Source organism: Lygodium microphyllum, chromosome 6, assembly GCF_053477565.2.
Source record: "Lygodium microphyllum isolate KBCC chromosome 6, Lygodium_microphyllum_v1.1.10, whole genome shotgun sequence".
Classification (NCBI taxonomy): Eukaryota; Viridiplantae; Streptophyta; class Polypodiopsida; order Schizaeales; family Lygodiaceae; genus Lygodium; species Lygodium microphyllum.
Window position 1 is genome coordinate 62,324,831 of NC_141140.1, and position 72,089 is coordinate 62,396,919.

Genomic DNA, 72,089 nt, shown 5'->3' on the forward strand with positions numbered 1-72,089 from the left:
TAAAATTTTATCATTTTTGAACAACTATATGCTTTTTTCTAGGCATTTCTTCATTCCCTCTCAAAGCCCTAGTTTTGTGCAAAATTTTATGTACTCTTCTCCTTCCCTCTAGAATATGGTTTCTTGCATACGAATTCTTCTGAAGCAACACACAGTACTATCTACAATACTCTCTACCCTGCTACAAGTAATCTCATGAGTGGTTTTGATAGCATTTGCTGAAATCAAATAATCCCTATCTACAACACTCTCTACCCTGGTACAAGCAATCTCCCTCTTCAATATTGTGCTATAAGATATCTTCCTCTTCAACACTCTATACTACAACCAATCAAGTGATAATGGAGGTATCTTTATTTTTTAAATCTCTATGATGTTATTATTCTTCATAGTTGTTGTTTAGTCCTTAAGTGTCAATTCATAGAGAGAGAGAGAGAGAGAGAGAGAGAGAGAGGGAAAGAGGGAGAAGGGGGAAAAGAGAGAGGATTGTGTGAGATAAACTAAGAAAATAAGTGATAGAGTGACAAAGATTAAATTAGAGTAGAAGATAAGATGATGTTATTGTTCTCCACTAGCCAAGATTCTATATAAATGTGTTTCAATATCTTTGATCAATTCTTCTAGAGAGAGAGAGAGAGAGAGAGAGAGAGAGAGAGAGAGAGAGAGAGAGAGAGAGAGAGAAAGAGAGAGAGAGAGAGAGAATACTTTGGATAGAACAAAAGATAAGATTGGATGCTGATTAGAGGTAGATTAAAAGCTAAGATTACAGGTAGATTACAGGTTGATTAGGGTCTATCATGATTGAAATCAAGAGAAAGAGTCAAGATCCAATTGGGTAAAAAAGAACACAGATATAGTGAATCAAAGGGGTGTAATTGTGTGATTTGAGCAAGTCCAAAATTAGCTGCATGCTGCTGGATTGATGTTGACTTGCAGCTCCCAAATATTTAGACGTTCTTGCTATTGATCAGAAAATTGGCATCGACTCCTTAGCTTAGTATTAATCAAAGGGGTGTAATTGTGTAATATTAAAATTGACATATATTTTTCTTTAGAAGATGCAAGTACAGGACGTACCAAGAGAAAGAGAGATATTCACTTTCAATTGGAGAATTAATATGCACCAATGTTCAAAAGAACTATAGAAACGGATGATGAAATAAGATGTAGGATGCAACAAGAAAGAAATGTAGGGAAAAAAAATGTGGACCTTTGGGTTGATGGGTGCATTCATTCACCCGATCCAATCACTCAAAGGCCACCACAATTTGAAGGGCTTACATCATTTGTAAAGTTTGTTTGTGAAGGCAGTGAAGGATTGTATGGATACACATAGAGACTTGTCACACAAGGATTAGCAGGGGTTCATCAAGCCTTGACAAATATGCAGACAAGATTACAAGGGAATATGCAGTCTTTGATGGAAAATAATAGATTATTGGCTGAGAAGGATAGGGAGAACCAGAGCCTACAACAAGCAATGGTTGCCATTGAAGATGCTATGCAGGCTACACACGTGCAAAATATGGAGTTACAATCTAAAGTTATGGACTTCGAGAAGGAGAATCGAAACATAAAGAGAAATCTCACAAAAACTTTGGAGATTGGGCCAACTTTAAAAACCAAAGAAGCACGTCGGCACATCCGATTAGTTAAACCAATTCACCAATTAACCAGAGGAAGTGGACAATATCATAGATGGATATATGCTCAATTTTCTACAATGAGAAATATGTTCCCTCATATGCAAAGAATGATACTATTGCCAAATTCCTAAGGAAGGATATGTTCAAAAATCCATTGGAAAACAATAAATTTAGGAACGTTGTAGATGATGTCACAAGTGAACATCTTAGGGATGTGAGCAACTTGTTTAATAGTATACAGATGCTCAAGGATTATGTGACAAGGTGAGAAGGAGTTTTGAGTCATATAGTATGCTCTATCAACAATTGGATACAAGATTTCCGTCTTCAAAACTAAGCGAGTAATGCCTATGCCAAAATCATTTCACGTGAAGAAGGCTAAAAAACAACTAAATGAGAAAGTTTTAGAACTAATTGGTGAGCCAACGCATCTAGAAAATACACACACATTATAGTATGGTTTCAAAGAAGTTGCATTTGTATGGAATGCATAAAAAAACTTTGTATTGGATATATGTAGGGTTTAGATTGCTATGGGAAAGTTCTACAATATGTCTATGGAAGAATGTAAAGAAAATTTCCTCAAACTTGATGAGAGTGAGATTATTAAGGGGAAAAAACTTTAACATGTGAGTATAATACTTATGAATCGAGCATTGGATCCCAACATCAATGAAAACCATCCTTTATACTTCAATGTATAGTCAGAGAATGAAATATGGTAGCTTGCAACATTTGAAGTACCAAAGGAGGACCATGAAGTACTTAAAGCTTTTTAAAATCTCAATAATATACCCAGTTTTTTAAAACCTCAATAATATACCTAGTGTTATTCAACAGTAAAATTTTACACATCAAGGGGTTTAGGGACTATCAAGTTGAATGGCATCTTGCAAGTGATTTAAAAACATTGAAGTGTATGTTTGGTTTATCAAATGTAGCAAATGCAAAATTTCCGTGCATATATTGCATGCAAACTAAGAAGAAAGGGAAAGATGGAAAGAAAGAATGGCTTGCTAAGAAGGCATGGCAACAAAGTGGTTCAACACATGATAAAAAAGTCATGAGAAATGAAATGCTAGCTCCAATGGGTCCAAACTGGTACCCTATTTTGAAAATACCACTAACAAGGGTTCACTTTTGCACATTGTATTGTTTGGTTAGAATAATTGAGAAGCTAGTATATGAATATATATGCTTTGCATATAAGATGCAACACCTATGTCAGAAGCTGATGCTACATGCAAGAAAGTAGAACAAGTCCTCTCTGAAGTTGGATTGCACGGGGGCCAAGTAGAAATAAAAAGGATGAGAAAAAATCAGAAATGAGTGGAAATATCCCTTGTAAACCATGCTTTGGCGGACCCAAGGCTAGTAAGTTTATATCTCCACCTCGAGATGAGGAAGGAAATATACTTGTAAAACAACCAGAGAAGTATGAAGCATGGAAAAAGTTGCACCTTGTTGTTCAGAATTGGAGCAATGGGGGACAAACGAGGATTGCAAAGGTAGAAGTGTGGATACACCTAGATAGAATGGTAGCTCTCTTACAAAAGTTGAGGTTTAGGGATGGTGATGCCAATACATTTAAAGAGACAATTGCTAAATTTCATAAGTCCATGGTGGAGGCATGGACTACAAACATTATAACACACTACATGGTTAGTATTGTCACCATTACAAAAAAAAATCATCATTTTGAATTAGTTTGTGTTTCTAATCTCTCTTTTTGTGCAACATATACTTGAAGCACATGGCCCATACTTTGTAGATCAAGGAATTTTGGTAGCATGGTCAACTCAAGGCATGGAACGATTTCATTGGCAAGCTCACTGTGCTTTTAATAAGGCAACTGATCATGGAGGTGGCATCAATCATTCCAATTCTATGAGGCAATTATTACAATGGTGGTATAGGAGATTAGAGATACGATATGAGGAAAAAGAAAAGAATTCCAAAAACTCTCAAGAATTATTTATAAGTAAGGCAATATATGAAGTGAGAAAAGCAAGATATGAAAACAACACAGCTAGACAATGCCACACAGAATGGTTGGCAACCCAAGAGAGAGATAAAGGTAATACTTTTGATGCATTTAGAGTTCACAAGAGATCATAGGTACCTAGGATATGACACATTAATACTCATATCTTTAACATGAGATGTCTTGCAAGTTTTGTTTAAAATTTCCAAGGTTTTTTACTACATTTTTCAGAGTTGATTTCAAACTATGTTTCTGTAATGTGTCCACCTATTCCGTTTCAGGACACGTCTTAGCAGCCCATCGAAAAGAGGATCCAGAAAGCTCCGCCCAGCACTCCCATGGAATGTTACAGGGTTTGCGATCTAGTTCTTTTCGAGTCTGCCACGTAGCGGAAGTATTCCGGCCATTCCCACTTATGACCAACCTGAATCAGGGTTTTCCTAATGGTCAAACTCCTAGAATGGTAGCTAGCATCGAACCCCATGCGAACTACTTTACGCAGAAATGTCAGGGTCGAAGCGGATTCATGCTGCACTTGGTTCAAGGAGAATGGGAAACGAGAGGGATGCAAAGCTCGACCTCTCTGCCCATAAGGCATAGTCCCATTCCGTTCCCCTAAAACAGCATAAATCGGGATTCTAATAACCTAAACTCTAGGTCAGCGCCCTTGCTGTTCATTTCCTTTGAGAAAAGCTCCTTGCTATCCATTTCGTTTGAGAAAATTTCCCGGCCAACCAGGACCACCCATCCGTAGGACGAACCCATGGCCACATCCACCACACTTTCCTCAAGGTTGTTTTAGTTGTCTAACTACCTACCACATTTAGTTGGACATGCATAAACAGCTTCCTTAATTAGCCAGTTAGATAGCGGTTCCTTCACGTAATCGTAGCACTTGATATAGAAAAACAGTGTCAAACCAGTTCCTTTTCAACAGGTTATCTTATTATCTTTGAAATACATCCATATAATCCAACCCGTAGGCTATTCCGTAATCCACCTGAAGGCTATCTATAATCCGTCCGAAGGCTATCCAGCAATCCGCAGGGATTACTAATCCAAGATTCCACCCGTAGACTAGTATGCGGGCCTCAAGATCCAATCCCAAGTCACGTTGGCCTCTTGTGCACGGCCCCGAAGGCAAGGGATTTATGGCCAGAGCCCCCCCTAGCACCCAAGCGTCCTCCTGCTCCAAGTAGTGCCCAACCTCCGGAGAGACCTCACGCGGCAGGTTCGGTCCACATTCCCGGTGCGGCTAACAACCCCCTTGGTTAGGGTTAGGCAAATAGTCGGGGGTAAATGATGCTGCCTCTCCCTTCAGGCCTTCAACCTGAAGCATTAATTATTTTTCCACTTTTAGTTCCTTGAGAAAACAATGCAAACAATGCTCCTAAATTTTTACAAGCACAATCAATCCAGTGGTTGTTTATTTGGCCAACTGCTAAGGAGTGAATCCTTCTCTCCGAATGCATCCAACATTCGATCCGGGATCGATTGCGACTTGGCAAGATCCCCAAGGGTTTGTTTGTTCACCCTTTTGTCGTTGGGTTAGGGCCATACCCTGTTAACCCAAATTAACCAACACCTTAGTGTTTCTTAAGACAGTAAATCCTGGCGACCATGTCGCTCTAACTTGATTGATCCCTTGCTTCCAAGCAAATACCTAACTTGCCTTAACTTGGCAAATCAGCCCAAGAAAGGTGATGTAACAGGATGACTACACATCCTCTTGCAAGTTATACTTGCGCTAGAACCTACCAACCTTATTCCAAGGAATGGCAAATCTCTCTTGTGATTAAACCACAAGGCCATGCGATGTTGCAACTTGTTGTACAAGTGTTGCATCTATCTCATGGGATCATTTCACCCATTGAACGGCTTTTCCTAGTCAAAGAGTTATGTTTAGACAAGACACAGGGTTTGCGGTGTCTTCATACCCAACCCAACCCTAGTTGTACTAGGCCAACAGGTCCTAGGGTTTCCAAACTCAATCCGAGTTTTAGCATTAGGTCGAATGATCGTTAGGGTAGAAACCCTAGATCGTTGTTTGCATGAGTGTCCAATTGACCCAAACATTCCGTGAATGTGGGTAGGACCTTAGGGTTTGAGGATTTCGACTTGGTGTTCCAAGTGCGATATAGGCAGCACTTCCAACGTGCCAAGTGTTGAGATATCGAGCTCCACTCATGATACGTCAGGGTGACCGTTGTGTATTTATGTCACCGACTTGTCAGTTGCAGACGCGGTTGGTACACCGCCCATGAATAATAGCTACATGATAGCTATCATTATCTACTCTAGTTCGTGGCTCAATTAGTATGCCACCTTAGTTAGTTGAGTTTGGTTTGAGACCCATATATAGGGTTCTTCTATTTCTTTGTACTTGAGTTCTTTTGGCTTACACAACTAAGAAGAGAAAAACTGTTTTCAGCCTCCACCCTTGTGTGTCTTCCCCCATTGTGCAAGCAAGAAAGCTTCAAGCGAGACTCCTTCCTTCTCTCCCACAATCTTGACATGGTATCAGAGCCTTGTTCGTGGTAAGGAGCTCAAGAAAGCAAGCCAAGCTCGCGGTGTTCTGGTAAGAGGAGCAGTGTTGCTTTCATTTTCTGTTTTGGGAGCAGATCTCTGCAGGTAGTACCGCCGGAAAGTGCAGGAGTGCATTGTCTCAGGTTGAGACGCCCTTCGCGGTGAAGCAAGAGGGCAATATATGTTGCGGGAGAAGGCTTTAGCCCTTGACGACCTTGTTTTTTTTATTTGAGGCCATTTCGGGGCCTGTTTTGGAGGCAGAAGTTTTCTGCACGCACTCAGGAAAAGGCTCAGTTTTATGCTGTGCAGCCACTGTTCTACATGTCGGTGAATAGTTACTGTAAAAATTGCATTGTATGCTTGTGCGCAGAGACATTGGGAGTTACAGAATCATCCCTATTGCCTGTTGATGCAAAATCGTCACTAGGAAGTGACTGTGTGGTCAAATACCACTTTCGCCAGTTTTGCAGATTTTCCCTTGTGAGGGTGAAGCTGTGGTTTTTGCAGTGACAGAATTGTTTGCAGTCTTCTGTAATGGCATCTGATTCTCTTTCACAGATTGTCTTTGAAAAGATTGACAAGAACAACTTCCAAGCATGGAAGTTTAGAATGACGAATTTCCTTATGGGAAAAGGATATTGGGAATTTGTTGCAGGAAATGAAGAAGAACCAGTTCTTCCTTATGTTCCCAATCAACAGCAAATGCAGGCATTTAAAGCATGGCATGAGAGAGCCAGGAAAGTTATGTATTGGCTGTCTATCAGCATTTCAGACTCTATGATTGTGCATATTCAGGATGCAAGTATGCCAAAGGAGGCATGGGATACTTTGTCAAAAATGTACAGCACAAATACACAAGCCAGGAAAATGCAGCTCAAGCAAGAGTTGCACAATGTGCAAAGAGAAAATATGAGCATCAACGACTACCACATGAAGGTGAAGAAGATTGCAGATGCACTTGCTTCCATTGGGTCACCAGTGGAAGATGATGATTTAGTTTCTGTGACCTTGAATGGTCTAGGAAAGGATTATGCACAGTTTCGGACATCCATTTCAGTTCGTGAAAGATTTCCTGATTTTGAGGAGCTGATTGCTCTTCTAATTTCTGAGGAGCAAAGAAATGGTGGTGCATCTTCTTCAGGAGGAACTTCAAAAGAAGCTGTCTTCTACTCAAATGCTGGAAGAGGTAGAGGCAGAGGTAGAGGAGGCCGATATGGAGGTCGTGGTAGAAATCAGAATATGCAGCAAACTCAAGAAAACCAGTCCTATGGAGGAGGACGTGGTAACTCTAGAGGCAGAGGGAGCCAAAGAGGTCGTGGTGGATGGCAAAGAGGCCAAAATGCAAACAGTAATGTTGAATGCTACTATTGTGGTAAAATGGGTCATATGGCTAAAGACTGCTATAAAAAGCAGAATGACATCATGAATGGAAAACTGCAACAAGGAAATTATGCATCCTCTAGTAGACAGGGTGATGACAGAAATGAGCATCTGTTTATGGTGCAGCACATGAATAATTCTGTGACAAGTGCAGAAGAAAGCAACGATGTATGGTATGTTGACTCAGGTGCATCAAACCATATGACAGGTCATGCAGAATGGATGGAGGATGCAAGGAAAATGGAAAAACTAGGATTTGTGGAGACTGGTGATGATACTGCACATCCTATTGTGCAGATTGGAAAAATTCCTTTGTCTATGCAGGATGGGAAAAAGAAATACCTGTCCGATGTATTTCATGTCCCGAATATCACCAAGAATCTGGTTTCTGTTGGTCAAATGGTTGAGCAGGGCTTGCAATTCAGATTTAATCCTCATGGATGCTTTGTTGAGGATATGAAAAATAAAGGTCGCGTGATAGCAAAAGGAAAGAAGAAGGACAGAATGTTTACATTGGATGCAGACATGTCTGAATTGAGTGCAGCAATGTTTGCACATGGGACCGGTGTAGTTGCAGATATTGATATCTGGCATAAACGCATTGGTCATGTTAATGTACGGTAACTTAAATCAATGCAGGCCCAAAATATTGTTGCAGGTTTGCCGAAATTCAAGGTTGCAGAAATGCATAAGGTATGTGAAGCCTGTCAATTTGGAAAACAGGCAAGGAAACCATTTCCTAGACATGTTCAAGAGAGTAAGAAGCCATTGGAATTAATCCACTCTGATATGTGGACAACTAAAGCTGCATCTCTTGGACGCTGTCATTATTTTGTCAGTTTTATTGATGACTATAGCAGAAAAGTTTGGGTGTATTTTATGAAAAAGAAAAGTGAAGTTTTTGGGCATTTCAAAACTCTTAAAGCGATGGTTGAAAAAGAAACAGGCCTGCAGATAAAATGCCTAAGGTCAGATGGAGGGGGAGAGTACCTCTCAAATGAGTTTGCAAGGTTTCTACAGGAGCATGGCATAAAGTAGCAATATTCATCCAGTCATACCCCACAACAAAATGGAATTGCAGAAAGGAAAAACAGGCATATTGGAGAGGTATCTCGTGCCATGCTCAATGAAAAAGACTTGCCAGATTTTTATTGGGCTGAAGCAGTTGCTACAGCAGTCTACATAATGAACAGGACTCCCACTGCAGCAATACATGGAATGACTCCAGAGGAGAGGTATACTGGTAGGAAACCAGATATTTCTCATTTGAAAATTTTTGGTTGCATTGCCTATGTACATGTGCCAGATGAGTTGAGATCCAAGTTGGATCCAAAAGCTGAGAAGTGCATCTTTATTGGTTACTCTCTGCAGCAAAAAGGGTATAGATGCTATAACCCTTCTACTCGTAAGTTTACAGTGAGCAGAGATGTTGTTTTTTATGAGATGAGTAGCTGGTATAAACCAGTAAATGTGATTGATGATGTAGATGCACAAAATGGTAATGCTGCACAGAATTCACAGCAGCAGTCACAAAATATTAGTGGACCTGGAGCGTCCTCTAGCAGTGGTTCACATTCTTCGCCATGGACTGGCAGATTGAGATCAGGAGAATCTTCTCAAAGTAATGCAGATAGTGGTATGCAGGTATCACGAAAAGGAAAAGAGAAGGTTGATCAGTCCATGTTTGATGTGAATGCAGGTCACTCTTATGTGGATGGTGAATCCAGTGGCTCAGAACAGAGCATTGATGATGAGTTGGGTATTCCTTCTATTGTTACACCTGGAGTAAGGAAGACCAGGGATGTTTTGAGAGCACATGGGAGTGAACCTACTTTGCGCAGGTCTACGAGAGCTAGGTATCCTGTGGATAGGCTGAAATATGATGGATTTACAGCCATTCACTATGCATATATGGTCAAAGTGATACAGGAACCAGAACCCACTTCTTTTGAGCAAGCCATGGGAAAAGAAAAATGGGAGAAAGCCATGGATGAAGAAATGGATGCCTTGGAAGCAAATGCTACATGGGAATTGGTACCTTTGCCTAAAGGTAAAAATGCAATTGGCTGTAAGTGGGTTTATAAGGTGAAGCACAATGCAGATGGTTCTGTGAATAGATATAAGGCAAGATTAGTAGTCAAGGGGTATGCACAAACATATGGCATTGACTATGAGGAAACATTCAGTCCGGTTGCAAGGATGGCAACCGTAAGAGCAGTCATTGCTATGGCTGCATCAAAGGGATGGTCTTTACATCAGATGGATGTAAAGAATGCCTTCTTGCATGGTGATTTGCAAGAAGAGGTCTATATGGAGCAGCCACCAGGTTATGTGCATGCTGCTCATCTTGAGTTTGTTTGCAGGTTGAAGAAAGCCTTGTATGGCTTGAAGCAAGCACCTAGAGCATGGTTTGACAAGATAGGACAGTATCTTGTCACTATTGGCTTTCAAATTTCCAAGGCAGATTTCTCACTTTATGTGAGAAAAACAGAGAAAGGTATTATGCTACTTGTCATTTATGTTGATGATTTGATTATGACAGGTGACAGTGATGAAGATATCCTTCATGTGAAAATGCTATTGAAGCAGAAGTTTAAGATGAAGGATTTGGGAGAGCTGCGTTATTTCTTGGGCATTGAGGTGATTAGATCACCAAGTGGGATACAGCTCTTGCAGAGGCAGTATGGATTGGATATGCTGTCCAAATATGGGATGACAGGCTGTAAGCCTATTTCAGTTCCTTTGGAGCAGAATGTGAAGCTGAGCACAGATGCAGGTGAGCTTCTAGAAGACCCTACTATGTACAGACGCATAGTAGGAAGTTTGATTTATATGACTATTACCAGGCCAGATTTGAGCTATGCTGTTGGATTGGTAAGTCAGTTTATGCAGGCTCCAAGGAAACCACATTTGGATGCGGCTAGACGCATACTCAGGTATGTGAAGTCCACATTGCAGTATGGACTATTTTATGAGACTGGGGTTCAGATACAGTTGCATGGATACACTGATGCTGATTGGGCTGGTAGTATCTATGATAGACGATCTACCAGTGGATATGTGTTCTCTTTTGGGAGTGCTGCAGTCACTTAGAGCAGCAAGAAACAGCCTGCAGTTGCCTTGTCGAGCACAGAGGCTGAGTACAGGGGTGCAGCAATGGCTGCATGTGAGGTAGCTTGGTTGCATAAGCTACTTTATGATATGCATCAGTCTACAGATGGGCCAGTTGTCATTTATTGTGACAACATGAGTAGTATACACTTGGCAAATAACCCAGTCTATCATGCTAGAACAAAGCACATTGAGGTGCATTATCACTATGTGTGAGAGAGGGTTTTACTAGGTCTTATTGATCTAGTTTATGTCAGCAGAGAGGATCAGGTAGCTGACATATTCACGAAGGCATTGGGTGCAGAGAAGCTGCGCAAGTTCAGAGACCTGCTTGGTGTGCAGGAATTGGGATTGAGCTCAAGGGGGAGTGTTGAGATATCGAGCTCCACTCGTGATACGTCAGGGTGACCGTTGTGTATTTATGTCACCGACTTGTCAGTTGCAGACGCGGTTGGTACACCACCCATGAATAATAGCTACATGATAGCTATCCTTATCTACTCTAGTTAGTGGCTCAGTTAGTATGCCACCTTAGTTAGTTGAGTTTGGTTTGAGACCCATATATAGGGTTCTTCTATTTCTTTGTACTTGAGTTCTTTTGGCTTACACAACTAAGAAGAGGAAAACTGTTTTCAGCCTCTATCCTTGTGTGTCTTCCCCCATTGTGCAAGCAAGAAAGCTTCAAGCGAGACTCCTTCCTTCTCTCCCACAATCTTGACACCAAGCCCTAGCTAGTACTTGAGGTATTTATCATGTCGACTAGTTATGCCTATATGAAACCCTAACAGTTATAATATCACAAGTGATTTGGGTAAATTGAACTAGTCTTGCGACAAGGACGATTCTTTCCTAGAGATGCTAAGCCAGTTTACAAGATGTCACAATACACGTAAACATGCGATTCATTACTTCCACGCACCACAAGGTTTGCAATAACCCTATCTTTTCTTGCTAAAGTCAAAACGCATGATAATTTGCAGAATAACTTTCATAGGACCTACTAGGACTTACATCAAAGAATCATGTCTATAGCCTTTTGTCTAGGCAATTGAGTTTCATGTTTTGATAAGCCATGCAATATTTCCTAAATGCAACTCGATGAAATGAAATTTACACACGATGAATATGCAACATGCAACCCTTTCCTAACTACAACGTAGTTAATGAAGTTCATGCAAAGTGAATATTGTAGGACTAGTGTTGACTTATTCCATTTTACAAGCATATGCCACATGCAAATCCATAGATTCATTTTTGTGCTCTACAATTCCTTTTCGGATAACATTCTACAGGCGTTAACGACTTTTCCTCATGCGAATCATTACAAGGAAGATATTGCCTAAAATGTGACATACGCTTATTCCTTCCATGTCCAATCTAAGAAATAGGCATTTAGACTCATTACTTTGGAAATGCACCAAAATTGCAACATGAAGCTAATCTCCTAAGACGGACAACTCTGGAAATGCAAACAATCCAATTGCATGACATGCACCAACCCTTGTCTATTGCTCAAAGATATAATTTATCAAACGTACTTTTATCGCTACCACATGCATTAATAACGATAAGCGTAAAATGCATTCCCCCTATGGAATTAAGCATGTTCAAAGCGTTTCTTATACGTAGGATTAAATTCGAAAAACCTTGGCTTGTGGATCCGCAATGATGTCCACGTGTAAGTTCAGGGAAGAACCTCCTGCGGGTGCGCCTTGCGTCTTCTTGGGAGCCATCGTTGATGGCTTGAACTTCGCGAATTACCCTTGCTTCTACGCGTTCCCCAAACAACCTCAAGTTTTGCCTTCTCCCTCGTATGCAAGAAATTCCTTCACTAAAATGCGTTTTAGAAAGCAACTCGGTAAGGCTAGTGGGAATGGGGACTATGGAAAGGCTTGTGGGAATGGGGCTTATGGAAGCCCCCTTATAAGCTTCTTAAAGAGGCTTCTATTTTAACCAGGGAAAAACATAGAGGCCAATGATTTGTGGAAGTTGACGACGAAGGGGGGGTTTACTAGCGTCTTGGCGGCGGGAGTACGAGCAGCAGCTGGCACAGCAGTGCGGCGGATTTGGATGTGGAGGCGGTCACTATAATGTGTCCACCTGTTCCCTTCAAGAAACGTCTTAGCACTCCATCGGAAAGGAGGTCTAGAAAGCTCCGCCCGACACTCCCATGGAATGTCACGGGATTTGCGATCTAGGACTTTCCGCGTATGCCACGTAGCGGAAGTATTTTGGTTGTTTCCACTTAGGACCGACCTGAATCAGGGTTTATCCTAATGGTCATTTCCTAAACGGCAACTAGTGTCGAAACCCAAGCGAACTACTTTACGCAAAAACGCCAGGGTCGAAGCGGATTCACGCTGCACTTGGTTCAAGGAGAATGGGAAACGAGAGGGATGCAAGGCTCGACCTCTCTACCATAAGGCATAGTCCCATTCCGTTCCCCTAAAACAACGTAAACCGAGATTATTATAACCTAGAGTCTAGGTCAGCGCCTTTGCTATTCATTTCCTTTTGAATGATCTTCTTGCCGCCCATTATGATTGAGAAAAGTTCCCAGACAACCGGGACCACCCATCCATAGGACGCCACATCCACCGCACTTTTCTCAGGTTGTTTTAGTTATCTAATTACCTACCACATTTAGTTGGACATGCATCAAGCAACTTCCTTAATTAGCCTGTTAGGCACTAGTTCCTTCACGTAATCTTAGCACTTGACATAGAAAAACAGTGCCAAACAAGTTCCTTTTCAACAGTTTATCATATTTTTCTTTGGAATACATTTATAAAGTCCAGCCCATAGGCTTATCCATAATCCGCTCGAAGGCTATCCAACAATCCACAGGGATTACTAATCCAAGATTCCACCTGTAGACTAGTATGTGCGCCTTGAGATCCAATCCCGAGTCACGTTGGCCTCTTTACAGGGCCTAGAAGGCAAGGGATTTATGGCCAGAGCCCCCCCTGGCACCCAAGTGTCCTCCTGCTCCAAGTAGAACTCAACGCAAAGGCCTCACGCAATGGGTTTGGTCCACCTTCTCGGCGCGGCCAACAACCCCCTTGGTTAGGGTCAGGCAGACAGTCGGGGGTAACTGAAGCTGCCTCTCCCTTCAGGCCTTCAACCTGAAGCATTAGATATCTTTTCATCCTTTAATTCCTTGAGCAAACAAAGCAAATAGTGCTCTCTAAACTGTTACAAGCACAATCATTTCCAATGGTCGTTATTTTGGCCAACTGCTAAGGAGTGAATCCTTCTTTTCGAATGCATCCAGCACTCGATCCGGGATCAATTGTGACTTGGCAAGATCCCCAAGGGTTTGTTTGTTAACCCTTATGTCCTTGGGTTAGGGCCGTACCCTATTAACACAACTTAACCAATATCTTAAGTTCTATTAGTAGTAAATATGTTATTCCAAATTACTGATTGGTCTTTTGCTTCCAAGCAATTATCTAATTTCCTTATCTTGGTCACTTTTCCCAAGAAGGTACTATATCAGGACGACTACTCATCCTCTTGCAAGATAAACTTGCGCAAGAATCTGCCAATCTCATTTCGAGGAATTTGGCCGTTCCCTTGTGATCAAACCACAAGATCATGCGACTCTGTAACTTATTGCACAAGTGTCGCATCTAATCCATGGGACTATTTTACCCATCGAACGACATCTTCTAATCACGGAATCATGATTAGATAGGAAACAGGGTTAGGGTGTCTTCATATCCAATCCATTCCTGATTGCACTAGGCCGACATCGTCGGTCCTAGGGTTCCAACTCAAACTGAGTTTCATCTTTTTAGCGAGCTATCCTTAGGGTAGAAACCCTAGATCGTTTCTCGCAAGTACGTCCTATTGTCCCTACATTCCGTGAATGTGGGCAGGTCTTTAGGGTATGAGAGTTTCAACTTGGCAATAAGTACGACTAGGTCACGTCCTCAATGTGCTAAATCCCAGCTATAGCACTTGGGATATGTTGCATCGATTTAACCATTCCAAAGCGAGTCCTTCGCAATTTAGGTGTTTAGGGTAAACCAATTTACTTGTCTATTCTTGAAGATATTTACGATACCATTCTCGTAATCACATGATTCATTGCCTACGTATGATTAGATTTACAAACTCTAACTTTTCTGGTCAAGATCAAAGGATATGCTAAGTTACGGCATAATTTCTATTGATCCTTCTAGAACATGCATTCAAGATTCAAGCTACTAAACTTTACGATTTTCTATTTGAACCATGCAACCTTTTCTAACAACTACGCAGTTGAACGAGATTTATGCCAATTGCCTAGAGTTTAATCTACTTCATGCAGGCCTAGAATCATTTCCATGCCTTGCAATTTCCTACAGTTGTTAGCAACCTTCTTTAATGAATCCTTGCAAAGAAGAGATATCTAATAACGCGATATGCAATTTAATCTTTCCATGCATAATCGAAGTATACAACAATAATTTTGACTTTGTAAAGATGATCATTAGTTGATCTAAATTCGTTACTTTGCAATGTATAAAAACAACTTGCTAAGAATGCATAGACGTCTTATGTCGTTCTTTCATTCATTTCTTTGAAAAATACAAATGACCGATTCTTCGATTGTGAGTTATTTCCTTTAAAATAGCCAAAAGTGCATCCTAATTCCATAAATTATCCACTCACAATTACAATATTTTGACGTAAACCAAAATTAGGAAGAAAATGTGGACTTGTGGATTCGGTGAAATGTCCACATGAATGTTAGGAGATGATCCTCCTGTGGTTGCGCCTTGTGCCTTTTTAGGGGCCATCGTGAATTCGACCTTCTTGCCTTGGCGGCTGACTTATGAACTTGGCCCGTCTCCCTCACACGTGCAATTCCCTTTGAGATTTGACTTCCTTGACCGATGCACCATCTTGTGGAATTGGGCTTTGGAAGACCTTATAGGCTTCCTCCTCGAAGCTTGGAGGAAAGAGAAGTTATCTTTAGGAGGGTTCAATGGGAAAGCCCTTAAACCTGGCAAAGAGTTTGGTCTTGTGACGGGTACAATGGTAAAGGCTTTAAATCCCAATTATAATGGGCTTACGTGAGTCCACGAGAAGGACTTTACAACCGGCAAAATGGCTTTTGGGGAATGTAAAGGAAAGAGGACTTGGAAATTCCGGATATAATAGGGCCTTCACGAAAAGGGATACAATGGATTTAAAAGACTTGTGTGGGAAGGGTTTTAAAAGGAACCCCGGGGGTTTAAAATGAACTTGTGTGGGGATTGCAATGGGAGGCTTTAAAAGGAAACTAGGGGGTTAAAAGGCTTTGCGGAAATGCTATGGAATGGGGCTTAAAAACCCGACTAGTGTGAGCTTTATGGGGGATGTAAGGGAAAGGGTGCTTAAATCCCCAAGAGTTTAAAAGTCCACTTGAGAAGGGCCAATAGAAAAGGGTTTTTAAGAAACTCGGGAGTAATATGAACTTGAGTGGGAATTTCCACGGTGAAGGGTTTTAAAATGGCTTTGTGGAATGCAAGGGGGGGAAAGGGGGCTTAAACCCAGGGTTGTAAAAACCCGCTTTGTAGGGCCAAAGGGAAAGGGTTTAAAAACTAGCTAGTGCGAATCCACGAGAAGGGGGTTTAAAAACCCGGGCTAATATGGGCTTTATGGGGGATGCAAGGGGGGAAAGGCTTAATACCGGGGTTGAAAAAAAAATTGCTTGAGAAGGGCAATAGAAAAGGGGGCTTAGAGAGCCCCCCCTTAGAAGCTTCCAAGAAGCTTCTTGGAAGCTTCTGTAGCCGTGAGATACTCCACGTAGAGGAGGAGGCGACTATCTTTCTGATGGCTTGTTGGTGACAGGAGTCGAATAGTGGCAGCACAGCTCATCTACGACAGCTCCTCCTCACGGCGCAGCCTCACAACTACCTCAGCTTCCCTCCTCACACGATCGCGGTAGCCTGTTGCCTGTACTTCACAACTATCTCAGCTCCTCCCCCTCCACCCTTTATAGGGGGGTATTTAAAGGAAGAGGGGGGGGTAAGGCCTCCCTCCCCCACGTGGCCCCCTACATGCAATCTCCTCTTCCACCACTACAATCTCCCATTATAGCCCCATCCTCTTCCCTCAGCCACGCTTCAGCTGGGGGGAAGAGGGTTAAAAAAACTTGCAATAATTATAACATTATCCTCTTGACCTCCTCCCAAGAGGAGGTTCACATGAAGATATGCGGGTTTCTTTAAACCTTAATCTCGATTCTGCCAATGGAGATCATGATACGTCGTGTACAATTTAAAGATCGCACCGTCCTTATTTTCAATGCCGGCATTGTCATTGCATGAGACTCACGCGTGCTCATAATATTTTTCAATTTTCCCTTTCAAAAAGGGTGTTCTCCCGCGGGTTTTTATAGTCTTCAACCACGGCCTCGATTTCACAATGCAGAGGCCTCATTTTTGCGCGTGCGGGGTACGGTTTAAGCTACTCGTAATTACGATGCGGGAGATAACCTTGCATAGGTTTTACGCGGCATGCGGGGAGTCAAGTTTAGTAATATTTTTTTGAGTGGAGATATTACATTCTCTCCCCCTTGGAGGAATCGAGATGTTCTCATCTCGAAAAGAACTGGGGGTATTGTTGGTTGAGAGTACTTTTATCTATCCAAGTGGCATCCTCCTCGGGATAATCTTTCAATTGGACGAGACATTCTCTTAAGGTTCTGAATCTCAATTGTTTTTCCCTCACATCTAAGATCCTGTCAGGCCGTAGCTCAAGGACTCCTTGGCTAGGCATTACAACTTGATGGTCATCAAGTACATGGCTAGGATTAGGTACATACTTCTTCAGTAGGATGATATGAAATACATTATGAACCTTTAGGTTCTCAAGGAGTTGCAGTCTATAAGCATTGGGTCCTAGGCACTTGAGGATCTTGTAGGGTCCACAATACCTTGGACTTAGTTTCTTGCAATCTCCCAAGGATAGGGAACTCTTCTTTGGGCGTACACAAATGAAGACCATGTCTCCTTCCTCGAAGGTCCCATCTTGACGTTTCAAATCCGCGTATGCCTTCTGTCTATCCTTGGTGGCTTGGATGTCCTGTCTTATTGACCTCATTTGGTCATCCATATCTTCCAGCATCTGCCTTGAAGCTTCAACCCTCAAGGTTGGATCTAAGAAGTTTAAAGGACTTCCACAGTCGTGCCCATACAATGCTTGAAAAGGGGTCATCTGAATGCTTTGTTGATAAGAAGCATTGTAGGCAAACTCAACCAGTGGGCAGGTATTGAATCCACCTTTTTGGTTCACGACATCAGTGTGCCCTTAGCATATCCTCAATGACTTGGTTGACTCGTTCCATTTGACCATCGGTTTGGGGATGGTAAGCTGTACTAAAACATAGTTGAGTTCCAATGGCTTCGAAGATAGCTCTCCAGAAGTGTGATGTGAAGAGAGAATCACGATCACTAATGATTCTTCTGGGTAACCCATGCAATTTGAATATCTCCTTGATGAACAACCTTGCAATGTCAGAGGCTTTATAGTTTATCTTAACAGGAATAAGATGTGCAACCTTGGTGAGCATATCCACCACAACCATAATGGGGTTGTATCCTCCCTGAACTTGGGGTAGGCCAACAACAAAGTCCATACTGATGAATTTCCATTTCATTTGGGTAATGTCAAGTGGTTGCAACTTTCTTGGCATTTTAATGACATGTTTGACCTTAATACGTTGACAAGACAAACACTGACATATTTGAGAACGTCACCTTTAAGCCTCTCCCAATAGTAGCTCCTCCTGACTGCATGGAGGGTCTTCGCATAGCCAAGATGTCCTGAGAAAGGGGAATCATGAGCTTCCCAAAGTATCTTTTGCTTGAGTGACTGGCTTGCCGGTGGCAAGTTTTTTTCTGAAAACTGAAAAGCCCTAGTCGAACTGTAGTTAGGTTTGATTTTTGCTAGCTTAGTTGTTTGCGTGACAGTTTATTTTGTTATTTCGTAGTTGGATTTCTTGTGTTTGTCTAGCTTAGGATTTGCTTCTATCATTTTGTTTGATTTGTTGAGTGTGAAACTTGATAGCCTTGGTCGAGCTTGGTATTTTTTTGAATAGGATGAAGCTTGTGTTTATCAATAGCTACTAAACATTGAGAAGCTAGGTATGTTTTCTTATAGAGATTTTTGCACATCACAGGGATAATGGGTTCACGAGTACTTCACATTGCACTTGTTGATGCACTACACTCGGAGGTTGTCTCCTGTTCCTATCAAATGCTTCCATACCATGGGTTGGGATTATGCACGTTTTGCACCATCATTGAGCACTAGCACAGCATAAGACCCACTGCAGCTATATGCAGTAAATCTTAGATGCACGCGCACATGAGAGAGCACTTGTCATTGAGCACGCACATTTCTCACACGCATGATATTTGGGATGCTCATTACAAAGTTAGGAACCTCTGGTTGAGTGTGTAAGGTGATTGGGTGAGTTTAGAGGGTCGTGAAGGACGCCGTCAATTGTGAGATGGGTTGTTCATATCTGGTCAACATCTTGAGGACCATCATTTCTTGAGTGATTGTGAGATTTTGGATGGGTGGAGCGGAGTATATCATATCTTTTTTATGAGATTTGAGAGGTGAGGATAAAGAATTTTTAATTAACTAAGGAATTTTGTTTGCATTTTGCATGATGCACTAGCACAACTAGATAGGCTAGGCACAAATATCTTTAGTGCATCCATATTTTTTTTGTGTGAGCATTGTTTGAATGGTAGCATGTCATGGATTCGATCAATTGCATGTTTTCTCAAATCATGTATAGTTGTGCACGGAGTTCTCTTTCATAGCATATTCATGCTAGGGCACACTGCATAAAAAAACAGGTTCATATCCAGAGAATATTTATTTTGAAGACTCAAAGTGTGTGCAATTACAATAACAATAGGCCAAGGAAGGGAATAAGTCGTCCAAGATAAAAGATGGAGAAAAATGATACAATTTACAAATATCAATATTTTTACCTATTTTTTATGGATTTTCGTAATTCTGCCCGCGCTAGCTTGTTGACCAAATACGTTCGATCGTTTTGAGTACCCGAAAAACTATATTCAGAGTTCAAATGATGAAGTTATGATCCAAATAAGTTGCAAACAGGCATAGAGCAGAAAAAACGAAAATAGTGAAACACAGTAGAAAAGCAAAAGCCAAAAGTTGAAAGAAAAAAGCCTAATGTGTGTGAGTGTGGATAGAAATCTATATAAGGAGAGGAGATTGAAGAGTTAAGGGCCTTCTCCCTCTTGTACAATTGTATTTTGTGAGAGAGGAGAGAGGAGGGTCGCATGCTAGAGTGAGCTCTTGTCATGCTAATTTGAAAGTGGCAGCCTTTGGATGTCAAACCGCTGAGCGTCGGATCATGGTTGTTAAGGTACGAGAATATTTTTCACTCGGTTTGTTTTCAAATTATTGGATTTTTTTTTTTGAGTTGTGGTTGTGTGATGCTCTACCCGAATTAGGGTTTTAGTTGTCTGAGCTACAAGAGGCAGTTCTTTATTGTTTTGTTTTTCGTGGTGTATTGTCAAATATTTGAATTTTTCAAGTTATGTTGTGCATCCAACAAAGTCAATTATCCCAACCAACACTCCTTAACGTCTCGTTATTGGGTTGTGAGTGAGGCTTGCTCTTGATCACCGCTAGCATAACATCTCTTTTTTGGTGACGAAGCGGTGAAGATAGTTCAATATCAAGAGAGGAAGACCAAAAGAAAAAAAGAGTTAGGGTTTGCTAAACCAAGGGAAAAGTTGAGCTCAAGGCGAGTTGAGAGAAAAGTTTTTGAGGAAAAGAGAGTTAGTTATGCCTATCCTGAGAGAGGTATACTATATTCTCTATTTAGGAGAGATGAGTTGACTTGTGAGAAATCGATTGAAGTATGTGAGGAGAAACTCCCTGGGGTGGTCGAGGAGAAAAATACTTGTTTGACTGATTGGAGTGAAGAGTCTAGGAGTGTGAATTCATACCCATTGACCACAGATACTTCTAGTCCAGTGATTAGTGATTTAACTAAAGAGGAGGGATTGACTAATGATACTTTGGAGCTTGAGGACTATAGAGATGAGCTAGAGATGGATTTGAGTTGTAAAGAAGAAAATGAGAGACCGAATTGTTTTAAGGACCAAGAGTTCTCATGTTCCTTGGGAGAGGATGAGAGTCAAGAAAGTTTTGATATTTCTGATGAGGGAAGGTGTGATGAAAGTTTTGATAGTCATGGCAGTGTTGCAGAGAGTAAATACAATTTAGAGACTGAGCTTTTTTTCCTTGGTGATAGTATAGATGGATCTGATTGCTTGAAAGATGAAGAGAGAATAGAAGATGAATTTTTGAGTTTATTAGAAGACCATGAGGGGGAGGGCTTAAAAACTAAAAGGTTTCAAGATGAAGTTGAGAATTCAAATTTATTGCCTAATGAATTTGTTGAGATTTGTTGTGAGTTTGTTGATCAAGAGAGTATGGAGGTTTTAGGTTCTGACTCATGTTGTGATTTTGGTGTTGGTGTTGTTGACTCTGATGAGTCTTGTGAGTTGGTTTTTGATGTTTTGAGTAGCCCTAGAGAGGCTTTTGTTTGTGGTGTTGATGATGTTGTTTTGAGTAGACCTAACCTCATGTTTCTTGATAGTTGTATGGATGATTGTTTGATTGGTTTAAGCAACAATGTCGAAGAGAAAACTTCATCTGGTAGTCTTTTAGTTTCTTTGAGTTCTCCTGAAGGTTTTGATGTTGTTTGTAATGATTCTGATTGGGGTTTTTAGGATCTTGAGAGTGACGTTGATGAGGATGTAAGAGAGAATTTGAGTAAGGCTTTAAAGAGGATTGAGAATTTGTGGGAAGAGCAGTTTAAAACCAAGGCAATAGAGTCGGAAGGTATTTGTAAAGAGGAAGTTAAGGATTTGGTAGTTGAGGAGTCTTGAGGTTATTGACCCGAAGTTGTTGCATTGTGAAGATGTTATTTGTAATGATGATGTTTCTTGTGAGGTTGCTTGTAAGGATACTATGTAAGGTGTTTACCACTCTTTGTGTGTGAAAGACTCGATGGAGTCTTGTATCGCTGATGAGTTAAGTGATGTGGTTGGGTGTCGTGGAGTGACCCCATTTGTAGATGTTGTTGGTTCTTGTGGCGTTATGAGTCTGTAGTTGACTCCTTTTGATGTTGTATTTGATTTGGAGATTGAGTTGGGAGATCCTTACATAGTATCTTTAGGAGAAGTTATAGATGAATCAGTGGATGAATTTGACATTGGCAACAAAGAAAGGGTCAAAAATTTATTTAGAGACTCTAAAAATAACATGGGTTTTCCTAGGGAGGATGGGTGGGATATGAAGATTTTGGATTATGGTTGGGATTTGTGGGATATGAACATTTTTTAGTGTGGTTGCGATTTGAGGGATATGAAGATTTTGGATTATGGTTGGGATTTGTGGGATTTGAATATTTTTTAGTGTGGTTACGATTTGAGGGATATGAAGTTTTTGGATTATGGTTGGGATTTGAAGAATTTGGAGGATGATGTATTTTCCTTAGATGGAGAGGATTGTCTCAAGGATTTTAATGAGAATTTCATGGATGAGTTTTGTCTACCTGTAAAGGAGTTGTTTGAGAGAAATATGCCATTTGTGTTTGTTGAGAAGATTATGAATAGATCATTGGATTTCATTTTTTATTGGCTTATAAATGTTGCATCGTTTTATGAAAGCAACTGTTGCACATGAATGTTTGCAGACTAGGGGGAGGGCTAAATATGTCAAGTGTTTTTCTGAAAATTGAAAAGCCCTAGTCAAACTATAGTTAGGATTGATTTTTGTCAGCTTAGTTATTTGCATGATAGTTTGTTTTGTTATTTCGTATTTGGATTTCTTGTGTTTGTCTAGCTTAGGATTTGTTTCTGTCATTTTGTTTAATTTGTTGAGTGTGAAACTTGATAGCCTTGGTTGAGCTTGGTATTTTTTTGAACAGGATGAAGCTTGTGTTTGTCAATAGCTACTGAACATTGTGGAGCAAGGTATGTTTTCTTGTCGAGACTCTTGCACATCATGAGGATAATGGGTTCACGAGCACTTCAGGTTGCACTTGTTGATGCACTACACTCGAGGGTCGTCTCCTATTCTTATCAAATATTTCCATGCCAGGGATTGGGATTATGCACATTTTGCACCATCATTGAGCACTAGCACGGCATCAGGTCCGCTGCAACTATATGCAGTAAATCTTAGATGCACGCACACATGAGATAGCACCTGTCATTGAGCACACACATTTCTTGCACACACCATTTGGGACATTCATCACAAAGTTAGGAACCTCTGGTTGAGAGTGTAAGGTGGTTGGGAGAGTTTGAGGGTCATGAAGGACGCCGTCAATTGTGAGAAGGGTTGTTCATATTTGGTCAACATCTTGAGGACCATAATTTTCTAGAGTGATTGTGAGATTTTGGATGGGTGGAGCGGAGATTGATATTTTATTGAAGAGCGTTGAGAGGTGAGAATAAGGAATTCTAAATTAATCAAGAAATTTTGTTTGCATTTTGCATGACTCACGATCACATGTAGATAGACTGTGCACAATTTCTTCAATGCATACATTATTTTTGTGTGTAGCATGGATTGATTGGTTACATATCATGCATTCAATATTGCATATTTTTCCAAATCATTAATGATTGGGCACGGAGTTCATTTCAAAAAACCATATTCCTGCTAGGGCACACTACATAAAAAACAGGTTCATATCCAGAGAATGCTTATTTTGAAGACTCGAGGATCAAAGGAAAAGATCGTACGTCTTACATTGTCAGCGAGTATTTCTTGAAGGAAAAGAGGACATGTGTGGTGAAAGTGTGTTCAATTACAAGAACAATAGGCCAAGGAAGGGAATAATTCGTCCAAGATAAAAGATGGAGAAAAAGGATGCAATTTATGAATATCAGTATTTTTGCCCATTTTTTATGGATTTTTGTAATTCTCCCAACGTTGGCTGTCGACTAGATGCGCTTTGATCGTTTTGAGTACCCAAATGACTATATTCAGAGTTCAAATGACGAAGTTATGATCCAAACAAGTTGCAAACATACATAGAGCAAAAAAAACGAAAATAGTGAAAAGCAGTAGAAAAGCAAAAGCCAAAAGCTGAAAGCAAAAAGTCTAATGTGTATGAGTATGGATAGAAAACTATATAAGGAGATGAGAATGGAGAGTTAAGGGCCTTCCCCCTTGATTATAATTGTATTTTGTGAGAGAGGAGAGTGGAAAGTCGCATTCTAGAATGAGCTCTTATCATGCCAATTTGGAAGTTGGAGCTTTTGGGTATCAAAGCGCCGAGCATCGGCTTAAGGTTGTTAAGGTACGAAAATATATCTCACTTGGTTTGTTTTCGAATTGTTGGTATTTTCGTTTTGTTGTGGTTGTGTGATGCTCTACCCACATTTGGGTTTTTGGTTGTTTTAAGCTTCAAGAGGCATTGTGTTTTGTCTTGTTTTTATATGTGGCTTGTGGTGTATTATCAAATATTTGACTTTTTTAAGTTGTGTTGTACATCCAACAAAGTCAATTATCCCAACTGGCACTCCTTAACATCTCGTTATCGGGTTGTGAGAGAGGCTTGCTCTCGATCACCGTTCGCGTAACATCTCTTTTTCTCCTCAATGTTTAGTAGCTTTAGATAAACACAAGCTTCATCCTGTTCAAAAAAATACCAAGCTGGACCAAGGCTATCAAGTTTCACACTCAACAAATCAAACAAAATGATAGAAGCAAATCCTAAGCTAGACAAACACAAGAAATCCAACTACAAAATAACAAAATAAACTATCATGCAAACAACTAAGCTAGCAAAAATCAAACCTAACTATAGTTTGACTAGGGCTTTTCAGTTTTCAGAAAAACGATTGACATATTTAGCCCTTCCCCTAGTTTGCAAACATTCATGTGCAGCAGTTATTTTCATAAAACGATGCAACATTTATGAGCCAATCAAAAATCAAATCCAACAATCTATCTACAATCTTCTCAACAAACACAAATGGCACATTTCTCTCAAACAACTCCTTTACAAGTAGACAAAACTCATCCATGAAATTCTCATCAAAATCCTTGAGACAATCCTCTCCATCTAAGGAAAATACATCATCCTCCAAATTCTTCAAATCCCAACCATAATCCAAAATCTTCATATCCCACCCATCCTCCCTAGGAAAAAACATGGTACTTCTAGAGTCTCTAAATAAATTTTTAACCCTTTCTTTGTTGCCAATCTCAAATTCATCCACTAATTCATCTACAACTTCTCCTAAAGATACTATGCAAGGAACTCCCAACTCAATATCCAAATCAAACACAACATCAAAAGGAGTTAACTCTAGACTGATAATACCACAAGAACCAACAACATCCACAAATGGGGTCACTCTAGGATACCCAACCACATCACTCAACTCATCAACAATACAAGACTCCATCGAGTCTTTCATACACAAAGAGTGGTAAATACCTTCCATAGTATCCTTACAAAAAACCTCATAAGAAACTGAAGAAACTTTCACATCTACATCATCACAAATAATATCTTCACAATGCAACAACTTTGGATCAATAACCTCAACCAAAGACTCTCCAACTACCAAGTCCCCAACTACCTTCTCACAAACCTCTTCCAACTCTATTTTCTTGATTTTAAACCTCTCTCCCCTCAAATTCTCAATACTTTTTAAAGCCTCACTCAAATTCTCTCTCATGTCCTCATCAATGTCACTCTCAAGATCCTCAAAACCCCAATCAGAATCATCACAAATCCTAGGAGAACTCAAAGGAACTGAAAGACTATCAGATGAAGTTTTTCTCTTCATCATTTTTTCCTAAACCAACCAAACAGTTATCTACACAACTATCAAGAAGCATGAGGTTAGGTGTACTCAACACAACATCATCAACACCACAAACAAAAGCCTCTCTAGGGCTACTCAAACCATCAACAACTAACTCACAAGACTCATCAGAGTCAACAACACCAATACTAGAATCACAACATGAGTCAGAACCTAAAACTTCCATACTCTCTTGATCAACAAACTCATAACTAAACACACAACAAATCTCCACAAACTCATTAGGCAACAAATTCGAACCCTTAACTTCATTTTGAAAACTTATAGTTTCTAAGCCCTCCCCCTCATGGTCTTCTAACAAACTCAAAAATTCATCCTCTATTCTCTCTTCATCTTTCAAACAATTAGATCCATCTATACTATCACCAACGCAAACAAGCTCACTTTCTAAATTGTCTTTACTCTCTTCAACACTGCCATGACTATCAAAATTTTCATTACACCTTCCCTCATCAGAAATATCAAAACTTTCTTGACTCTCATCCTCTCCCAAAGAACATGAAAACTCTTCGTCCTTAAAACAATATGGTCTCTCATTTTCTTCTTTATAACTCAGATCCAACTCTAGCTCATCTTTATAGTCCTCAAGCTTCAAAGTATCATCAGTCGATCCCTCTTCTTTAGTTAAATCTCTAATCACTAGACTAGAAGTATCCATGGTCAATGCGTATGAATTCACACTCCTAGACTCTTCACTCCAATCAGTCAAACAAGTATTTTTCTCCTCAACCACCCTAGGGAGTTTCTTCTCACTGACTTCAATTGATTTCTCACAAGTCAACTCATCTCTCCTAAATAGAGAATATAGTATACCTCTCTCAAGATAGGCATAACTAACTCTTTTCTCCTCAAAAATTTTTCTCTCAACTCGCCTTGAACTCAACCTTTCCCTTGGTTCATCAAACCCTAATTCTTTTTTTCTTTTGGTCTTCCTCTCTTGATGTTGAGCTATCTTCACTGTTTCCTCAAAAGTCTTAGGGTTTTTTACCTCTAATTTCACTCTCCAATCTTCTAATTTTAATCCATTTACAAAATACATTATCTTCAACATAACTGGGGCTATCTCACCTTCTAACAATGTTAAACTCCATCGATTCCACAATCTTTTAAACTCCCTAGCAAAATCCTCAACACATTGATCATCTTTTTGAACACAAGTTTTTATTTTCGCCCAAATCTCACTTTGACTTTCTCTTTTTTTAAACCTAGATAAAAAAGCATTTTTAATAGTCTCATAGTCCAAATTTTGTCTCCTAAATTTCAAGCTTCTCTCAAAGTCAAGCAACCAATTTCGTGCTTCTCCCTGCAATTGATATCTAAAAATCTGGAGTTTATCCTCAAGATTAGTCACTCTCTCTATCAAACAACACATCTCTATTTTTTCTAAAAATCTTTCGAGATCTTCAGTATGATTACCATGGAACTCAGGAAAATCATTAGCCATTTTCAACAATCACAAGAAATCAAAACAAACTCATATTTAAAACAACAACAATGTCAATTTTGGCACTCCTCAGCGGGGGCACCAAAAAAGAAATGTTACACGAGCGGTGATCGAGAGCAAGCCTCTCTCACAACCCGATAATGAGACGTTAAGGAGTGCCGGTTGGGATAATTGACTTTGTTGGATGTACAACACAACTTGAAAAATTTAAATATTTGATAATACACCACAAGCCACATATAAAAACAAGACAAAACACAATGCCTCTTGAAGCTCAAAACAACCAAAAACCCGAATGTGGGTAGAGCATCACACAACCACAACACAACAAAAATACCAACAATTCGAAAACAAACCAAGTGAGATATATTTTCATACCTTAACAACCTTGAGCCGATGCTCAACGCTTTGACACCCAAAAGCTCCAACTTCCAAATTGGTATGATAAGAGCTCACTCTAGCATGCGACCCTCCACTCTCCTCTCTCATAAAATACAATTATAATCAAGAGGGAAGGCCCTTAACTCTCCATTCTCATCTCCTTATATAGTTTTCTATCCATACTCATACACATTAGACTTTTTGCTTTCAGCTTTTGGCTTTTGCTTTTCTACTGCTTTTCACTATTTTCGTTTTTTCTGCTCTATGCATGTTTGCAACTTGTTTGGATCATAACTTCGTCATTTGAACTCTGAATATAGTCATTCAGGTACTCAAAACGATCGGAACGCACATGGTCGACAAGCTAACGCTGACAGAATTATAAAAATCCATAAAAAATGGACAAAAATACTAATATTCGTAAATCGTATCCTTTTTCTTCATCTTTTATCTTGGACGACTTATTCCCTTCCTTGGCCTATTGTTCTTGTAATTGCACACACTTTCACCACACATGTCCTCTTTTCCTTCAAGAAATACTCGCTGACGATGTAAGACGTACAATCTTTTCCTTTGATCCTTGAGTTTTCAAAATACGCATTCTCTGGATATGAACCTGTTTTTAATGCAGTGTGCCCTGGCAGGAATATGGTTTTTTGAAATGAACTCCGTGCCCAATCATTCATGATTTGGAAAAATATGCAATATTGGATCCATCATATGCAACCAATCAATCGATGCTACACATAAAAATAATGTATGCATTGAAAAAATTGTGCCTAGTCTATCTACATGTGATCGTGCGTCATACAAAATGCAAAAAAAATTTCTTGATTAATTTAAAATTCCTTATCCTCACCTCTCAACGCTCTTCAATAAAATATCAATCTCCGCTCCACCCATCCAAAATCTCACAATCACTCTAGAAAATTATGGTCCTCAAGATGTTGACCAAATATGAACAATCCTTCTCAGAATAAACGACATCCCCAAAAGCATCACCTCTAGCTGTCACATAAGAAGTACGCGCAGCCATGTCATCCACTAACTTCTTTATTCCACCTTTACCAAAGTTGGTAGCAAGTGGAGCTCCTGTCTCACTCAACCAAATCTTACCATCTTGTCCCCAATATACCACATTCTTCCTCCTTGCATCCTGAAAAGATTCACAATCCCTACAATGCTGATGGTCCGTACTATCGCACCAAATACATCTCCGATCTCTCCTAGGTGCACTAGGAGCACTCCTAGGTGCAGTAGGAGCACTAGAAGAAGTAGTGGGCACAGTCGAAGCAAACTGCTCTTTCAACTTTCCCACCAACTCTACTTTGACTGACTCCAGTGTCAAATCTGTTATGCCTTTGATTATGTCATCAAGAGAGATAGGCACTGACGGAGTGGATGGTTTTGGAGCAGAAGGTACAGGCATTGGTCGTGGAACAAGAGGAGTAGGAGGAGTGGAAACAGTAGGCACTGGCATAGGCCAAGAAACTGGCTGAGGAGGAGAAGAAATAACAGAGATAGAAGCAGGCATAGGAGCAGATGATGGTGTAGGTGTCATGGAACCATTCTGTAGGCGAGTCTTCCATATCCTCCTCTTGGTCAAAGTCGAGACTACATCCTGAGCATCCTGCCAATCCATTTTAAGACCCATAGGCTTCGTGCGATCCTCAAGAAGCTCACCCAATTCTTCTTGAAGAGCAGGATCTACAACTTCCAAGAAAAGCTCAGCTTTTTCAACATCCAATGCTCTTTGTTCAATGGCATCAAGCTGACTATACCTCTCTTCGAATTCTCGAATCAACTCTGAAGCAGCTAGACCTTTGTTTGCCATGTAGACCCATTCTCGGAATGACCGCCGAGTAGCCATACCAAAGTCCTCAAGGAAATGTTCTTCTTTCAAGGCCTTCTTAAAATCTTGCCAATGTGTATTTTGAATAAAAAGATCAGTCACTTTTGCCCTCAAAGCGGGTGTGACAAGACGAAGGGAGTACTTATTCATAAGTCCAGCAGGAACTCCAAAAAACCCCATCTAGATCTCATATGTCTTCAAATATGCTGAAACATTACGGCCATCAAATAGCTTCTTCTCATTCTCAACTGCTTCAATAGCCTTAGTCGAGCTGTTTGCATTCTCCTGCTCCGAATAGAGTTGCCTTTGCTGAGACAACTGCTGTTGATGCAATTGTTGCTGCTGCTGCATATACAATTGTGTCTGTGCTGATTTTGGAGCTGCATATACATGGACATATTCTGCAAAATCTGCTTTAGATCCTCTGTTGAAGTACTTGATGCAGTAGTCATTGATGGAGCTGAAGTAGAAGATGCAACTGGAATTGTAGAAGAGGCTGAAAGAGAGGCTGAGTGAAGTATCTCCCATCCTGAAATTTCTGCGATGCTTTCACGTCGGGTTTACCAAAGATGTCGAAGGGTTTTCGAAAGCAAAGTCGCGACCACAGAGGACCTTGAATAATTTCAAGATAGAAGATCCAGCATGTGAATAAGCAAGACGTGAAAATGATACCAAAAAGTATTTATATTACTGCCATGAAGTTTGCAAAATACAAGATGACTTCAAATCTGATCAGTCCACTGATTTTAGCCCTCTCAATTTAATTATGCTGCATTTGTAGATCCTTGACCTTAAACACTATGTGCAAAAATTTAGAATTCAAATATATAACACTATCGTGATCTTCTTGGATTCTGATGTCGAGAATGTGTGGGAAACTGCCATTAGTGAGTTTACAATCAGGAGGCATGAACTGTAATATAGTCTCTTTACTAATTTCTCGAACTATGGTCCATCCTATGTGGAAACTGTATCTATCCACCAAGAGCTCTTCAACCTGTTTCACAGTTTTTCCCCTCCATTTCTCCAAGAAAGAGAAGGTTTCCACAGAGATCTGAAAACTCTGTTTTTGCTTCTTTCAGCACACTAATGCTACTGAATTATAGATCAATGTCATTCAGATGCACTCATAAGAAGTTGTTTAATGCAATAATCTCTCAAAACAGTTTGCACCCAAAGGAACTGCTCCCTTTTTTACAAGAGAATCTCGTGCGCTCAACTATCTCATCACATTGCATGTCAGTTATCAACCGATGTGCGATGAAAATTGTTGTCCTATTCTTTGTAAGCGATTTGAAAGTTGAGAGAATTTCTACCTCAATAGTACTGCCTAATGCACTACTTGCCTCATGACAGAACATTAATGGAGAGCCTTTCAGAAAAGCTCTTGCTAGTGCCACACGCTGCTTTTCTCCATCACTCATTCAAATTGTGCTCTCCTACTTGTGTCTAATACCCCTTGAGGAAAACTCATAATAATGTTGTGTATTGATGCAAGCCTTGCGGCATCATAAAACTTCTTCTTTTCTGGCTGACAGTCGCTTATTCACTTTCAACCGTTTGCTGATTATGTTCAACGTATCCCTGTAGCATCGCATTCCACAACTTAATATTTTGATTTCATGGGCTCTCCAACACCTCGATTCCACCACCATCGAAATCCAAATTCAAATTACCAAGACGCTACCAGTCAAAGTCGCCTGTCCTTACAGAGTTACATGTAAAAATGAAGGGCGGGGCTGCTAAGAACTAATTCCACTGCCTCCGTCTGGGCATGAGGCTCCTGAGCAGTATACATACTAGTCGGCGACTGCTAATCAACCTCAATCCAATCTGATGGAACTGTTTGGTCAGTCTGCCATTCCGGTCCATTGCTGTTTTATGCCTTCTTTCCACATTTGACAGTCATGGATGCAGCTCATCCTGTCCGCATTCCCCCTTAAAAAATTACTTTTTCCATGATGGAGAGAGAGCTTGCCTCGAATCATCCAACGATGCTTATCATAACTTCTGGCTTAAGCTCTAGAAGCTGAAGTGCCCCTCTTGGTGTGGCAAAGGAATCCAATTCAGATGAACCATCATTCACCTCCTCTGCACACTTGATTGCCTCCTCCTATAAAAGCTCCTCCCTTCCCCATCGTTTTCTTCAGCGTCGTCAGCCTTCCTCCACAGTCGATCTCCCTTCTCCTCATAATTAGCTCTTGAATCAGCTAATTAGCCTCCTCCATTCCGAGATTCCCTGCGCCCCCTTTTTGATTCTCCTCCCATCTCACATAAAAAAATCGATATATATCTCTGTCTCCTTTTTTAGCTCTTATTCCATAGGTTCCTACTTTGTAATAATTCTGAAAACATTCCCCACTAAAATAGAGTGCCCATTTATACCACAATCAGGTCTACCTTGGCTGAAAACATAACCAATACACTCGGAGAACTCGGCAAACAAATAAGCATAATTTAACCATTGCCTGGGCCCATATGGATGAGATGAACTGATGTATTGAATGATTAATGAGTAGGACCTCTCAGAACTGCTCATGTGACACTGACTTTTAAGGTTAGCAGCCATCTTGCAAGCACTAATCTGAAAATAAAGGCTCCTTCCAAAAGCTCTGTTGCTGCTAAGTTCCTTTTTTTTTTAGAACATTCATTTCATTATTCCCTTCAATGGGTTAATGGTCCATTGAAGCCTCAACTTTGATCCTGCAAATCATATATTCTCAAGGTTCTAGGAAATCCTCTTTGGTAGTGAATTCCCTTTTATGTCACCTTTGCTTGGCCAATTTCTAGTTATGTCATCTTCTCTATTACTATTATGCATGCCTGAAGGCTGATGACAAATATTGCCTTGCAAGGAATACAACCTTCTTCTTGCATTTATTTCTAGCTCGATAAACTGCTTTCCACTTGACCTTGCTCAACATAGGCTGAAAGCATCTCATCATGCTCACCACTATGCCTCCAACTCCTCCCCACTATACTCATATGCAGAAAATAAATGTAAACACAACAACTAAGTATGTACAAAGTATCAAATCACACACACAACTTTTGGGTGGTTTTCACACCTCGAATGCGCAGACTTACGACAGCGTGCATTTAAGATTTACTACATATAGTTGCAGCGGACCTCATGCCCTGCTAGTGCTCAATGATGGTGCAAAACGTGTATAATCCCAACCCATGGCATGGAAATATTTGATAAGAATAGGAGACGACCCCCAAGTGCAGTGCATCAACAAGTGCAACATGAAGTGCTCGTGAACCCATTATTCTCATGATGTGCAAGACTCTCGACAAGAAAACATACCTTGCTTCACAATGTTCAGTAGCTATCGACAAACACAAGCTTCATCCTGTTCAAAAAAATACCAAGCTCGACCAAGGCTATCAAGTTTCACACTGAACAAATAAAACAAAATGACAGAAACAAATCCTAAGCTAGACAAACACAAGAAATCCAACTTGCACTTCACGTTGGCTGGTTTTTTGTTAGGTTATTTAAGCACAAAATTCCATACACTTTACATGTGGAATTTAAATATGGTATCAAAAGACAAATTCTTGGATGCATTACAATTGTATGTTTAGGTGACAAACAACATTGAGAGTGTAAGTTTCCCTTGTACTGTAGGGTAGTTTGATATATTTGGAAAATTTGATTAAGTGAGGAACATATACAATCTCCTAGATTGTTAAGTTTATACTATGAGAGGACTCTATTACAATCGTGTTCTATGTGTAAGATGGCACATCCTGGGGCCAATCCCAAGGGTGTAGGAGAGCCATGAATGAGCCACAACATTCTACTTGGGGGAGCTCTTTATATATGTGAATCAAGGTATTGAAAACCTATCTGTTGGGATACTCCCTCTATGGATTTGGAAAGGAAAATCCATTGGATTCCAATCGACACAAATGCGTAATTTATTTAGAGTAGTGTACAGTCATCCAACGCTCCCAGTTGTGAGGCTGTGAGGGTAGTTTAGTGAGCTTAGGAGGCCTAGTAGAGCCCTAGAGCTAGTGTCATGCCTGTTTTAGGTCCCCATAAGTGGTACAATTGCCGAAAGTTGCTAATAAGTGGTAGTTTCTGAATCTTGATTAAATAGGGACTAACCAGTTAGTGTATGCCAAAGAGCTTTGACATAGATCTATTATTTTCTTATAGGAGCCATCAAGCTGAGACTCAATGTCAAGAAAGAGAAAAAAGAGCTATACCATGAGTTAAAGTCACTAGAAGATATTATCCTAAGCATAGCAATCCAATATCCTTTAGAAAGAGAGGTCTTTTTGACCCAATTAATATCCCAATTAGTCCATCAGGGGGAGGAAGAAGCTCTAGCATTCCCATTTTTCCGAAAAGTCAATCTACTTCGAGTGGGAGTGTAACCCCACCAATACAAACTCCTCGAGAAAACCCAATCATCATGATGGTGCAACCTATTGTGATACCTGTAGGAATGTCAAATTTGCCAGCCCTAGGGTTCCCTCTATCCATTTTTAATGGGTTAGTAGAGGAAAATGTGAAACTTCACATTAGTGAGTTCCAAAAATTAATGCTCAATTACCGAATGTAGGATGAAGGACATCTCATGATGTTTTTTAATATGACTCTAAAAGGACAAGCTACAATGTGGTATCATGGCTTGGAAGCCGAGACCATAACCATGATCAAATTATTCTTTGCGGTCTTTCAATGAGAGTTTGTCCCTAAGAGAGGTGGTCAGTATTGGCTATGTGTTTTGAATGTGACACATTAAGAGCCTCATGAGAATGCTCGAGCTTATGCCAAAAATTTTAAAAATGTGTTTTGGAATCGCAAACCTCTATTCCTATTCTACCTACTGCCCAATTGCAATACTATTTGCATGGATTAGACTTCAATATCCAAGTGCAATTGTGTAATGTTGCTTTTGCTAATATAGACATTGCTATTACATGAGCAAAGGAGGTAGAGTCTTGCTTACAAGTAGCCTATGCATCTAGGAAAAAGGCCTTGGAAATAAGTTGGCATTGAACAATGGAAGTCAAGATGCAACTAGTACACCTATGACCAATTCAAATAGAAGAGGAAGCACAATGAAGAATGCGCCCATGCTACCGAATCCTCCTATGTTACTATAGCGATAGCTATCCAAATAGTTCCACTAAATAATGGAAGCCAAATGACAAACCCTAATGTCATGCCAATTAGTTAGTAGCAGCAGATCCCTAACTAGATGATTAGGCTAGCTTTAAAACAACAAGTGGATGATCATGGTTATGAGCCTATTGTGTCAAATGTTCTTGGCAAAGTTAAGGACAAGATGAAGCATTATGCTGATATGATAATGAAATAGTATAGACAAATAGTCGTAGATGTTAATTTCCTAAATAAGTAGCAAAACTTGATAGAAGCTCAATGTCTTGAAGAGGGTGATCCATCAAGATTTACATGTAAGCGGTGTGGTTGTCAGTATTTTTTTGATGAGAAACTATCACATTCCTACCTAACCATTCCCTGGCAGCATGTTTTAGTGGTCCATTAGGGAATTATCCTAGACGGCTTTGCCTGGCACTCGTGAGAATACACAGGGTCTATTGTCTAGGTTTCCTAGAGTCCACCTCATAATGGAAGGTACCAGCCATCCCCACGAGGATCAACCTACAAGCTCAAGGTCCTAATTTGACAACTGAGGTCTTGATGCATCAGCTAGCTCCATCGGAGGTGTCCTACAAGGGCTTCTTGTCCAATTGGAGCAATCGTAGTTACCCTGGTTCATGGAGTGCAACACTTTTTTCCAGCAACTAGTCAGGATTCACGGAACCTTAACGGAGTTCTGGCATAGCCGCCGCATCTTTCCCCCAAGATAATTACTGATCAAGTTTTTAAGACCTGAACCTATATAAGTCAACACTCGGCTCTACCTAATTTTTCATAATTAACGTTTCATTCAATCTCTTGACAGAAGCTCCTAGCTTACCAAGACCACCCATCCGTAGGATGGAACCATCAGGGATCTTGCCCACCTTCTTCCTACAAATGATTTTCTTTAGTTTTCTAATTACCTATCACATTAAGTTAAGACATATGAAAGCAACTTCATTAATTAACCTGTTATCATAGGTTTCTTCGCGTAATTTTACGACACAACACAAAGACCGAGAAAATTAATTTTTTGGCAAAACATATTTATTTATTATCTCAAAAAGTTATTTACAATGCTTTTTCCCTTCTGCCTACGCATAAGATAAAACCTCCATTCATTGGAAAATCCCTTCTATTTGTGTGCACAAGAAAACAAACCCTCCAAGATTTCCGTCCCTTCACTAGTACCAGGGACTCCACGATCCCATCCTGATTCGCGTTGTCAAGCATTTTTTCAAAAACTGAAATCCCCTAGTCAAATTATAGTTAGGTTTGATTTTTGCTAGGTTAGTTGTTTGTGTGACAGTTTGTTTTGTTGTTTCGTAATTGGATTTCTTGTGTTTGTCTAGCTTAGGATTTGTTTCTGTCATTTTTTTTTATTTCTTGAGTGTGAAACTTGATAGCCTTGGTCGAGCTTGGTATATTTTTGAACAGGATTAAGCTTGTGTTTGTCAATAGCTACTACTAAACATTGAGGAGCTAGGTATGTTTTCTTGTCGAGACTTTTGCACATCACGGGGATAATGGGTTCACGAGCACTTCACGTTGCACTTGTTGATGCACTACACTCGGGGGCCGTCTCTTGTTCTTATCAAATACTTCCTTGCCATGGGTTGAAAATATGCACGTTTTGCACCATCATTGAGCACTAGCATGGCATGAGGTCCACTGCAGCTATATGCAGTAAATTTTAGATGCACGCGCACATGAGAGAGCACCTGTCGTTGAGCACGCACATTTCTTGCACACACGATATTTGGGATGCTCATCACAAAGTTAGGAACCTCTGGTTGAGTGTGTAAGGAGGTTGGGTGAGTTAGAGGGTCGTAAAGGATGCCACCAATTGTGAGATGGATTGTTCATATTTGGTCAACATCTTGAGGACCATCAAATTCTTGAGTGATTGTGAGATTTTGGACGGGTGGAGTGGAGATTGATATCTTATTTATGAGAGTTGAGAGGTGAGGATAAGGAATTTTAAATTAACAAGGAAATTTGTTTGCATTTTGCATGATGCACGATCACATGTAGATAGACTAGGCACAATTTCTTCAATGCATATATTATTTTTGTGTGAAGCATTGATTGATTGGTTGCATATCATGGATCCAACATTGCATATTTTTTCAAATCATGAATGATTGGACACGTAGTTCATTTCAAAAAACCATATTCCTGCTAGGGCACACTGCATAAAAAACAGGTTCATATTCAAAGAATATTTATTTTGCAGACTCAAGGATTAAAAGAAAAAGGTCGTACATTTTACATCGTCAACGAGTATTTCTTGAAGAAAAAGAGGAAATATGTGTTGAAAGTATATGCAATTACAAGAACAATAGGCCAAGAAAGGGAATAAGTTGTCCAAGATAAAAGATGGAGAAAAAATTATGTGATTTACGAAAATCAGTATTTTTGCCCAATTTTGATAGATTTTTGTAATTCTACCCACGATAGCTTATCAACCAGATGCATTCCGATTGTTTTGAGTACCCAAACAACTATATTTGGAGTTTAAATAACGAAGTTCTAATCCAAACAAGTTACAAACAGGCATAGAGCAGAAAAAACAAAAATAGTGAAAAGCAGTAGAAAAACAAAAGCCAAAAGCTGAAAGCAAAAAGCCTAATATGTGTGAGTGTGGATAGAAAAATATATAAGGAGAGGAGATTGAAGAGTTAAGGGCCTTTCCCCTTGCTTTCAATTGTATTATGTGAGAGAGGAGAGTGGAGGGTCGCATGCTAGAGTGAGCTCTAGTCATGCCAATTTGGAAGTTGGAGCTTTTGGGTGTCAAAGCGCCGAGCATCGGCTCAAGGTTGTTAAGGTACGAATATATATCTCACTTGGTTTGTTTTTGAATTGTTGGATTTTTTTGTTGAGTTGTGATTGTGTGATGCTCTACCCGAATTAGGGTTTTAGTTGTTTGAGCTACAAGAGGCAGTTCTTTATTGTTTTGTTTTTCGTGGTGTATTGTCAAATATTTGAATTTTTCAAGTTGTGTTGTGTATCCAACAAAGTCAATTATCCCAACCGGCACTCCTTAACATCTCGTTATCGGGTTGTGAGTGAGGCTTGCTCTCGATCACTGCTCGCATAACATCTCTTTTTTGGTGCCCCCGCTGAGGAGTGCCGAAATTGACATTGTTGTTATTTTGAATGTGAGTTTGTTTTGATTTCTTGCGATTGTTGAAAATGTTTGATAATTTTGTTGAGTTCCATGGTAAACATAATGAAGATCCCAAAAGATTTTTAGAAAAAATAGAGTTGTGTTGTTTGATAGAGAGAGTGACTAATCTTGAGGATAAACTCCAGATTTTTAGATATCAATTGTAGGGAGAAGCACGAAATTGGTTGCTTGACTTTGAGAGAAGCTTGAAATTTAGGAGAAAAAATTTGGACTATGAGACCATTAAAAATGCATTTCTATCTAGGTTTAAAAAAAGAGAAAGTCAAAGTGAGATATGGGTAAAAATAGAAACTTGTGTTCAAAAAGATGATCAATGTGTTGAGGACTTTGCTAGGGAGTTTGAAAGATTGTGGAATCAATGGAGTTTAACATTGTTAGAAGGTGAGATAGCCCCAGTTATGTTGAAGATAATGTATTTTGTAAATGGGTTGAAATTAGAAGATTGGAGAGTGAAATTAGAGGTAAAAAACCCTAAGACTTTTGAGGAAGCGGTGAAGATAGCTCAATATCAAGAGAGGAAGACCAAAAGAAAAAAAGAGTTAGGGTTTAAGGAACCAAGGGAAAATTTGAGTTCAAAGTGAGTTGAGAGAAAAGTTTTTGAGGAAACGAGAGTTAGTTATGCCTATCCTGAGAGAGGTATACTATATTCTCTATTTAGGAGAGATGAGTTGACTTGTAAGAAATCGATTGAAGTATGTGAGGAGAAACTCCCTAGGGTGGTCGAGGAGAAAAATACATGTTTGACTGATTGGAGTGAAGATTCTAGGAGTGTGAATTCATACCCATTGACCCCACAGATACTTCTAGTCCAGTGATTAGTGATTTAACTAAAGAGGAGGGATCGATTAATGATACTTTGGAGCTTGAGGACTATAGAGATGAGCTAGAGATGGATTTGAGTTGTAAAGAAGAAAATGAGAGACCAGATTGTTTTAAGGACCAAGAGTTCTCATGTTCCTTGGGAGAGGATGAGAGTCAAGAAAGTTTTGATATTTCTGATGAGGGAAGGTGTGATGAAAGTTTTGATAGTCATGGCAGTGTTGCAGAGAGTAAAGACAATTTAGAGAGTGAGCTTGTTTTCCTTGGTGATAGTATAGATGGATCTGATTGCTTGAAAGATGAAGAGAGAATAGAAGATGATTTTTTGAGTCTTTTGGAAAACTGTGAGGGGGAGGGTTTAGAACCTGTAAGTTTTCAAGATGAAGTTAAGGGTTCGAATTTGTTGCCTATTGAGTTTGTTGAGTTTGGTTATGAGTTTGTTGATTAAGAGAAAATGGAGGTTTTAGGTTTTGACTCATGTTGTGATTTTGGTGTCGATGTTATTGACTCAGTTGAGTCTTGTGAGTTGGTTGGTGATGTTTTGAGTAGCCCTAGAGAGGCTTTTGTTTGTGGTGTTGATGATGATGTTTTGAGTAGACCTAAACTCATGTTTCTTGATAGTTGTGTGGATGATTGTTTGGTTGATTTAGGCAACAATGATGAAGACAAAACTTCATTTGATAGTTTTTTAGTTTCTTTGAGTTCTCCTAAAGGTTTTGATGAAGTTTGTGATGATTCTGATTGGGGTTTTGAGGATATTGAGGGTGACATTGATGAGGATGCGAGAGAGAATTTGAGTAAGGCTTTAAAAGTGATTGAGAATTTGAGAGAATAGCCGTTTAAAATCAAGAAAATAGAGTTGGAAGAGGTTTGTGAGGAGGTAGTTGGGGATTTGGTAGTTAAGGAGTCTTTGGTTGAGGTTTTAGACCCAAAATTATTGTATAGTGAAGATGTTATTCGTGATGATGTAGAGGTGAAAGTTTCTTCGGTTTCTTGTGATGTTTCTTATAAGGATGCTATGGAAGGTGTTTACCACTCTTTGTGTGTGAAAGACTCAATGGAGTCTTGTATTGTTGATGAGTTGAGTGATGTGGCTGGGTGTCCTGGAGTGACCCCATTTGTGGATGTTGTTGGTTCTTGTGGTGTTATGAGTGTGGAGTTGACTCCTTTTGATGTTGTGTTTAATTTGGATATTGAGTTGGGAGATCCTTGCATAGTATATTTAGGAGAAGTTGTAGATGAATCAGTGGATGAATTTGAGATTGGCAACAAAGAAAGGGTCAAAACTTTATTTAGAGACTCTAAAAGTAACATGGTTTTTCCTAGGGAGGATGGGTGGGATATGAAGATTTTAGATTATGGTTGGGATTTGATGAATTTGGAGGATGATATATTTTCTTTAGATGGAGAGGATTGTCTCCAGGATTTTGATGAGAATTTCATGGATGAGTTTTGTCTACTTGTAAAGGAGTTGTTTGAGAGAAATGTGCCATTTGTGTTTATTGAGAAGATTGTGGATAGATAATTGGATTTGATTTTTGATTGCCTTATAAATGTTGCATCATTTTATGAAAGCAACTGTTGCACATGAATGTTTGCAGACTAGGGGAGGGCTAAATATATCAAGCATTTTTTCGAAAACTAAAATCCCATAGTCAAATTGTAATTAGGTCTGATGTTTGCTAGCTTAGTTGTTTGCGTGACAGTTTGTTTTGTTGTTTCGTAATTGGATTTCTTGTGTTTGTCTACCTTAGGATTTGTTTCTGTCATTTTGTTTGATTTGTTGAGTGTGAAACATGATAGCCTCGGTCGAGCTTGGTATATTTTTTAACAGGATTAAGCTTGTGTTTGTCAATAGCTACTGAACATTGAGGAGCTAGGTATGTTTTCTTGCCGAGACTTTTGCACATCACGGGGATAATGGATTCACGAGCGCTTCACGTTGCACTGTTGATGCACTGCACTCGGGCGTCGTCTCCTGTTCTTATCAAATACTTCCATGCCATGGGTTGGGATTATGCACATTTTGCACCATCATTGAGCAATAGCACGGCGTGAGTTCCGTTGTAGCTATATGCAGTAAATTTTAGATACATGCGCATATGAGAGAGCACCTGTCATTGAGCACACACATTTCTTGCACACACGATATTTGAGATGCTCATCACAAAGTTAGGAACCTCTCGTTGAGTGTGTAAGGAGATTGGGTGAGTTAGAGGGTCATGAAGGACGCCACCAATTGTGAGATGGGTTGTTCATATTTGGTCAACATCTTGAGGACCATCAAATTCTTGAGTGATTGTGAGATATTGGACGGGTGGAGTGGAGATTGATATCTTTTTTATGAGAGTTGAGAGGTAAGGATAATGAATTTTAAATTAACAAGGAATTTTGTTTGCATTTTTCATGACGCACGATCACATGTAGATAGACTAGGCACAATTTCTTCAATGCATACATTATTTTTGTGTGAAGCATTGATTGATTGGTTGCATATCATGGATTTAACATTGTATATTTTTTCAAATCATGAATGATTGGGCATGTAGTTCATTTCAAAAAACCATATTCCTGCTAGGGCACACTACATAAAAAATAGGTTCATATCCAAAGAATATTTATTTTGAAGACTCAAGGACTAAAAGAAAAAGGTCGTACATTTTACATAATCAACGAGTATTTCTTGAAGAAAAAGAGGACATATTTGCTGAAAGTATATGCAATTACAAGAACAATAGGCCAAGGAAGGGAATAAGTCGTCCAAGATAAAAGATGGAGAAAAAATGATGCGATTTACGAAAATCAGTATTTTTTCCCACTTTTGATAGATTTTTATAATTCTGTCCGCGAGGGCTTTTCGATCAGATGTGTTCCGATCATTTTGAGTACCCAAACAACTATATTTGGAGTTCAAATAACGAAGTTATGATTCAAACAAGTTGCAAAGAGACATAGAGCAGAAAAAACGAAATAGTGAAGAGTAGTAGAAAAGCAAAAGCCAAAAGCTGAAAGCAAAAAACCTAATGTGTGTGAGTGTGGATTAAAAACTATATAAGGAGAGGAGATTGAAGAGTTAAGGGCCTTCCCCCTTGCTTTCAATTGTATTATGTGAGAGAGGAGAGTGGAGGGTCGCATGCTAGAGTGAGCTCTAGTCATGCCAATTTGGAAGTTGGAGCTTTTGGGTGTCAAAGCACCGAGCATCGGCTCAAGGTTGTTAAGGTACGAATATATATCTCACTTGGTTTGTTTTTGAATTGTTGGATTTTTTTGTTGAGTTGTGATTGTGTGATGCTCTACCCGAATTAGGGTTTTAGTTGTTTGAGCTACAAGAGGCAGTTCTTTATTGTTTTGTTTTTCGTGGTGTATTGTCAAATATTTGAATTTTTCAAGTTGTGTTGTGTATCCAACAAAGTAAATTATCCCAACCGGCACTCCTTAACATCTCGTTATTGGGTTGTGAGTGAGGCTTGCTCTTGATCACCGCTCGCGTAACAGCGTGAGGGTCAGGCAAATCCTAGGAGCGATCGAGAGATTTACAGACAGAGCCCCCTCGCACTCCCACCTCCTCCTGCCTAACAGATTCCTCACCCAACAACCTCTCTCCATCGAGGCCAACCCAAAGAGCTCCTCATGGCGGTAAAAATAATTTCTCTTGGAGCAGGATTCTGGGTCTAGCCATGGGGGAGGCATAGTGAGATCTTTTCTCTTATTATCCCGATTATATATTTACAATCAGATCTAAGTATTGCAAGCAAAATTAATCTTTCCTGTGCAACCATCAATTCATGCACAAATTAAAAAAAAGAAATAGTAGCAAGTGTTTTTAGCATGGGAAGCAGCCCCACCCAAATCTAGGGTTTCTCTTTTAAGGTTCCATCTTAATCTTAGGTTTTGCTTCCTACTTGTAACTCTTTTTCGAGATCCATAAGTTATTTCACGAATCTGAAGTGTATTTTATCCTTATGAAAAATTTGGTATTTTTGCCCTAAAAGATAATATAGGTATTTATACCTATGGCAGGTAGTTTATACACTGCCCAGCCCCAACCCATGCTTAGTAGGATTTCAAATGCTTTTCCAAGTCTATTTAGACTTCAAAATTTGTATCGAAATTTTTTTATCAATATCCAATAAGTTTTACAAACTTTTGATGTTTATTTAATTTCCTAATACTGATAGTTTCAAGGTTGTCGAGTATTTTATGGTTTTTTTTGCTTCAACATTCTCAATATTTTAGGTTAGGTTTTCTTGCTAACTCATACGTGGATCAACTCATGATATTGATGTTCTCATTAATATAAAAATTAATATTAACATTGCATTTGTTTTTTAGAAAGATCAATTTTCATTTAGCTATGTCTAAAGTGCAATGTTGATTGTTTTTCTGAAAACTTTATTCTAAGCAATGTAAAAATCGTAAGTGCAATTTTTCTTCCATCTTTTAGACATCGAATTATATTACTACACACCTAATTTATGCGTATCTAGTATATATTTTCTTATACAATTTTCTGTTGATTTAATGCATTGATTATTTCATGATATTATCTAAATTATTTTATATAAATTATTATAAAAATTATATGTATTTTTTTATCATTAGAAAAATAAAATAGAGATAGTCACTTTCAATGAAAAATTATAAAATATTTCCTTTCCTACCACTGTCTACCTTTTTTCAGTTATTATAATCACATGCGTCATTAACGAAATAACAATAAATATCACGAAATAAACCATAATTACAATATTTTCTTAATGATAGGTATATAATATTTTTTCAAGTGAAAGAGTCTTTTCACAGAATAGTTAATTATTATATCACTTAGGGTATTTTCCTAAGCAACAGTTCATATGCATTTTTTTAAAAATGTGTTTATAATCATTTAAAGCCAAATATAGCGATAAGCTTATAAAGCATTCATTTTTTTCAAACCGATGAGATGTTACCTCTATCAGGTTTGTAGTAATGAAGGATTTTGCCAATTCCTACCGCATCATTTTCTCCATCGGTTGTGTTTCTTGCTTCTCTTGCTTCAAATGGGCTTCTTGAAATTTTTCGACCTTGTGGAGCCATGGATGTCAGGTGAAATTAATAAGGTAGTTCAAGGAGAGTTGTGGTTGTTTAGAAAAATTTTGCCAGTGTTTTACTTAGTGATATGGCTGTATAGAAGGCATAACAGGGGGTGAAAAATGAAAATGAGGTAGAAGAGGGGTATTTTTCTCCTTCAAGGATCAAGCTAGAATGGAAAAGAGATGTATAGAAATTTCTCCATCATCACGAGGTAGAAAATGAAAATGAGGTAGAAGAGGGGTATTTTTCTCCTTCAAGGCTCAAGCTAGAATGGAAAAGAGATGTAGAGAAATTTCACCATCATCACGAGGTCTTCCTTCTTGCTTTCTTTGTGAAGGAGAGGAGATGTATTTATAGCCATGAGGGGGAGCATGCACTCGACTCATTCTTTTGGCTACTTGTCAAGAGCTAAGTAAGCTTTATAAAAAATGTTTTTTGATTGTCTACCTATTGGATGGTGGCATGGGGATGATTTTAAGATACTTTCTTTTTCTCCACGCATAAAAAAGTCATGATTTTTTAGCCATTTTTTCAAAAACGTTTTTTTTTCTTCAAAACAACTTCATCTGGTGGTTTTTGGCCAAGTTACCTCATGTCTTATCTATTTTATAAAGTCATGCCATACTCTTTGATACTTAACTTACTCATTATCATGCTCGTTCTTGCACGTTCTTTGTCTACCGATTAAGGCTTTTGCGTTTTGTCTTGATGTTACAAAATCAATGCGATATTTGATGCATTAAATGGAATCGGGAACGCTAAATCAAATATAATGTGTGAAATATTATGATCAAGCCATCATAATATTATTTACAATGTGTCTTTTCTTCTTGTTGGCTAGGAACATTGAGGCGTCTTCTCGTGTCGGATTGCAGAATTGATTTAATGCGAGACTTGATATTACGTGTGGTCACCTATGTGATAACTCAATGAGTCATTTTTAAAACATTTCAATCTGGATTTTTTTTCTTGATATGAAGTGTTATGGCACGAATATTACAAGAAACTACCCTAATGTCAAATGTGGCATATGTGGAAAGTCTGGCTATCTAGCTAGTACTTGTTGAAGTAAGATCTATTCTCTTCAATAGCATGGGACTAAGTAGCCATGTCCAATTAATCATTGAGCATAAAGGAATAACTTTTAGCAAAATGAGGGACCAAAGAAATTATTGCAAAGAGAAAAAGCTATCATAGAAGAGATGCCCAATGGTAGTGGTGCCAACCTTATTGAAGCTGTGTATGTCAATAGCATAGAACTTCTAGTTTATGAGCCATTACAAGAGGACAAAAGGTCAAAGAAGGCACTACAAATAATGTAAAACTTGTGGAGGCAAACCTTAAACATGATGATAAGGGGACACAAGTCCTTAACACACAATACAATGTACACAAAGTATAAATAAGAGTTAATATAAAGAAAAGTGGCCTACTAAGTCAAACAATGCATAACTTACTATACTAATTGGCAGGCATTATGAAAATGCTAAATGTAGGCAGGTGCAATAAATTAAATATAATAAGTGATAAGTCAGTGGCCATGTGGGGATCATAATGACTACTAATGTGCTAATTGTAGACACGTGGATCCATCTAGCTAGGTGATCCATTATCAATGTCTGCATGTGTTGAGCTTGCCATCTCAATACTCCCCCTCAAGCTCAACTGTATCTCTGTAACTCCAAGTAAGCTTCAAAACTTTCCAAGCTTCTCTGTACCCAATGCCTTTGTGAAAATGTTAGCTATCTGATCTTGTATGCTGACATATACCAAGTCAACCTCTCCTACAACTACCTTCTCTCTCACAAAGTGCTAATGCACCTCAATGTATTTTGTCCTAGCATGGAACACTAGGTTAGTAGACCTAGATGTATACTGTTCATGTTGTCATAGTGAATGACAATTAGACCATCTCCTTGCACATCCAAATTAACCAATAACTTTTGTAACCATACTACCTCATATGCTACCATAGTAGCACCTCTATACTCAGCCTCTGTACTCAATAAACCAATTGTAGATTGCATTTTTCTACTCTATGTAATTGCTATACTACCAAGGGAAAACATGAATCCATTGGTAGATCTTTTGTCATATATGCTACAACCTAATCTACATCTGTGTATCCAAAGATGCTTATATCCTTACTTGCCTCATAAAAAGATCCATAATGCAAAGTGAACTTCACATACGTCAATATGTGTCTAATTACATCCAAATGAGGATTTCTAGGCATCTTCATAAACTGGTTAATAAGGCCAATAACATAACTCAAATATGGCATTATGATAATCATGTAAATTAGACTCCCTACTATCCTCTTGAACATAATAGGGTCCTTCTATCTCATCTCTAACATCAGCACTCAACTTCACATTTTGCTCCAATGGCATTGAAATAAGAGGCTCATATGCTATCATACCATACATATCCTAGCTATACTTCCTTTGGAATAGCCATATAACATCGTCACATTTGATCACCTCAATAGCAAGAAAGTACCTTAGCTCACCCAAATCCTTCATCTCAAACTTCCTTTCAAAAAATCCTTAACTTCAGCAATCCCACTATCAGTGTCACCTATAATAATCAAGTCATCCACATAGATGACTATGATGACCAAGCCTACATCTCCCTTTCTAATATGTTTCGCATAAAGTGAGTGATTAGCATTAGAAACATTGTCAAGTACTAACATATAAGATGGAGACTAATAGATTGCGAACTCAAGGAAAGAAACATATAGATTTGTGGGTGGATGGAAATATTGATCCCAAGGATCCTTCCATAGGTAAACCTTCTAATTTTTTAAATATTCATGACTATGTAAGATATGTTAGGGAGGGTTATAACGGGATGCTTGGCTATTATACAAGGTTATGCTTTGCATCTTACACATACATGGCTCAAATGAACAAAATGAAAAAAAAATTATTAATTGCAGAGACCAGAATTTCTGAGCTTACAAATAAGATTAACATTCTAAAAAATGCTAATAATTCATTACAAGACAAGCTAGCACACTTAAAGGAAACTCCAATATATAACTAGCTTGTGTGAGAGAGTAAAGAAAAGAAGACTGAAACTTGTAAAGAAATATGTCTCTAACATATCAGGAATTAATATTTGAGAGAGTGAGGAGAGAATAAGTGTTTTAAAAGAGACCATGAATAAAAATGATAATTTGAGGATTCTTAAGTCACCTCAGAATATGAATTTGAGAGGCCCAACTCTCATAGAATTGGTAAAGGACTTAAAGGATACATTAAAATCAAATGAAATTGTAGAGACATGTGGTATTGTGGGTATTAGTAAAAAAGGTTATTGTGCTACCTTTAAATTATGGTTTAAAAATCTTAAATATAATAGAATAACTGCATTTGGGTTGCCTTGAGCCCTGCCTTGAGCCCTTGCAGTATCAGTTCCAAGAAATGCTATGAATCATAAGATTCCACTTTTTTTGGGGGAATACATTCATATTGAAGTGTCCATGCCATATGAAAAGACAAAAAGAAAATCTATTTTTGAATACAACGCGTTTAACAATATATGGGTTGATCTAAAAAGAGTGCAGATTGCAATGGTTCACGTATATAGACTCACATTAGAGGAAAGTCATGGTGTTTTGAAGTTTTCTTTGAAGTTAAATGAAGCATAGATTAAAAAAGAACAAAATATGGAAAGAGTCAACATTTGCATCATGAACAAGGTATTGGACTACAATAATGGTGGGGGTCAAGCACTAGTGCATAAGTTCTAGTTTGCGATGGAGATTTGGTGGGTTGGTACAGCTCAGGTACCAATTGAGAATCATCAAACATTGAAATGGTTGTTCACTCATATAGGTTTATTAAGTCTCAAAGTGAAGGAGAAATGTTGGTGGTTGATGGGATTGGTAATTTGAATGTGGAATGGCACATGAGCATTGACTTAAAAACTATCATAAAGACTGGAAAAACTTGCGCCCTTCAAGAAGTGCCCCAACTAGAGACTCTTTAGATTTAAGTAAATTTTAAAATAAAGAAGACATATGGGATCCCATTCTTTCAATTACTCTTAGAAATATTCATATATGTACTTTGCGTATAGAGATTAGAATAGTTGACAAACTTCTCAGGTTGCATCTTGACTATGCATACTCAATTAAGACATTGTCTTTATCGGATGAGTGTATTGACAAATGTGAGGCATTACAATCCAAAATGGGTTTTCATGAATGTCAAGTTTACTTAAGAAAATATCCAACACTTTCAGGGAAACCAAGAGATGTCTTGGCTAATGTCTCAATGGGAGGCTCAAAAGCCAGATGCTTTTTAGGAAACCATACATGAAAATAGGTGGGGAGAATTGGAGAGAGCTGTGTGGGATAATGACAAACATTGCAAGCACACCATAGCTTGCATTTCTAAGGATTGAGGTTTGGAGACACCTTGATGTGTTTCTAAAGCTCCTCAAGCAACAAAAGACAACCTGCACATGTTTAGAAGAATTCAAATGTTTGATTACAAATCTTGTTCAAGCAAGAAAGGAGGCATGGGGAGAGAAGGATATCACATTTTATTTGGTAAGAGAGAATATTTAATCCAAGTTTTCTTTGATAAATTTTCCAAAATTATAACATGATTGTTACTCTCTTGTATTTGTAGCATATCCTTCATATCCATGGGCCTTACTTTGTGGAGAAGCAAGGTCTTCTAGCAGCTTATAGCGGCCAAGGCATGGAAAAATCTCACTATCAAGCATATATAAGTTTTTTTTGAAGCACAAGATATGGAGGAGGAATTACAAAAAGAAATGCTCTTAAGGAGTTATTTAATTGGTTTTTTCAACAAAGCTTCAAAGAATGAATACTAAAGATGACAATGAAACTTGAGAATTCATAGTATTTTTCAAGATAGAAAAGTACAAAGCTAGCTCTCAAGAGCCTTTACATCTTTCTCCTCCTCAAGGATCTTTCCTCTATAACATAGAAATTTTGTGGCCAACTATTTATTTTATATCAGTTCAATTTGCTTGCAAAAGGATAAGATGAGAGGGCCAAAAAAGCATCCTGCTCTACAAGTAAAGAAACCAAGATCATAACCAAAAATCATAATTGTTGTTGTCTTCTCTAAAAACTTCACCTTTTGCGCATTATACTGTAACCCAAAGAAGCCAAGTAGCCTTGTTAAGTGCCTTAATACATAGTATAGGCCATGTTGCTTCCTCTAAGAAGATGTTATGGAATACCAAGAAAACATTTAGATTAATCCTTGCCAAGTAATGGCCAAGTATAATATCTTTGAATGTGTAATGAATGAAGCTGAGAGGAGAAAGGAGAAGAGTTGAAGAGAGAGAAGGAGAGCAAGAAAAAGAGAAAACAAGGTTAGAAGAGGAGAGAGAGAGAGAGAAAAGAGGAGAGAAGGAAGGAGGAAGCCATGGAAGCTGGAGATAAAGGTAAAGAGTATGTTCTTGATTATAACTGGTTGCCCTAATCTGGGACCCTTACACCTGTCAGTGTGATTGAGTGTTTAACCCCTAGTTTGTATGTATCTCGCTTATTACAATCCATCCCCACACCTTGAAGGTTTTTTCCCTAAAAAACAAAGATAACTGGAAGGGAGTGATGGGTGGGATAAGGGAGGATTGTAGAGTACTACCTTGAGCGCTTTTTACAATAAATAATGGGTGGGTAAAGACTAGGGAGAGCATGCTGTCAAGGACCAATCTGCTGAGGTAAAGGGTCTTAAATTTTGATAGGATGCTCTAAATGGGGTGGGCTACATGTCAAAATAGAGCTTATGACAAGTAAATTCAGCCTATGTAGGAAGCACATGCATGCTATTTAGATAACTACAAAAATGTTCTAAAATAGTGTGCAGCCTGTAGGTAGGGGGTGGTCAAATAGGGCATAACCAGTTAGTTTTCAGTCTGTTGGGCCTCTTGGAGGTGGAGATAATGGTTTTTGGGTTCTAAGAGGCTTCTTCCAGGGGTAGGCCTTGCCATTTGATGAGGTATTCTTTAGTGGATTGAGATCTTAAGTGCTTATCTCGCTGTCCAATGATTGCCTCAAGGATATACTGAGTGATGCCTTCTTCATCTATGTGGGGAAGCTCTTCCACATAGTCCATTGAGGGGACCATGAAGGGTTTCAGCTAGTTGACATGAAACATATTGTGGATTTTGGTGGTAGGGGGAAGTTCTAAGAGGTAGTCCAAGTCACCAACTCTCATTAGAATCCGGTATGGGCCATAGAAGCGGTGGGCTAGCTTGTTACTGCTACCCTCTTTGAGAGTGGAGTAGTGGGACTTAGGCACTTTCAAAAGGACCAATTTCCCTTCCTCGAATTCCAAATTCCTTCTTTTCTCATTAGCATAGAGTTTCATGCGTGTTTGGGCCTTTTGAAGGTTCACTTTACATTGCTGAAGTAAGGCTTGCATGTGATCCAACTCAGCTTGACTCTAAGGGTTTATCTTATCATTAAATATGGCTATGGGAAGGAGGACCTTATACCTGTATAAGGCCTCAAAAGGGGAAACTCCAATGCTAGAGTGTGTGGAGTTATTATATGCAAACTCAGCCAAGTGGATCCATGTATCCCAACTATGTTGTACATCATGGAAAAAGTGCATCAAATATGTCTCAGGCCATTTGTTCACTCTTTCATTTTGGCCATCAGTATGAGGGTGGTATGCAGTGGATGGAGCAAGCTTGGTCCCCATGGATGTGAAAACTGTCTGCTAGAAGTCACTCATAAACTTTGTATCCCGATCATATGCTATGACTTGTGGTAAGCCATACAACTTGAAGACATTTTTCCTAAACTAAGTGGCTATCTGAGAGGCAGTGTATTGGGTCTTAGTGGGGATAAAGTGGGCATATTTGGTGAGGCAATCAACTACCACATAGATATTCTTCCACCCTTTCTTGGTCGCAGGAAGGCCAGTGATGAAGTCCATTGTGATATGAGTCCATTTCCCTTCAGGGATAGGGAGGGGGTGCAAGAGGCTAGTGGGACTGAGTGTACTGTCCTTATTCTATTGTCATGGAACACATTTGGTCACAAATTCCTTGACATCCCTCCATAAGCCTTTCCAATGAAAGCTCTTGGCAATCCTTGTAACGTACCCGCCTTTATTACATGACAAGTAATATTTTAGTAGTCTCATAGAGTTTACCTTCCATCCACCTCCATCCTACTCTAACCAAAATGATCAGATGCTCTGTAACCCTAGGTCTACCCCATAGGGAAAGCATCCTACCATTACACATGAAGGATCGACCTGAAGGTGTCACCTATCAACAACTAGCTCACATCTGAAGAGGTATCCTTTGAGAGGCTTCTTGTTTGGAAGGAGCGACTGCCATTAGCCTTGGTTCATGGAGTACAACACTTTTTTCCAGTAGCAAACTAAGGATTTATGGAATCCCTCGCAGTGCTCTAGCACAACCGTCGTACCTTTCCCCTAAGATAATTCACAATTCAAGTTCTGAGACCAAACCCTAGGTAAGTAAGTGAATTGGCCCTTCCTAGAGTTTCTTCCTAGCGTTTACTTTTGGAAAAACCTCTCGACTAACCGAGACCACCCAGCCATAGGATTGGATTCGTCAGGAATCCATCCACTCACTTCCCTCTATGGAAGTTCTTAGTTATCTAATTACCTATCACGTTACGTGAAATATATAAAAATAGCTTTATTTATTTTAAAAAATCATTTTATGCATAGTTGTTTGTTTGCATAATTTACTCACGAAAATACAATGAAAATAAAATAAATTCATTGATTATGTTCCATAATGTGTGTTCTCTTGCCCATACACGAGAAAAATTACAATTTCACGTGTTGCCTCATCCGATGCATCTGCACATCACCAAGATCAAATCCACCTATAGCTAGCGCATTTAGGTGTCCCTAGTAGAACTTGGGCCATACAGGGGACCAAGTAGTTCCTAGGTGCATAAAGGATTTACTAGCTAGAGCCTCCCTAGCATCTTAACCACCTCCTACTTAATACAATCTTTGTTGGGAGACCTCTCACCATCGGAGCTCTCATGGTGGTAAAACCATCCCCTCTTGGTTTGGGGATTCAGCATCCATCCTTCGAGGAGGTATAAGGCTCCTCAATTTATATCTGTTGCAATATTTAATTCAATCACGATCTAATCTAGAAAATCACAAACAAGTTTGATGTCTTCAAGTAGTTATGACTTCAATAAATCATGCAACTTTCAAGTGATGATTAATCTAGTAGCAATCGATGCTTGAATTTCACATAATGAACTCTTCCAGACACAATATTAGTGAGTTTGGGAATCTCCCAATTCCCATTTTTTGAATACTAAAAAGGTGGCATTCGGATAGCATGCCCATAAGTTTCTCAAAACCATATGATGTGACTTATCATTGGAAAGTGCTTGAAAAATGGAATCTATTGAGCTATAGAGTGCTCAATTTGGAGTTATAGTGTTCAAGTTATGACAAATCCAAAGATTTGACCACGTGTCCCAAACTTATGGGAAATTCCCATATTCCCTAATATGGTGTTTTCACTTGAATTTAACTAAGGGTATCTAGATTTTGGGGTCTCTAACTTCCCAGTTTAAGGTTTATTATTGTAACCAAGTTTCTTGGCCTTAAGTCAATTTCTTTAACTTAGAGATATTTCCACTCTTTAAATCTTCTATCAAAGCTTCTAGGTTAAACTATATCCTTGACTAGTTTCTTCAGGGTTCATCCTTAATAAATCAGTCTTGAAAAATTCCTCATGATTTCTCTTGAGTTCTAGAATTTCGTAGTTTTCCTAACAGTTTCTAGCCTATAAGATGTTCTAATAAATTACCAAGTGAATGCTCTAAGATCATAGTATTTCTTAAGAGAGTTATCTTATTTCTATTGAATTTGAATAGATTTTTTTCTGAAAAACTTGTGGTATCGCGATTGGTAGAGGGTTGTTATCCGCGCCCATGACTTCATTAGTGACTCCCATGCTCGCAACTCCAATTGTTGCTTCCTCATTAGTAGGATCATTCACGATTTTTTCTTTTGATTCTTTTTCTTTAGGGCCATGATGAAAATATGATTCGTAGAAGAAGAAGAACATGATAGTGATACCAGCTAGCAAAGGTGTAAGACCCTCGATGATGATGATGGTTATTGTGAGATTCAATGGTGTAGACCTCGTGGATGGTTCTTCTTGCCTCCAATACTTCTCTCTCTCTAGTAGACAGAATAGGGACGAGAGTAAATGTATGACTTCTAACCATATTGATAGAATAGGATAAAGTTATTCAGTGTCTTCTCTTCCGGATTAGAGTAGAAGAGGATGAGAGACCTTCTGCGTATCCCCTTCCTTGGGTTGAATGAAATGGTGTCTCTTCATCTCATGGAATAGAGTCTCCTCCTACTTGATTAGCATCTTGTCCTTGCCAAGATTGCTCTTGTTCCCCCTTCGTGGTCATCCCCAAGCCCTCAATTTATAGTTTCGCAGGGGGGTAAAAGAGAGGATGCTTGCTTTTTAGCTTTTTTTGTGACATCATCGATGACAAAGAGAGAATACTTTCTTTTAGTGTTTTTGATGATATCATTGATGACATCAAAGACGTTAATGATGCGGGATCTAGAGCATGACAAAGGCGGTAGCTATGGAGGATGGAAGATAAAGACACAACTCATGTTGACATGACAATGTAGACAACTTTTACACAAGTGAATTAGGTTTCAAGATTGAGACTTGAACTCATAAACACAATCTTGTGTATGTGGACAATGACACTGACACTTTACTGAAAAGAAAAGAGTACTATCATTACATTAAGAAAAGGAAGCAAGTACGATGCTTTATAGGAAAGTAGTAAACTGCAATAGGCTCCACTATGCATATGGGATAGGTAAGCCTGCATGTCCTTAGCCCTGAAGCTCCATACAAAGAGGTTGTTAGTAGGTGTGATTGTTTGAATCTCAACACCCCTCCTCACTCACAACCAGAAAGGCACAAAGTGTGTAGAGGCTTTAATGACAACCACTTGCAGCTCCATACAAAGAGGCTATTAGTAGGTGTGATTGTTTGAATCTCAACATCCCTCCTCAATCACAACCAGAAAGGCACAAAGTGTGTAGAGGCTGTAATGAGAACCACCTGCAAAGTGTAGGCACACCACAAATATGGTAGACACCAGAGGCTGTTGTAGAAAAAAGCTAAGTGTGGGCACCAAAAACTAGTGGACATCTAGAGGCTGTAACATGGGCCTCACAAAGTGTACAGGGACTGTAATGCCAAGTTACATGGGGAGTTTACAAAGCTTATGTTTGAGACATTAGGGCTAGGAAATACAAGGCTAAAAAATTCTGTCTGAATAGAAGGACTGATGAGGTTTGTCCTTCTCCTAGTGGTCTTCTTCTTCCTTTGCTCCATTTTCTTCTTCTTCTTTGACTGCAACTAGATAAGCCTTTTGGGACCTCTTTCTTGCATGGTAGAACTTCTCGGTGTATCCGGTCCTTTTGCAAGAGTCACAAAAGAGCTGATCCTTCTTGCCTTTGTACCTGTTGCCAACATATAATGCATACTCATCTCTAGAGGTACTTGGTTCTTCCTTAGTTTTTAGCTTCTTTTTCTCTTCTAACAGTGATGCCTGGATATCAACAAGTTCAGGATTTGGCATGTTGATTAAGGTTGTTGATACATTATTATATTCAGGAGGCAAACTCTTAAGTAGATCACCAATGCAAACATCTTCTTCCATTTTAATGTTGATTCCTACAAGTTGGGTTAGAAATCCTTCCATGTAATTTATATGTGTGGCAAGTGATGTGCTGGACTTCATTTCAAGCCTGAAAAACTCAATCAAGAGACCATACTTTCATGATTTAGACTGTGCACCGAACAAGGTGTCAAGTCTCTTCCATGTATCTTGTGAGGTCTCACAATTATCCACATGATGGATATAGCTGTCGTCTAGCTCAATTTTGATAATGGCCTGGGCTTTGTCATCATTGTTTTGCCAAGTAGCTACAAGGTCCGCATCTCGAGGTTTCTTCTCTTTGCCATTTGTGATGGCCCAGATACCCTTCTTCATCAAGATGAGCTTGATGCGGATTTGCCAGGTGTGAAACCCAACTCCCTTGAATTGAGCTGTCGGTGAGTCTTTTCCCATGTTGGAGAGCTAGAGCAACAGCAAATCAGTTCCAAGATTCTCAGATTTTACAAGTGAAAGAGCAGATTACAATGTGTCAAGAGACACAAGTAATGGTAGTGTGAAAAACACACTATGTCTGCTCAAATCTTCCTGTTTGGGTCTTTGATCATTTGTTGATCTTTCCAGGTTCTTCCCCTCCTTGATTTGATTCTGGGACAATAGATCTGAGTAACAAATGCTTCAGTTGATTGAGAAGAAGCAAGAGCTTGAAGGAAGAAGCTTGAACTAAAGTGGCTATGGTGGCTTCGTCTTTAATTCTTCCAAATGTTCAAGATCTCTCCTCCTTGATGATTTGATGGGGAGGTTGATCAAATCAGAGTGGCAAGAGCTTTGTTGAGTCCTGAGGAGAGAGAAACTGATGGATTTTTGAGCTTGAAGCTCAAAGCTATGGCTGCCTGAGTTTAGGGTTCCTGGACCCCACTGGTTTTTCTACTGTAGCAGCTCATAGGAGTAAAATTTTTAAGAGCCCTCTTAGTTGGAGTTGGCCCACTATATGGTTTACTAAAGCCCCATAAAATCCCCTTCAATGGCTGCCCCTATGCCGAGCTACAGCAGGTCGTTTAGGCAGCTGCAAAAAACTGCACCAGTTTGGGGAGATCAGCAATGGAAAGCCGTATGACGCACAATTGTGACGTTTTTCGTGCTAGGTACTTGCGCCTAGGAATGTAGAGGATATTCTCGGAAGAAAGTGCGAGGAGATAAGGACTATAGAGGAAGATATGGAGGCTCCAAGTATTACAAGTCCAATTTGGCTATGGCAGACACATGGTAGAGATTGAGAAAATTGTCAATGCTGAGCTCCAGGGTGTGCAATGCTTAGGTGTGAGATGCCAAGGAGGAGCTGTGGAAGTTGAGGAACATTTTCCCAAAAGGAATTGTAGTGAGATATGAGTTGTGGAGAGAGATCCAAGAGCTTGAAACAGGCAGGGTGCAGGTTGGCTATGGCTACCAAGGAAGGTCAAGTAGAGATGAAGGTGAGAAATGGAACCATGAGCTGGTCTTGAGTTGACCTGAGGTTAAGATGAGCTGAGAGAGAGTAGAGGAGAGCTAAGCCATGCTCATCTGAGCTCTGATACTATGTTAATGATGCGGGATCTAGAGCATGACAAAGGCGGTAGCTATGGAGGATGGAAGATAAAGACACAACTCATGTTGACATGACAATGTAGATAACTTTTACACAAGTGAATTAGGTTTCAAGATTGAGACTTGAACTCATAAACACAATCTTGTGTATGTGGACAATGACACTGACACTTTCCTAAAAATAAAAGAGTACTATCATTGTATTAAGAAAAGGAAGCAAGTACAATGCTTTATAGGAAAGTAGTAAACTGCAATAGGCTCCACTGTGCATATGGGATAGGTGAGCCTGCATATCCTTAGCCTTAAAGCTCCATACAAAGAGGTTGTTAGTAGGTGTGATTGTCTGAATCTCAACAAAAGAGAGAGCTCCATTTTTGTAGTGCGAAGATAAAAATTTACGAATATATAGGTGAGCACCATGTGGCATGTCGTCGGGCGGCTGTCACTCCAAGGCTTATGACTAAGGCCACAACTAAGGCGGCAACCGAGGCTAGCATAGACCTTGGCATACTTAGCAACATGCTACAAAGGCTTTGTTGGCACCATTGGCTACACACAAGAAGCTCCCACTAGCTTGTAGGAAAAAATTCCTAGGAGGTCACCCATCTTGGTAGTGTCATCACCCAAGCGCACTTAACTGTCAAGTGACTATCCACTAGGCTAGTTCTTTTTATTGTTCTATACTACAAACATAGTTTTAATAAGCTAGTCTTGGGAGGTCTCCCAAGACTTTCTTCCATGAACTAGAATATAATATCTCATTCATAATAATAATTATCTTCTTTATGAGAGTCAGTTTCATAATTAGAGCTAGTTTTTTTTTTTAAATATACAATATAAATCAATTTTCTTTGAAATATATACGCACACTAAGTAATGGGGACATTACAATCCTTTCATATGTTTTGAAAACACCCAAGTGACTAGTAGTGGGGCAAGAATGCATCTCTTCCATGATCTTCTGCATGAAGGGGGAAGTGTGTGGGATGACAATCTTGCCATGGGACCAAATAATGCCATGCTTGAGCTGATATTGGCAGTTTTCAGCCATGACCCCATGCTATAATTTCTAAAATATGTGGCTGAAGTGATCATCTAAGAAGTAAGCCTCATGAAGCTCTTTGTCAAGAATTGCGTGATGGGGGGATTTGCTTGAGTTGCTACGCCAAACACAAACTGTATGCACAAGAGGATGCTCACTCAAGAACACAAGAAGAGAGATGGAGGCCAAAACGTTTTCTTGCTGATTTTTCTTCTTCTTCCACACCCTATACAATGTACACAAAGTATAGATAAGATACAACATAAAAGAAAGTGGCCTTCTAAGTCAAACAGTGCATAACCAACTACACTAATTGACTAGCGCTATATCCTTGCTAGATTTAGGTAGGTGTAAGAAACTAAATATAATAAGTGATAAGTCAGTGGCCATGTGAGTATCATAATGACCACCAATGTGATAAATGTAGATGTGTAGACTCATCTAGCCAGGCGGTCCATCATCAATGTCCGCACGTATTGAGCTTGTCATCTTAACACTCTTCAACCCAATCATTGTGCAATTCTGAATTAGAGGATATTCTGCATGCCCACATTTAAGAGAGTGAATCGGTCACAATGTTATCCTTGTCCCAAGTGTGCAAAATGTCAAAGTCATAGTTTTGTAAGGTTTCCACCCACGCCTTTGCTTAGGAGTCAAAGTGAACTGAGTTAAGAAGTACTAGAGGACTTGGTAGTCTCTTTTTACTTGGAAGTGATTGCCATACAAATAATGGTGCCATTTCTTGATGGCATGGAGGATGGCCAACATCTTCTGGTCATATACATGCATTTGCATCTCTTTCTCATCAAGCTTGCGACTCTCAAATGCAATCACACCATGCTCTTGCAACAATACTACACAAATACCCTTGCCACTGGCATCGTAATGAATGGTAAACAACTTAGAGAAGTGAAGGCAGACAAGGATGGGAACGAAAGTAAGCATGTCCTTTAACTGTTTGAAGCTATGATTAGTAGTGGCATCCCAAAAGAATGATTCCTTTTTTAAGTGATCAGTCTAAAGGTGCTACAATGGTGGCATAGTGCTTAATGAAGCATCTATAGAATGAAGAGAGACCAAGGAAGCTAGGAAAAGAAGTTATGGTGGAAGGAGTGGGCCAGTAGTCCTTAACACATTGCACCTTCTTTGGGTTAGCATGTATGCCATTTTTGCTCACAATGTTTCTCAAGTATTCCACAGATGTCTGCATAAAGGTGCATTTGCTCTCCTGAGCAAAGAGTCGATGCTCTCTCAATATGTCAAACACCCTTCTGACATGTGTCAAGTGCTCCTTGGATGACTCGCTATAAACAAGGATGTCATCAAAGAAAACAAGCACAAAATTGAAGAGAAAGGGTTGTAGGATTTTGTTCATGAGGCTTTGAAATGTGGCGGCAAGGGCATTAGTCAACCCAAAAGGCATCACTAGAAAATGATAAAGTCCACGATCAATCTTGAAGGCAATTTTGACCTCATCTCCATCCCTCATACGAATCTGATGGTAGCCAAAGCACAAGTCAATCTTAGTGAAATAGCATGCCCCTTTCAACTTATCCAACAAATCCTCAATCCGTGGGATGGGGTAGCGGTTCTTCACCGTGATTTTGTTCAAGTATTTGTAGTCAATGCACATGCAAAAGGAGCCATCTTTCTTCTTGATTAATAGGACAGTCCACTTGCCTCTTAGGAGGAAGGGCAGTAGGCATCTAAAATAGGTCACGTACTCCTCAAGTAAGGCCTCCAAGGCTAAATCATTAGGTACTACAGAGGGCTAACCAGAATTGTCTTTATTCAATTGCAAAACAAAGATTTGTGAGGATTTCTTAAATTCCCATTTGAGTTGCTTTGTTGTAATGAGCTAAAAATCAGCATGATCTGGAACTCCCTCTAGGCGGATGGGCTGTCCATGCATCATAAACTCTATATAGAGCTGAGAAAAGTCCATAGAAATTTTTTCCAATTGTTTCAGTCAAATCACAACCCAAGATAACATCAATGGGGCCCATATCTAGGGGTATTAGACCACCCAATTCCACATAATTTTCAACCAAGAATAAGGGGACTGTGGGACATACATGTGTGCTAATTTCTCATTCTCCATTTGCTACTTGGATCTTCCAGGGGTGGTGTAATTCATAGAGGTGCATTTAACTCATCAATGACTGATTTATTGACAAAATGTTGAGTGCTACCACTATCCACAAGGATGAAGACATGCTTTCCATAGATACTTCCTTAAATGCGTAGGGTGTCGAGGCTTTGGGAGCCCCCGTCCAAGAATCCAAGGAGATAGAGCAAGGAAGTGGTACGTGGGTGGGATGTCAGATCAAAAATCCATGATGGATCACTGCTTGGGTCAAAAGGAAACCCATCTTCTAGGGCATAGAACTGCTTGTTATCAACATCCTCCGCAAGCTTAGCCTTGTCAGTGGTGGGTAGGTCATACTCATCATTATGCCAATCTTCCATGACATACATACTATGAACCTTGACCTTAGATGTCTTGTACGACCACTTGGAGGCATGATCAGTAGTGTACTTATCCCCACATTTAAAGCATAGGCCCTTTTCCTTTTGTTCCTTCACAACATCTAGAGAAATGAAGCGTTGGATACTAGATCCATGGGAAGGTGATGGAGTGGACTATTTATTTTCAGCATACTTATTATTAGCATTACAGCCAAATACTATCCCAAAAGTGCCCATTTTTCTTTCAGCATGGAAGGCAAGGTAAGTGCGTACTTTGGGGATATTATTGTAATATCCTTGCCCACCCCCTTTGCACATAGAAACCCCCTCCTAAAAAAATTAAATTATTTTGAATTTTTTTAATCCTCCCCCTTGTCGTCGCAGAACAGGTGGCAAGGGCAGCAAGAAGGAGATGATGACAATGAAGAAGAAGTTGTAGATGATGAACGAGGGGGAGGAGGAGATGACACTAATGAGGAAGGAGACAATGATGATGATGATGTTGAGAGGGGAGGTCGCGTGGACCACCACTCCTCCCTAGGGCATAACGACCAGCCCCACGGCCACCTGGAAGGGCTAAGAAGCCCTGGTGCCATGCAGATATGGCAATAAGTGGTGGACACCACCACCACCACCACTCTACTTGCTCCACTTGCCCTCCCTGCTATAAAACCCCCCCTCCCCCCATTGCAAGTAAGGGAAAAAAAGAGAAGGCCTTGATATATCACATTGTGGGAGGAGAGAGAGAGAGAGAGAGAACCTTCTAGAAGGTTTCTCCATTTCCCCTCCTTAGAGGGTGACCACACGCAAGTACCATTTTCCTCTTCTCTATGAGCTTATCCCCCCCATCAAAGGAATGGAGGCCTTGGCACGCTGATGCGAGAGAGAGAGAGAGAGAGAGAGAGAGAGAGAGAGAGAGAGAGAGAGAGAGAGAGAGAGAGAGAGAGAGAGAGATCCCTTGTCCCCCATGAGGGCTTGCCCTATCTAAGCAAAAGCAAACCACGTACTGCCATGGCCCAAAGAAGACGTAGCTCTAGCATTGCAAGAGTTGCAGCAAACTCAAATGTAGGTGTGACAAGAGCTGATGGAAGTACGAGCAACACCCCACATCTAGCCACTCAGGTCCAAGTTCTTCACTCTCTCTAATAAAGTATTAAGCATCTATAAGTCTTTACTTGGGAAAATATTGTTTAAGGTACACACGGTTGCATTGAGGGTTATGCACATAGAATGTACATGCATGGGAAATATTATATGAAACATACATCGATGGTACATGAAATGATCTTGCATTAAAAGTCTTGCATCCATCCTATGAAGGTTTCGCATTAAATAATGGTTGAAGAGTTTGCCTTGTGCTACCAAACCATGAATTGAATACAACTTGCACAATAATTCAGGAATTATTTTACATTCAAAGTTAGTTTTGCATCATATAAGAGCTTATAATTGTTACAAATTTTTCTTGCATTCTTTGCCTTAGGAGAAAGGAAGATAAAGTCAAGTCAAAATTCTACATAGTATTGTGCTAGGGAAAGGCTAAAAGATAGATGTCACTTAGAGAGCGAGGCATAAATGCTCTTGCTAGATTCTCACATTGAAATGATAGGACTTACATCTTGTACAGTTGTAGGAGACCTCATCACATGCCTTAGCCAAAGTGTTAAGTAAAATTTTGCATGGTATCGCTCTTAGATGCCAAGGGAGAGAGAGAATATGCGATGGAAATGTTATCGTGTCTATCCTTGCAATGTTTGGAAAAGAATGCCATTGTTTTTTTGGTTGGTCAAACAACATCCTAAGTGCTTTTACATTCAATTGATTGTTGGATTTTCATTTGGATTATTATTCCAAGTGCTTGTGATTGATGGTAAATTCATGGCAAGGGTCTATGATGACAAATTGGCATGGGGATAAAGGAATGTTTTCTTGGAAGATGATATTAGGGTTGATTGCCTTGACTCTTCTTGATTCTTAAATAAATTAATTAAGAAAAGGTTCTTTTCATGGGTGGCTCACCTCCATGATTGCATCATGGATCAACTCGAAAAGAGCACCGCTCAATTCAAGGGCCGAAGGTCGAGTGTTGAGAAGGCTAACCACGCGATTAATGTTCCACTCCTAGGCAGCTTGTGGGTCAGGTGGAGCTCTAGACACCCCTTGCCAAGTTCGGAACGTAGTAGAGGACCTCCGTGGCCCCAACGTCTGTGGTGTTGGAAGATCCTATTCTAGATAAAGGATGGAAATTGTGGTGCCATGTGATTTGGACCAATTACTTCTGCAAGACAGAAGGGACATATAGTTTCTCCTGTATGGGTAGGAGACAAAGATTAACTTAAAGATAAGTTAAGGAACTTGTTTGAACTTGTTTGTCAAATGATTTCTGGCTCTGTATTTGTGTTTGTGTTGTAAATTACGCGAATGAACCCTTTTTCCTAAAAGGCTTAATTAAGGAAGCTCGTTTTAAATGTCACACGTAAATGTGGTCGGACCCAAGTAGATAACTAAAGAACACCTATTGAGGAAAGCGGGAGGGTGAAACCCCTGACAGGTCAGGGTGGTCACAAAGAACTAGAAGGCTTTTCACAAGGTTTTACCGACCCTTAGAAAATTGTTAGGTTAGAACCCTAATTCATGTTGTTTTAGGGGACCAGAATGGGACTATGCCCTACGGGTAGAGAGGTTGAGCGGCGCATGCCTCTTGCAGTTTTCCATTCTCTTTGAACCAAGTGCAGTATGGATCTACTTTGACTGGGTATCTTTACGTAAAGTAGGATGTCCAAGACCCAACGCTAGAATGCTCTTAAGTTTCCTTGACCACTAGGAACCCAGATTTTAGGTCGATCCTAGTGGGTTTGGCTGTGAATGTTCCATTGTGAGGTGGACTCAAGAAACCCTAGGTGACAAACCCCATAACATTCCATGGGAGTGCAGAGCAGCGACGCCTAGATTTGTCTCTCCATGGACTGCTAAAAATGTGCCTGGACATCCGATAGGTGGGTACATTACAATTATTAGGCGTAGAAGTGCCTAGGGATGTGGGGCTTCCACAACCTTGCTAAAAATGTTCATTCTTACGATACTATCTTGCATATCTCTCAACTAGTTTAGTTGCATCAAACAGTGTGGTAGGTTTTTGGGCCATGACATCTACCGATAGGCTTGATGGTTCTAACCCATAGATATACTTGTGCAATTCAGCATCATTGCTAATTCTCTCCACATACATGGTCAAGTTAATGAACTGATTTGTGTACTCACATATAGTGAGGTTACGTTGGTCAAGAGTGTACCATCGTCTTGTCAGCTGCTCTTTTTCCACAGGAGACACAAAGACTTGGACCATATGGATTTTAAAATCTTCCCAGTCAATGAGCTGATGATTCTCTTGATTGATATAGCACCACCATGTGTGGGAAAATCCTTCCAAGTGGAGAGAAGCAAAAATTATTTTTTGATCATCAGTGCGGGGTTAGATATTGAAGTAGGACTCCAACTTGGACGTCCATTCCTCCAAGTTATATGGTGAGGGAGATTTCCCATTATACTTCGTTAGGATGATCCTGTCATGTAGATCATGAGGGCCATGTTGCCCATGAGACCCTTGCTGCCCATACATCCCATGGTGGCCATACATACCAAGATGTTTATACATCCCATGTAGTGCATTTATCCCATGCTATCCATTATAGCCAGGCTGCCCATGATTGTCATGTTGGTCATTGGTACCATATTGTCTATGATGGGGTTGATTCATATCTCATTCATATAGGGTGCATGGGGGACTCCTAGGGAGAGTGGGGAAATTTTGACCAAGGGTGGGAGAGGGCCTCAATGGGGTGTTGGATACATGGTTGACGGTGGAGTTCAATAGTGGCTCATCATGCACATGAGAGGGCTCACCAATCTTGTAGGTAGAAGGGGGAATTCCCCTAGCACCAAGTATACCATGTGGGCCATGCAATGGCTCCTAATGTAGAGGACATCTAGATTCATGCCTAGAGTCATTGACCTTCTCTTGGAATGAAGTGGTAGCTAATTGAGAAAGAAGAGTAGTGAGCTACTCCAAGGTTTGTTGAGTCCTCAAGTTTGAGATGGCCATATGCTCGATCACTTCATCAAATTTGGACATCATTTGGTAGTGGTTGGTGACCATGTCATTATGCCGTTCCATGTGACAAATCTCATGCTGACATAGGGTGTGATTGAGTAGGGTATATGGGTCCGTGTCGGGCATTTCCTTCGTCATATCACCATGGTAATCTTGGGCTATGTCTCTAATCTCCCTTTGGAGTTCTTCATGGGCCTTGCTTTGGCCTTTCTCGCCAACCATCTGGATGCAGTCCACATGACCTACTCTTAGTAAATGGGGCATAAAGTTTTGTAGGAAACTCCAATTGATGAGATTTTTGATTCAGGTGGACAAAGTCCTCTTTGAGATGAGCTATTATCCTTTGTGACAGAAAATGATCAAAATTTTCTGCAATGGAATTACTGTGCCTGTTTTGGAGTTGTATCCATAGTGACCCTAGTGCACAAAAATGGGCATAACTTCCAAATAATAGCCCTGATTGGGGAGATTTTTGATTCAAACCTAAGAGGACAAAACCCTCTTCAATGAAAACCATAGGGTTCACTCCCAAATTTAAAATAGAACTTTTTGTAATAGGATTCTCGTGATTGTCCTGCAAGACTGTGACCAAAAACACTGCTTGTCTCTTATTATTGCAAAAGCCTTATATGGATGGAGCATATCTTGAGAGGTCTGATCAACAACATGAATAGCATCCTAAGCATATCAAGCATTATCCCAAGCATCATTGCATACCCATCTACTCTTCCATCAATGCATAAGTAAATTTATAGCCATACATCTCTTCTAAGTGCATGCACTTCAAGTGTCATATATGGGTGCCATTAACATTGATGAGGTGTCTAAAGGGGATCATTGCATGAGGGGAGGTGGTGATCATGGGGAAGCATCCACACCTACATACAAGTATCGAGCTCTGAATCACTGGGAGGTGGGCAAAGTTTTCCTCGAGTTGGGTTATGCACCCTTTCAGGGTCTTAAGTGGTAAGGGAGGGCCACCTCTCTTTTGTCTTACCACTTCATGTGGCATCGACCTTTTTCCTCAACTGGAGTATACATGGTAGACATTTTTATTAAGCAATTATCATGAGATGCATTGGAAAGGAGATATTGGGCCTTTTCATGAGATTCAATGAATGAACAAGGGTAGGATTAGGCCCTCCTCAATCACAACTAGAAAGTACAAAGTGTGTAGAGTCTTTAGTGAAAGCAACGCATGCAAAGTGTGGGCACACCATAAACATGGCAAAACACTAGAGGCTATCATAGAAAAAGGCTAAGTGTGGGTACCACAAAACATGATGGACATCTAGAGGCTATAGCAGGGGCCTTATCGAGGTTGTAGAACAAGGCTACATGAGGAGTTTACAAGCTTATGATAAAGACATTTGAGCTAGACATTACAAGGCTAAAAAAGTCAGTAAAAAATTGGATCACGAGTCTCAATTTGACAAGTACGGCTCGCAGTGATGGTACGATCAGCCACACGCACTTTTTAACAACAATGGTGAATTTTGAGCAATGTTGTGTCAAAGTCAGGTTGATGTTGACAATTGTGGTGACAAGATGATGCGCCTTGACCTGGGCAATAAATTCTTAGAAGAAAGCATGTTGAGATGAGGCTTGTAGGAGGAGATCAAGAAGCTCCAAGTGAGCTAGATATAACCTGGTTATGGAGTCACACAGGACAAAAGCTAAGAAAAAAGAAAATGTTGATCTTGAATTAGGGCAATTTCAGTGTTCTATGTGATACAAAGAAGCCTTAGAGTCAAGAAATAAATCTCCATAAAAGATCTTGGAGAGATATGCCCTCTAGAGAAAGTTATGGAAGCTCAAAGGCAGGGATGTGTAGGCTGGCTATGGTTGCCACAAGCTTTGACTGAGGATGAAGTTGAAAAATGAAGTCATACACTAATCCTCAATTGTCCAGGGATGAAGAGGAGCTAAATTAGTAGAGAGGAGACATGAGACGTGCTAAGCCATGCTCAGCCAAGCTCTGATACCATGTCAGAGATGCGGATCTAGAGCATGGCTATGGCAACTTGTAGGCATAGACTGAACTCATGATGACATTGACCAAGGACTGAAGACCAATTGTTACCCAAGTGAATTAGGTTCCATGATGGTAGCTTGGACTCATAAACACAATCTTGCGTAGGAGTGATAAGGACATGCAGGCTAACCTATCCCATATGCACACTGGTGCCTACTGCAGTTTCCTACTTACCTATAAAGCATTGTACTTGCTTCCTTTTCTTAATGCAATGATAGTACTCTTTTCTTTTCAGTGAAGTGTCAATGTCATTGTCCACATACACAAGATTGTGTTTATGAGTCCAAGTCTCAATCTTGGAACCTAATTCACTTTTGTAACAAACAATGTCTTTTTCTTCTCCATCATGAGTCCACACTTCTCCTTCCATTCACCATAACTCACTGCCATGATCTAGATCCCGCATCTTTCACATGGTATCGGAGCACAGTCGGGCATGGCCTAGCTCATTTCACTCCTCTCTCAGCTCCTCTTCACTCAAGTTAGCTCAAGTCCAGCTCAGTCCTCCTAGATAATGAGCTCATTTCTGAACTCTATCTCCACTTGACATGTGGCGGCCATTGCCAAACCTGCAACCTACCTCTGTTGGAGGAGCTGGATCTCCACTTACAGGGCATATCTTCACTTGCTTCCTTCTGAGAAATTGTTCCTCATTTCAAGGCGCTTCATCCTAGCACCTCAATCCATAACATTGGTGACCTGTAACTCCAGCATTGCGTGATTCGTTAGTTGCAGTCCAGAAACAGCACCTTCTGTTCGTACAGCCCATGTCCATTTGCGCAGCGCGATTCGTCTTGGGTCTTTAGGGCTTTTGAAGCCTATCACTTAGGCTATCTCCAGCTTGAATCTTGAGGCATATGGTTCAGGCTATCAGCTGGAATCTCAGAAAAACCAGTCGTGTAGAAACCCTTTTAAAAAAAAGACCACCATAGCTTTTTGAGCTCAAGCTCATCTCTCACTTCACTTTCTCTCTCCTGCCACTTAAATCAAGGAGGGGAGATCTCACTAAGCTACTAAATTTCTCAACAAGACAAGCATCAAATCAAGGAGGGGAGATCTGTGAAGCATTTGAAGAACCATTGAAGATTTGAAGACTCAAGGAAGAAGATACAAACATAGTGTCCAGTGACACTCATCTAGTGCTCTTAGCACTTGTGTCTTGTGACACAACCAACTCTGCTGCAAACTGAGAATTTTGGAAACTGATTTGCTGCTGATCTTGCAAGCTCAACATGGGAAAAGACTCTCCAAATGCTCGATTCAAAGGAGTCGGGTTTCACACCTAGCAAACCCGCATCAAGCTCATCTTGATGAAAAAGGGTCTCTGGGCCATCACAAATGGCAAAGAGAAGAAACCTCGAGATGCGGACCTTGCAACTACTTGGCAAAATAATGATGAAGAGCCCAGGCCATTATCAAACTAGAGCTAGACGACAGTTATATCCACCATGTGGATAACTGTGAGACCTCACAGGATACATGGAAGAGACTTGACACCTTGTTCGGTGCACAATCTAAATCATCAAAGTATGGTCTTCTAATTGAGTTCTTCAGGCTTGAAATGAAGTCCAGCACATCACTTGCCACACATCTAAATTACATGGAAGGACTCCTAACCCAACTTGCAGGAATCAACATTAAAATGGACGAAGATGTTTGCATCGGTGTTCTACTTAAGAGTTTGCCTCCTGAATATAATAATATATCAACAACTTTAATCAACATGCCAAATCCTGAACTTGTTGATATCCAAGCATCACTGTTAGAAGAGGAAAAGAAGCTAAAAACTAAGGAAGAACCAAGTACCTCTAGAGATGAGCATGCATTATATGTTGGCAACAGGTACAAAGGCAAGAAGGATCAGCTCTTCTGTGACTTCTGCAAAAGGACCGGACACACCGAGAAGTTCTGCCACGCAAGAAAAAGGTCCCAAAAAGGCTATCTTGCAGCTATGAAAGAAGAAGAAGACCATGGACCAAAAGATGAAGATGAAGACCACCAGGATTGGAAGGACAAGACTCATCAGTCCTTCTACTCTCATAACTCTGATAGACTATTTTAAAAGCCTTGTATTTCCTTGCCCTAATGCTTCCTGCCATAAGCTTTGTAAACTCCTCATGTAACTTGGCATTACAGTCCCTGTACACTTTGTGAGGCCCCTGTTACAGCCTCTGGATGTCCATCATGTTTTGGTGCCCACACTTAGCCTTTTCTGCGACAGCCTCTGGTGTCTACCATGTTTGTGATGTGCCCACACTTTGCAGGTGGTTCTCATTACAGCCTCTACACACTTTGTGCCTTTCTAGTTGTGATTGAGGAGGGGTGTTGAGAATCAGCAATCACACTCACTAAATAGCCTCTTTGTATGGAGCTTCAGGGCCAAGAACATGCAGGCTAACCTATCCCATATGCACAGTGGTGCCTACTGTAGTTTCCTACTTTCCTATAAAGCATTGTACTTGCTTCCTTTTCTTAATGCAATGATAGTACTCTTTTCTTTTCAGTGAAGTGTCAATGTCATTGTCCACATACACAAGATTGTGTTTATGAGTCCAAGTCTCAATCTTGGAACCTAATTCACTTGTGTAACAAACAGTGTCTTTGTCTTCTCCATCATGAGTCCACACCTCCTTCCATCCACCATAACTCACTGCCATGCTCTAGATCCCGCATCTTTCACAGTCAGTGTGACTCGGTATTTAACCCCTAGTTTGTATGTATCCTGCTTGTTGTAGAATGAGCTAGCACCAACTCTTGACCCTTTCCATTGTCCCAAGAAGTTATCAAAATTTTCAATCTCCAACTGCCAAAAAGATGAATGTCAAATGAAAGTTGAAATCAAACATATTAATGTATCTTAAAAAATTGGAGATAATTTGTATCAATTGATTTTCATCATTCTCTAGCTTAGTTGAATTCCAAGTATTAATTGATGATTGTGTCTCATTGGTATCTTGCAATTATTTAACATACTCTGACTCCTCTCTTCCAAAATTGGAAATTCCAAGTCAGTCTTGACGATGGTTGAACTCCTCATCACTAATCCCCATAGTATCCTTTGCCTTGTTAAAATAAAGAGAAAGGATATACATTGCATTAATAAAATTGTCATCTATAATTTCAGTGTCTAGTTTAAGTAACTCTTCTTTCAATTCATTTTTGACATCAACAATGTCGTTTGTAGTATTAGAAGCCTCTATGCAATGATTTCTAAACAATAATCCTCCTTGAGATTGAAGAGTCTTTGGGTGTTTGATAGCAATATGTTTTCCTTGTCCTTAATAGGAAAAGTTGGAAGAGAACGAACAGTATAGAAAGAAGAGGAGTCGTATCTGCCTATCATGTTGTATTTTCTCTGCTTTGTGCTCACTTATTTGCTAGTTCATGATATGAGCAAGGTGATCTCTTGCATTGCTGATGCTTCTCCTCTGTTGCATTGTATTAGCTCCTTTCAGGATATAGAGCAAGAGCACCTCCTACAAAGCTAAGACATCATAGAGATCGCACCATATTGTCTTCTACATAATATTGAGCAAGAGAAACTACTCTAAAGGTAAGAATAGCTTCGATCGCGTCGTATTAGCTAGTTCACACTTGTGTCTTTCTTGCATTTGGTTTTTCACCTTTGCATCCATGATATGGCGCGAATAGGTCATGAATGACATCACACTCCCATTGAGTCTCACGCTATATCTGCAATTCTACGATATGATACAAATAGGTCTTTCACAAGATCATGGTTTCCTCCTCTCACACTGCATTTGTAGTTCCATGATATGACATGAATGGATCCTTTATGAACTCGGAGACTACTAAAAAATCTTAAACTTTGGAGATTTTGGCAGGATGAGAGAATCACAAAGTGGACTCTGCTATATCCAAAAAGGTGGAGATGCGAATACCATATTCTTGCATGTGTGGCAAACTCTCTTTCACCCTTTTCTTAATCATGTGATTAAAAAAAGTACATTTTTTGAAGCGTTCTTAGCCTAATGTGAATATCTCTCCATAATCTATGCCATATGTTTGAGCATAGTCTTTAAATAGACTATTTGCATTATGCTTGATTTTATAAGCCCATATACAAGAAATAGCTTTCTCGCCCTTAGGTAATGGTACTAGTCTTATTGGCTTCTAATGCAGCCATCTTCTCATCCATTACTGCATTTCAATGAGCATGACCAACAATATCCTCAAAAAAACTAGGCTCAACATCCTCAACTACCTTTATCATATAAGAATAATGGTGAGTTGCATAACCTTTAAAACCAAATATTTTAACAAGGTATCTGACTTTGCTCTAGATCATTGAATCACTCAATGGAGCCTTTACATTACCATGTGCTCTCTATATACTTGGTGTCCTAACTAAAGGAATACAAAGCTCATTATCCAAATTCTCTAAACCACTAGAATCTCCATCAAATCCCAAATGACTAGTAGATGCATCATTACTATTTGAAACTATCTAGTACTATCAGGTGGCATTTATCATTTACTAAGGCTCTGTGATTCTTGCTTTTCTTTCTACACATATAATTCAATCATGGTGATTGTGGATATGCTGACAAAGGTCACTCATCTTATCCTAGTTAAGACCAACTAAAAAGCTTCAGATATTGCACGATTGTTTTTGAAAGAAATCTTTAGGCTTCATGGATTACCTAAATGGATTGTTAGTGACTGCGACTCTTTGTTTATGTCACATTTCTAGAGAAGCCTATTTGAAGCAATTGGAACCCAGCTTTGCGTCATATCACTAGAGTATTCAAATGACTCCATTTCAAGCATTGTATGGGCAAGATTGTTTAATGCCAATGAGTTTCTTTGATCCAATCCTAAAGGTTGAGGCTTCTAAGAAAATGCTAGAAGACATGGATGATCAAGTCAAAACTATCAGACCAAGACATTCAAGCTACCAAAGATTGCCAGAAAGCTTATGCTAATCTAGGATGTCAAGAGCGTATCTTCCAAGAGGGAGACATGGTTTTCATCCGTGTACGCCCAAAGAAGAGTTCTCCATCATTGGGAAAGTTAAAAAAGTTGAGTCTAAGGTATTGTGGACCATACAAGGTTCTCAAATGCCTAGGAGCTAATGCCTATAAACTGCGACTTTCTGATCATGTGAAAGTCCACAATGTATTTCACATTAGTCTTCTAAAAGCTTATGTGGCAAATCAAGATCATATTCTTGATGACCAACAAATCGTAATGCCTAGTCAAGGAGCCCTTGAAATCCAGCTTGATAAGATCCTAGATGTAAAAGAAAAATCTTTGAGAAACAGAAACATTAGAGATTATCTTATCTAGTGGAAAGACTATCATCATAAGGATGCTATCTGGATAGAAGAGACAGCTCTAGAAAAATAGTTTTCCTAGTTCTTTTCGAGATGAGGACATCTTGATTCCTCTAAGAAGGAGAGGATGTAATATTCCCACTATAAAACTTCATATCAAGAAACAAATTCGGGCTTGAAAAGTTTTAAAAATTACTTGTTGTGTTATCATATAAGTGACTGCATGTAATATCAAGTTTCGCATTAAATCTATTTTGCAATTTGACACGAGAAGACGCCTCAATGTTGCCAGTCAAGAAGCAAAGATGCCTCGTAAATAATATTACAACGGCTTGATCATAATATTTCCTGCATTATATTTAATTTAGCATTCTTGATTCCATTTAATGCATCAAAGATCTCATTGATTTTGTAATGGCAAGACAAATTGCAAAAGCCTTAATTGGTAGACAAATAACGCGTAAGAAATGAGCATGATATTGAGTAAGTTAAGTATCAAAGAGTATGGCACGACTTTATAAACTAGATAAGACATGAGGTTACTTGGCCAAAAACCACCAGATAAAGTCGTTTTGAAGAAAAACAACGTTTTTGAAAAATAGATAAAAAATCATGACTTTTTAATGCTTGAAGGGAGAGAAAGATTTTTAAAATCATCCCCATGCCACCATCTAACAAGTAGGCAATCAAAAAGTATTTTTTATAAATCTTACTTAGCTCTTAACAAGTAGCCAAAAGAATGAGTCGACTACATGCTCCCCCTCATGGCTATAAATACACCCCCTCTCCTTCACAAAGAAAGTAAGAAGGAAGACCTCTTGATGATAGAAAAATTTCTCTACATCTCTTTTCCATTCTAGCTTGAGCCTTGAATGAGGAAAATATCCCTCTTCTACCTCATTCCCATTTTCTCTACCCCTTGTTACACATTTCTTTCATACAACCATATCGCTAAGTAAAATGTTGGCAAAATTTTTTTGGACGACCACCAACTCTCCCTGAACTACGGCGTTAATTTCACCTAACATCCATGGCTCCATGAGGTCGCAAAAATTTAAGAAACCTATTTGAAGCAAGAGAAGTAAGAAATACGGCCGATGGAGAAAATGACCCCTGTTACTACAAACTTGATAGAGGTAACATCTCATCAGTTTGGAAAAAATTAATGTTTTGTAAGCTTATCGCTATATTAGAGGTAACATCTCATCAGTTTGGAAAAAATTAATGTTTTGTAAGCTTATCGCTATATTTGGCTTTAAATGATTAGAAAGGCATTTTAAAGAAAATGCATATAAATTGCCACTTAGGAAAATAGCCTAAGTAATATAATAATTAACTATTCAGTGAAAAGACTCTTTCACTTGAAAAAGGAATATATACCTATCATTAAGAAAATATCGTAATTATAATTTATTTTGTGATATTTATTATTATTCCGTTAATGATGCATGTGA